Consider the following 71863-nt stretch of genomic DNA (forward strand, 5'->3'; position numbering starts at 1 on the left):
ACTCCAGCTTTTTTGTGTCTATCTTCGGTGTAAACCAGCATCTGCAGTTCCTTCCTACACCTTTAAATTACTTTCGCTGAACTAAATACACCTCCGTTATCTCAAATGGGGGAAAGTAATTAAATCAACATGTTCCTCGAGGAATGTTAATGCTCTTAATTTTGCCTTAACTCACTTATCATTAGTTTAATTTTCACAAAATTGTGGCAAATTCCTTCTTTATTGCTGTGCACAATTGCTGTAATTTTAGTCTGAAGAAGGGCTCTCGAACCGAAACGTCGCCTTTTCCTTCTCTCCAGAGATGCCGCCTGTCCCCGCTGAGTTACTCCAGCATTTTGTGCCTTACCTTCGATTTAAACCAGCACCTGCAGATCCTTCCTACACGAGTCACTTACTCCAGCGTTTTGTGCCCACCCAGTCTTCCCCCCCTCGCCGATCTCCGTCACCATGGTGCTGAGCAAGGAGCAGCGGCAGTCGCTGAGCGAGTCGGAGCCTGTGACCACAACCGCCACCGCCACCTCGTCCGTTCTGGCCCAGGAGATGGTGCTGTCTGACGTGGATTCGGAAGCCATGGGCGATTTGAATCTGGGTGGCGTCGGCAGCCGCAAGCCCAACAGGCCTGGCAACCCTCGCAGCAGAGGCAGTGTGGATGACAGAGTGAGTCCAGCACCGACATACGGTCATAAGGTTATAAGGAATAGGAGTAGAGCAACTGGTACGGATGTGTTGGGCAGAAGGGCCTGTTTTTGTGCTGTATGATTCTGCAAGACTCTGCAACTATCTGCTCCTCTCTCTCTCTCTCTCTCTCTCTCTCTCTCTCTCTCTCTCTCTCTCTCTCTCTCTCTCTCTCTCTCTCTCTCTCTCTCTCTCTCTCTCTCTCTCTCTCTCTCTCTCCTCTCTCTCTCTCTCTCTCTCTCTCTCTCTCTCTCTCTCTCTCTCTCTCTCTCTCTCTCTCTCTCTCTCTCTCTTTCTTGCTCTCTCTCTCTTTCTTGCTCTCTCTCTTTCTCTCTCTCTCTCACTCTTTCTCTCACTCTTTCTCTCTTTCTCTCTCCCTTTTTCCCTTTCTCTCTTTCTCTTTCTCTCTCTCTCTTTCTCTTTCCTCTTTCTCTCTCTCTCTTTCTCTCTCGCTCGCTCTCTATCTCTTTCTCTTTCTCTCTCTCTCTTGTTCTCTCTTTCTTTCTCTCTTTCTCGCTCTCTCTCTCGCTTACTCTCTTTGCTTTCCCTCTTTCCTTCTCTCTTTCCTTCTCTCTTTCCTTTCTCTCTCTCTTTCTCTCTCTGGAAGAAGCTGTTCCTGAACCTGGGCATTGTAGTTTTCAGACTCCTATACCTAATGAAGTTACAAACTATAGGGGGAATTCAGTGGGTCAGGCAAGCTCTCCTGCACCCCAAGGAATGAAGTCCTAATGGCAAACCTGTTGCTTGTACTGCGAGTCCTGGCAACATTCACATCCATCTTCCCTGCACTGCTGAACACAATGCTCCAAGTGCGGTCTCGCCGACTATAACATGAAACTCCAATTTCAATGTGGATGCAAGGAACTGCAGACGCTGCTTTACAAAAAAAAAAGACACAGAGTGCTGGAGTAACGGAGCAAGTCAGTCAGCATCTCTGGAGGACATGGATAGGTGACATTTCAGGCCAGGACCCTTTTTCAGATGAATGAAGAAGTGTCCTGACCTGAAACGTCACCTGTGCATGTCTTCCAGTGATGCTGCCTGTCCTGCTACGTTACTCCCGGACTTGGTGTCCTTTTGTCCCCAACCTCTACGCTCAGTTGTGTGGGAAGGAACTGCAGATGATGGTTTACACCGAAGATAGACACAAAATGCTGGAGAAAACAGCCTGAAGAAGGGTCTCGACCCAAAACCTCATCTATTCTTTCTCTCCAGAAATGCTGCCTGTCCCGCTGAGTTACTCCAGCATTTTGTGTCCATCCTCTGTACTCAAACTCACTGACTGGTGAAAGACCTTGTACTCGTAGATCTCTCTGTGCTCCAACACACCCCAGGGCCCTGTGAAGATGAAAGTCAACATTCAAGAGAGAGTTAGATTTAGCTCTTCGGGCTAAAGGAATCAAGGGATATGGGGAAAAAGCAGGAACAGGGTACTGACAATAGACAATAGACAATAGGTGCAGGAGGAGGCCATTCGGCCCTTCGAGCCAGCACCGCCATTCAATGTGATCATGGCTGATCATTCTCAATCAGTACCCCGTTCCTGCCTTCCCCCCATACCCCCTGACTCCACTATCCTTAAGAGCTCTATCTAACTTTATTGAATGCATTCAGAGAATTGGCCTCCACTGCCTTCTGAGGCAGAGAGTTCCACAGATTCACAACTCTCTGACTGAAAAAGTTTTTCCTCATCTCCGTTCTAAATGGCCTCCCCCTTATTCTTTAACTGTGGCCCCTTGTTCTGGACTCCCCCAACATTGGGAACATGTTTCCTGCCTCTAACGTGTCCAACCCTTTAATAATCTTATACGTTTCGATAAGATCTCCTCTCATCCTTCTAAATTCCAGTGTATACAAGCCTAGTCGCTGATTTTAGATGATCAGCCATGATCATATTGAGTGGTGGCGCTGGCTCGAAGGGCCGAATGGCCTACTCCTGCACCTATTTTTCTAAGTTTCTAAGATCATGCCCTGGCTTTGACCGCAAAATGCAACACTAAACACACTTATTCTTATTTTATACTTTCCAGTTAATTTCTCGAAAACTATACAAGGAAATTCCAAGTATGGGGCAAAGGGAAGTCTGCCGTGTTTTGTCATCTTCAAGCAGTTCCTCTGAGGAGTCATTTGAAGACATGTCTGACGATGATATGCTGGCTGAGCAAAGGGATGAAGATTTGATTGGTAAGGCAAACTTACTCTGTCATTAGATTGATCCAAAAAGCTGGAGTGACCCAGCAGGACAGTCGGCATCTCTGGAGAGAAGGAATGGGTGACGTTTTGGGTCGAGACCCTTCTTCACACTGCGTCAGTCTGGCAGTTTGAAGAAGGGTCTCGACCCGAAAGATCACCCATTCCTTCTCTCCAGAGATGCTGCCTGTCCCGCCTGAGTTACTCCAGCTTTTTGTGTCTATCTTGGGTTTAAACCAGCATCTACAGATCCTTCCTACACATGAACCATGTCGTTAGATTCCTTTGAGTTCCAACCTCCGTTTGATTTTTATTTAGTGAAATAAATCACTGAAGCAAAGCAACCAACTCTTTAGAGTTTAGAGATACAGTGAGGAAACAGGCCCTTCGGCCCACCGAGTCCGCTCCAACCAGCGACCCCCGCCTATACCAAGCCAACTAGCCCACAAACCTGTACGTCCTTGGAGTGTGGGAGGAAACCGAAGATCTCGTAGAAAACCCACCTAGGTCACAGGGAGAACGTACAAACTCCGTACAGACACACACCAGCAGTCAAGATCGAACACGGGTCTCTGGCACTGTAAAGCAGTAGCTCTACCGCTGCGCCACCGTAGTTTATATAAGGTTGGAACACACTTCATGATTTCAAGATCAACTTATTGTCACATGTACCAATTAAGGTACAGTGACATAAGAAAATAACTGCAGATGCTGGTACAAATCGATTTATTCACAAAATGCTGGAGTAACTCAGCAGGTCAGGCAGCATCTTGGGAGAGAAGGAATGGGTGACGTTTCGGGTCGAGACCCTTCTTCAGACTGATGTCAGGGGGACGGGACAAAGGAAGGATATAGGTGGAGACAGGAAGATGGAGGGAGATCTGGGAAGGAGGAGGGGAAGGGAGGGACAGAGGAACTATCTGAAGTTGGAGAAGTCGACGTTCATACCACCGGGCTGCAAACTGCCCAGGCGAAATATGAGATGCTGCTCCTCCAATTTCCGGCGGGCCTCGCTATGGCACTGGAGGAGGCCCATGACAGAAAGGTCAGACTGCGAATGGGAGGGGGAGTTAAAGTGCTCGGCCACCGGGAGATCATTTTTGTTAATGCGGACCGAGCGCAGGTGTTCAGCGAAGCGATCGCCGAGCCTGCGCTTGGTTTCGCCGATATAAATAAGTTGACATTTGAGTTACCATACAGCTATACTAAGTGGAAAGCAACAAGACACACAGCCACATAAAATGAAGTTTAACATAATTTATAAACATCCACCACGGCGGATTCCACATTCCTCACTGTGATGGAAGGTAATAAAGTTCAATCAACTTCCTCTTTGTCCACCCGCGGTCGGGGCTGTTGAACCGTCCGTAGTCGCCGCTGCCGACTGTCCGAGGCCCTCGCGTCGGGATGATCGAAACCCCCGCGTCGGGACGATTGAAACTCTCTCCGCGGCATGGAGCTCCCGAGTCGGCCTCTTCTCACCAGAGACTGCGGGCTTCACGATGTTAAAGTCCACAGGCCCCGCGGTCGGAGCTCTCCACAGTCGATCCCCGGCAAAGGATCGCTGCTCCGCGATGTTAAAGTCCGCGCTGTGCCCGGGCCTGTCTGCAGGAAAGGCCGGCAACTCCACTTCAATGTGTAGGAAGGGACTGCGGATGCTAGTTTACACCGAAGATAAACACAAAATGCTGAAGTGACTCATATCATATCATATCATATATATACAGCGCGGAAACAGGCCTTTTCGGCCCACCAAGTCCGCGCCGCCCAGCGATCCCCGCACATTAACACTATCCTACACCCACTAGGGACAATTTTTTACATTTACCCAGTCAATTAACCTACATACCTGTACGTCTTTCGAGTGTGGGAGGAAACCGAAGATCTCGGAGAAAACCCACGCAGGTCACAGGGAGGACGTACAAACTCCTTACAGTACAGCACCCGTAGTCAGGATCGAACCTGAGTCTCAGCAGTCAGAAGGGTCTGAAGAAAGGTCTTGACCCACAACGTCACCTATTCCATTTCTCCAGAGATGCTTAGGAAAAATAACCAGATGCTGGTTTAAATCGAAGGTAGACACAAAATGCTGGAGTAACTCAGTGGGACAAGCAGAATCTCTGGAGAGAAGGAATGGGTGACGTTTCGGGTCGAGACCCTTCTTCAAACTGATGTCAGGGGAGGGGGTGGGACAAAGATAGGATGTAGTTGGAGACAGGAAGATTGGTTGGAGAACTGGGAAGAGGGAGGGGATAGAGAGGGGAAGCTGGGACTATCTGAAGTTAGAGAAGTCAATGTTCATACTGCTGGGGTGTAAACTGCCCAAGCGAAATATGGGGCGCTGTTCCTCCAATTTACGCTGGGCCTCACCCTGACAATGGAGGAGGCCCAGGACAGAAAGGTCAGACTGGGAATGGGAGGGGGAGTCTCGAGAGATGCTGCCTGGCTCGCTGAGTTACTCCAACATTTTGTGTCTATGAATACACGTCAGTGTTGTTTATCATAGTTGCTAATCTGATATGGTTTTCTTCCAGGATCCTCAAAACTCTATGATTCTACAGGAAAGGCTATCTATAAAGAGGCATGTGAGATGTATGGAGTGGTACCAATCTCCTATTTTGTACGAAACATGAACAATCCTGAACTGTCCTTGATGCATTATGGACTTGGACCTCAGGTTAGAACAACATTTACTGATTACATTTAGACAATAGGTGCAGGAGGAGGCCATTCGGCCCTTCGAGCCAGCACCGCCATTCAATGTGATCATGGCTGATCATTCCCAATCAGTACCCTGTTCCTGCCTTCTCCCCGTACCCCCTGACTACGCTATCCTTAAGAGCTCTATCTAGCTCTCTCTTGAAAGCATCCAGAGAATTGGCCTCCACTGCCTTCTGAGGCAGAGAATTCCACAGATTTACAACTCTCTGAGTGAAAAAGTTTTTCCTCATCTCAGTTCTAAATGGCCTACCCCTTATTCTTAAACGGTGGCCCCTTGTTCTGGACTCCCCCAACTTGAAGGATCTTTTCTCGCTGTGCCTATTGGCAGTGAAGAAGTTTATCACTTCATTTATTTATGTTTGTTTGGAGATACAGTGCGGAAACAGGCCCTTCGGCCCACTGAGTCCCCGCCGACCAGCGACCCCCGCACATTGACACTGCCCTACACACACAGTAGGGACAATTTACATCCATACCAAGCCAATTTACCTACAAATCTGTACCTCTTTGGAGTGTGGGAGGAAACCGAAGATCTCGGAGAAAACCCACGCCGGGCCTCTGGCGCTGCAAGCGCTGTAAGGCAGCAACTCTACCGCTGCGCCACCGTGCCGGCCCGGCACTTAAATAGTACTTTGTTTCCTGGAAGTGAAGTGACAGGTTGCCAGGGTGGTGATTGTCGGAAGCACAGGGTAATGGTGGAAGGATGTTTTTCAGACTGGATGGCCTAGTGGCTCGGGGGTTGGGTCCGTTATTATATGTCTGCAGCATGTGGATGAGAATATACAAGGCATGACCATTAAGTTTGCGGATGATCTTAAAATAGGCGGTGTGGACATTGACGAGGATTATCAAGAATCACAGCAGATAAATCTTCCGCAGGTCTAGCCCTCCCTGGAGCAGAATTCAAAGAAATGATTGTCGAGGGGGAGAAAAAAGATGGGGGTTAGTTAGTTAGTTACCATAAACTGAGGGGGAATAAAATCAACATTCGTACCGTTAGGTTGTAAGCTGTCTCGACCCGAAACGTCACCCATTCCTTCCCTCCTGAGATGCTGCCTGACCCGCTGAGTTACTCCAGCATTTTGTGAATAAATACCTTCGATTTGTACCAGCATCTGCAGTTATTTTCGTACAACACAACGGTGTCTCCAATTTCAGGAAACAACCCCCAACCGTTTTCTTTCTCCCCTCCTCTCTCCCCTGTACTGTACCCCACCTGTATTTGCACCTATTTCTCCTCTTCCCCTTCCCCATCTACTTGCATTCTTTTACCCCAGCTTCACAACTCTTGAATCCTTAGATCATACCTTCTTCCTTTTCATCTCTGGCCTATGTCCAGCCATCTACCTATAAAACCCCACCTCACCCTCACCTTGATCCACCTATTACCTGCCAGGCTTTGAACCATGTTGCAGCTTTCTCCAACCCCCCCCCTCTCTCCCTCCCCACCACAATCAGTCTGAAGAAGGGGCCCCACCTCAAAATGTCACCTATCCACGTTCTCCAGAGAAGCTGCCCGACCCACTGAGTTACTCCAGCATTGCGTGTCAATCTTTGGTGTAAACCAGCATCTGCGGCTCTTTTTTTACTGCGTTTTATTGAAACTTGGCTGCTGGATTTCCTACTTTTTTTAATGTTTATTTTATATGCTAATGCAGTGGAAGCAACGTGGATAGGTCGAGGCACTTCTTAGTATGTAAGAAGAAGGATCCTGACCCGAAACGTCACCTATCCTTGTTCTCCAGAGATGCTGCCTGATCCGCTAAGTTTCTCCAGCACTTTGTGTAATAAACTACTTCTGGTCTCCACCTATATCCTTCCTTTGTCCCGCCCCCCTGACATCAGTCTGAAGAAGGGTCTCGACCCGAAACGTCACCCATTCCTTCTCTCCTGAGATGCTGCCTGACCCGCTGAGTTACTCCAGCATTTTGTGAATAAATACCAGCACTTTGAATCATTTTTGTAAACCAGTATCTTCAGTTCCTTCTTTTCTTCCCTTTACATCCTCTAGCTTTAGATTGCTGGAGCCATGGAGTGATACAGTGTGGAAACAGGCCCTTCAGCCCAACTTGCCCGCACCGGCCAACATGTCCCAGCTACACTAGTCCCACCTGCCTGCGCTTGGTTCATATCCCTCCAAACCTGCCCAATCTATGTACCTGTCTAGCGTTGGGCTAGTCCCAGCCTCAACTGCCTCCTCTGGCAGCTCGTTCCACACACCCACCACCCTCCCTTGGAGTTTCTCTGTGTTAGTAGTTTTAATCTTTTTTGTCGTTGTTGTTTTCAGGGGGCCAAAGCTATTGCCGTGTCTCTGACAACCAACACCACCATCCTGAAGATGAATCTGAAGGATAACTGGATGGAGGCAGGGGGAGCCCAGGCAATTGCCGAGATGCTGAAGGAAAACTGTTACATCACAGGTTTAACCACCTTTACATATCGTCTTCAATCTGCAGGGCTGCGCGGTGGCGCAGCGGGTAGAGTAGCTGCCTCACAGCGCCAGGCACCCGGGTTCCATCCTGACCACGGGCGCCGTCTGTACGGAGTTTGTACCTTCTCCCCGTGACCTGCGTGGGTTTCCTCCGGGATCTCCGGCTTCCTCCCACACTCAAGTTGTACAGGATTGTAGGTTAATTGCCTTGGTATAAGTGTGAAATTGTCCCTCGTGTGTGCAGGGTGGTGTTAATGTGCGGGGATCGCTGGTCGGCGCGGACTCGGTGGGCCAAAGGGCCTGTTTCCGCGCTGTATCTCTAAACTAAACTTACAACAGCTGGGGCTTGAAAATGGAGCCAAATTGGCGACTCAGCAGGTCAGGCAGCATCTCAGGAGAGAAGGAATGGGTGACGTTTCGGGTCGAGACCCTTCCTTTTCATTTTAAATACCTTCGATTTGTAGTTATTTTCTTATACTACCTGTATACTGCCTCAGTGTACTACTGCTATGCATTTGTACTGTATCCGAGATGCTTATCTAACATGTATCTAAGTGCTTATGCATAGTGATACTTGTACTGAACTGTATACAGAAATTAATTTCACTGCACCTCGGTACATGTGACAAATAGAGTATCATACCTTACAACAGCGTTGGTGCTTTTCGGCGCCAGAGACCCGGCTATCTCGTGACCTTTACTGAGGTTTATTATTATCACCTGTACCGAGCTACAGTGAAAAGCTTTGTTTTGCAGATCAGATAATACCATACGATCAAACCAAACTCAAGTACCATAGGTAGAGCAAAGGGGAAGATACAGAGTGCTTGATACACAGTGGCTCTCAGCATGGTAGGGCACCAGTTCCTTAGACAGAGTCCAATGTCCGCAAGGGGGTATGGGTGAATTGGACACCTCGAGCTTATGGATAGTCGGTTCAAAAGCCTGATGACAGAGGGGAAGGAACAACACCTCATATTTCGCCTGGGCAGCTTGCAGCCCTGCGGTATGAACATCGACTTCTCCAACTTTAGATGGTTCCTCTGTCCCTCTCTTCCCCTCCTCCTTCCCAGTTCTCCCTCTATCTTCCTGTCTCCACCTGTATCATTCCTTTGTCCCGCCCCCCTGACATCAGTCTGAAGAAGGGTCTCGACTCGAAACATCACCCATTCCTTCTCTCCTGAGATGCTGCCTGACCTGCTGAGTTACTCCAGCATTTTGGGAAGAAACAGTTCCTGAGTTTGATGGTGCGCGCTTTCAATCTTCTGTGTCTTCTGCCGAGTGGAAGGGGGAAGAAGGATTGACCGAGATGGGACAAGTCTTTCATTATAGACGGGAGTAACTCAGAGGGTCGGGCAGCATCTCTGGAGAAAAGGAATAGGTGACGTTTCGGGTCGAGACCCTTCTTATGCTGGCTGCTTTCCCGAGGCAGCGTGCAGTACTCTTGCACAGGTGTCTCTAGATGGGAGATGGACACAGAATGCTGGAGTAACTCAGCGGGACGGGCAGCATCTCTGGAGAAAAGGAATAGGTGACGTTTCGGGTCGAGACCCTTTGTCTGAAGAAGGGTCTCGACCCGAAACATCACCCAACTTCCCTCCAGAGATGCTGCCTGTCCCGCTGAGTTACTCCAGCATTTTGTGTGTAACTCCAGTGTAAACCAGCATCTGCAGTTCCTTCCCGCACATTTATCTAGATGGGGCAAGATTTGCACTTCTAAAATTGGCAGAATTGTGTATTTGGATACGAACGATGACGAACGTTTTTGCTTTTTAAAAATTAAAACATAAAATACATTATTAACACAGAAAGATTATTAATAGTTAAGTCAATTATATTATAATTGAGTCTGAAGAAGGGTCTCGACCAGAAACGTCAGCCATTCCTTCTCTCCAGAGATGCTGCCTGTCCTGCTGAGTTACTCCAGCTTTTTGTTTTTATTTAAGACTAGACCAAGTGGACCCGTTGGGCCCAAACCTCTCCTGCATTTGGTGCAGCACCCTCTCCTCCCTCCTCTCCTCCCTCTCCCTCTCCCTCTCCCTCTCCCTCTCCCTCTCCCTCTCCCTCTCCCTCTCCCTCTCCCTCTCCCTCTCCCTCTCCCTCTCCCTCTCCCTCTCCCTCTCCCTCTCCCTCTCCCTCTCCCTCTCCCTCTCCCTCTCCCTCTCCCTCTCCCTCTCCCTCTCCCTCTCCCTCTCCCTCTCCCTCTCCCTCTCCCTCTCCCTCTCCCTCTCCCTCTCCCTCTCCCTCTCCCTACCCCCTACCTCCCCCTTATGCTCCCCCCTCCCTCCCTAGGGGATAGATTTAAACTTTAAAATGTGTACCGTTTTAGCTGTAGTTCAGGAACAAACGAACAAACAAACGAGTTTTAGTATATATAGATTATTAATACTATAAGAAAATAACTGCAGATGCTGGTATAAATCGATTTATTCACAAAATGCTGGAGTAACTCAGCAGGTCAGGCAGCATCGCGGGAGAGAAGGAATGGGTGACGTTTCGGGTCGAGACTGAAGAAGGGTCTCGACCCGAAACGTCACCCATTCCTTCTCTCCCGAGATGCTGCCTGACCTGCTGAGTTACTCCAGCATTTTGGGAATAAATAGATTATTAATACATCTGGAGCCTTTTTTGAGCTGATCAAATAACAAAATGCCTTTCTGTACATTATGTAGATGTTAACTTATCCGACAATCAGCTGGGATTTGATGGGGCTCAAGCAATCAGCACGATGCTCATGGAGAATGCATTTCTGTTCAGGATTGCCCTCTCTGGAAATAATTTTGATGACCACGCTGCCACATTGCTGGCTGAAGCTATAAGCAACTCGCTCAAGTTGCAGTTCTTAGACCTGAGCCACAACAAAATCAGCAACACTCTCGGTAGGGGGTGTACGACGTACACTTTTATTTTCAGCAAGCAAGTCGTCTCGCGCGTACGTTCAAGGAGCAGAATAAGGTCCAATCGGCCCATCAAGCCCACGCCGCCATTCAATCATGGCTGACCTGTCTTCCCCGCTCAACCCCGTTCTGTTGCCGACCAGCGTTCCCCGTACACAATCTTTACCGAAGCCAATTAACCCTCAAAACATGGAGTGTGGGAGGAAACCGGAGCACCCGCAGAAAACCCACGCTGTAAAACTGGTAACAAATAAATAGACAATAATCGTGCAAAGTCAAAACTATTGCCCCCAAGATGGAAAACTCTTCCCTTTGTTTTTGTGCATCGCATAACTTCTGAGCCCGTACTAGAGTAGAGTAGTTCATAGGTTTGAGGAGCAGAATTAGGCCCATCAAGTCTACTCTGCCATTCAATCATGGCTGATCTATCTTCCCCTCTCAACTCCATTCTCCTGCCTTCGCACCGTAACCCCAGACACCCTTGCTAATCAAGAATCTGTCAATCTCCGCCTTAAAAATATCTATTGACTTGGCCTCCACAGCCTTCTGTGGCAATGAACTCCATAGATTCACCACCCTCTGTCTAAAGAAATTCCTTCTTCTCGCCTTTCTAATGGTATGTCCTGTTATTCTGTGGCTGTGCCCTCTGGTCCTAGACTCTCCCACTTGTGTCATCAAAAATCTTCATCAAAATGGACCAAAGGAACAGACAGACAGACTCAAAGTGCTGGCGTAACTCAGTGGGCCGGGCAGCATCTCTGGGGGAAAAAGAATGGGTGACGTTTCGGGTCGGAATCCTTATTCAGACCTGAGAACTAAGAGCCCAAAGGCGGCACAGTGGTAGAGTTGCTGCCTTATAGCGCCAGAGACCCGCGTTTGATCCTGACTACGGGTGCTGCCCGTGCGGAGTTTGCACGTTCTCCCTGTGACCACGTGGGTTTTCTCCGGGTGATCCGGTTTCCTCCCTCACTCCATAGATGTGCAGTTTTCTGTAGGTTAATTGGCTGCTGTTAATTGTGAATTTCCGCTAGTGTGTGTAGGATAGTGCTAGTGTACGGGGTGATCGCTGGTCGGCGTGGGCCGGAGGGGCCCGTTTCCACGCTGTATCTCTAAAGTCTAAACACACTTCAGGAAGGACCTTCCTCATCAGTGTCTTCTTTATCGTCCAAAGCCTCTGGAAAATAAAGAAGAACAACAAGAATGGCTGCAGCATCATACACCGATCAGCCAAAACATTATGACCACCGACAGGCGAAGTGAATAACACTGGTTATCTTGTTACAATGGCACCTGTCAAGGGGTGGGATATATTAGGCAGCAAGTGAACGGTCAGTTCTTGAAGTTGACGTGTTGGATGCAGGAGAAATGGGCAGGAGTAAAGACCTGAGCGACTTTGACAAGGGGCCAAGTTGTTCTGGCTAGACGACTGGGTCAGAGCATCTCTGAAACGGCAAGGCTTGTGGGGTGCTCCCGGTCAGCAGTGGTGAGTACCTACCGACAGTGGTCCGAGGAGGGACAAACCACAAACCGGCGACAGGCAGGGTGTTGGGCGCCCGAGGCTCATCGATGCGCGAGGGCAACGAAGGCTATCCCGTCTGGTCCGAACCGACAAGTCACAGGAAATTTCAATGGTGGTCACGGGAGGAATGTGTCACAATACACAGTGCATCGCACCCTACTGCGTATGGGGCTGCACACGGAGGACCAACAGCATATTAGGCAGGTGGTCACAATGTTTTGGCTCACCAGGTCACATTGTTTTGGCTGATCAGTGTATGTACATACATATCCCGGAGAAGCAGTTTATTGGGTTTTACTCATTTGTTTTGGTTGACTAATTTGTTTTTTTATTTTCCAAGGAAATGAGCTGGGGATAGCGATTGGAGAAAATACTGGGCTGCAGGAACTGAACCTGAGTTGGAACTGTATCCGGGGCAAGGGATGCATAGGAGTGGCAGAAGGCCTCAAGGTTGGTACTGCAAGGCAGCGGACAATTCCCCTTTAACTACGTTGACGAGAGGGTTAAACTAAACTAAACTAAAGGGTCTCGACCTGAAACGTCACCCATTCCTCATCTCCAGAGATGCTGCCTGTCTTACTGAGTTACTCCAGTTCAGTTCAGTTTACTGGAAGTTAGAAGGATGAGAGGAGATCTTATCGAAACGTATAAGATTATTAAGGGGTCGGACACGTTAGAGGCAGGAAACATGTTCCCAATGTTGGGGGAGTCCAGAACCAGGGGCCACAGTTTAAGAATAAGGGGTAGGCCATTTAGAACTGAGATGAGGAAAAACGTTTTCAGTCAGAGAGTTGTGAATCTGTGGAATTCTCTGCCTCAGAAGGCAGTGGAGGCCAATTCTTTGAATGCATTCAAGAGAGAGCTGGATAGAGCTCTTAAGGATAGCGGAGTCAGGGGGTATGGGGAGAAGGCAGGAACAGGGTACTGATTGAGAATGATCAGCTATGATCACATTGAATGGCGGTGCTGGCCGTGGCCTCCTCCTGCACCTATTGTCTATTGTCTATTGTTTAGTTTAGTTTAGAGATACAACACGGAAACAGGCCCTTCTGCCCACCGTGTCTGCGCCGACCAGCGATCCCCGCACATTAAAACCATCCGACACAGCCTCAATTACCTCCTCTGGCAGTTTGTTCTATACACCCACCACTCTTTGTGTGAAACAGTCACCCATCAGATTCCTGTTAAAAGTTTTCCCCTTCACCTTAAACCTCTGTCCTCTGGTCCTCGATTCCTCTACTCTGGGCAAGAGACTCAGTGCATCTACCTGATCTATTCCTCTCATGATTTTATACACCTCCCTCATCCTCAAGTGCTCCAAGGAATAGAGTCCCAGCCTACTCAACTTCTCCCTATAGCTTAGACCCTCCAGTCCTAGTAGTAGATTATTATTTTCTCTCCTATTTTCTCTCCTACAGGATAACATTTATCTCAGAGTGCTGGATTTGTCCTACAACGGATTTGGGAATGAAGGAGCAAAAGCTGTGGGAGACGCACTTAAAGTTAACAATGTTCTAGAGTATCTCAATATCAGGTAGACTGATGTTTCCATTCTTTTCTTTTTTTTTTTTACCTGTGTAAAGTTGTCCAGATGAAGAATGTAGACAGACACAAGATGTGGGAATCGTGAACGAAACACAAAGTGTCGGAGTAACTCAGCAGGTTAGGCGACATCTGGGGAGGGAATAGGATTAGGGACCCTTTATCAATTGGAAGAAGAGCCCTAATACAAAACGTTACTTACCCATTCCCTCCCCGGTGCTGCCTGACGCACTGAGTTCCTCCAGCACTTTGGGTCTTGCTCATGATTCCATCGCCTGCAGATTCTTGTGCTTCCATTTTGATTTCAAAGCCCAGCATCGGGTTGCTTTGGTAGAAGTACACTCCCTTGAGTCAGATGTCTGCCGGTTATCTTGGTGGATTTTAAGTGTTCCTTTGGTCTTATTCAAGATTGGAAGCAGTCCTCCTGGTCTCCGATGTGAAGTTCTTCTACAATCAACAGTGGCAAAAGCAAACAAAGTGTGTAGGAAGTGACCGCAGATGCTGGTTTACACCGAATATAGACACAAAACGCTGGAGTAACTCAGCGGGGCAGTCAGCATCTCTGGGGTTCAGGAATGGGTGACATTTCGGGTCGAGACCCTTCTTGGTCTGACCCGAAACGTCATCCATTCCTTCTCCCCAGAGATGCTGACTGCCCCGCTGAGTTACTCCAGCATTTTGTGTTTGCCAGCAAAAGCAAACTGGTTATTCACCCTAAAGATAGACACAAAGTGCTGATGTAACTCGTTGGTTCAGGCAGCATTTTTGGAGAAAAATGATGGGCGGCGTTTCGGGTTGGATTCCTCAGACTGAAAGTAGTGCCAGCTACAACTGCCTCTGGGCAGGGTGGTGCCCTGGTAGGCCCATAATTGGCTCGGGAAGGAGTGATCTCAAGTGGAGATCTTTCTGGTTTGTCGAGTTATTCTGTGGGCATAACCCCACAAACAAGAAACACTGCCCCATCCTGCTTATCCAATAGTCAATGCTTTCTGAACTAATGTATTGCTGGATGTGAGACATGGTAAGATGTTATATAACCACCCCCTCCCCGGGCACTTTCCCCTGCAACCGCAGGAGATGCAACACCTGTCCCTTTACCTCCCCCCTCAACTCCATCCAAGGACCCAAACAGTCTTTCCAGTTGAGTCAGAGGTTCACCTGCACCTCCTCCAACCTCATCTATTGTATCCACTGCTCTAGATGTCAACTTCTTTACATCGGCGAAATCAAACGCAGGCTTGGCGATCGTTTCGCTCAACACCTTCGCTCAGTCCGTCTTAACCAATCTGATCTCCCGGAGGCTGAGCACTTCAACTCCCCCTCCCACTCCCAGTCTGACCTTTCTGTCATGGGCCTCCTCCAGTGCCATAGTGAGGCCCACCGGAAATTGGTGGAACAGCACCTCATATTTCGCTTCGGCAGCTTGCAGCCCAGCGGTATGAACATTGACTTCTCCAACTTTAGATATTTCTTCTGTCCCTCTCCTCCCCTCCTCCTTCCCAGTTCTCCCTCTATCTTCCTGTCTCCACCTATATCCGTCCTTTGTCCCGCCCCCCCCAACATCAGTCTGAAGAAGGGTCTCGACCCGAAAAGTCACCCATTCCTTCTCTCCAGAGATGCTGCCTGACCCGCTGAGTTACTCCAGCATTTTGTGAAATAAATACCGTCGATTTGTACCAGCGTCTGCAGTTATTTTCTTACACTAAATGTTATATAAATGTTCTTTTGGCAAAAAACAAGTGTTTCCAGTTGACCAACAATAACATGGATGCAATAAGCTGAAGAATCTAACATTGTTGAAATGTGAATGAATGATACTTTATTGGCACATGTAACAGGTCACAGTGACATTCTTTGTTTGGTGCACCCAAGGTATGCAAAGAGTCGCCACACGAAGGGAGCCGACAATGTCACATGTATCCCTATTGCAACACAACCCGTTTTTAACACATTATATTTGTGGTCCCCCTTAGTTCTCGGCGGTCCCGCCACGATGTTAACTTGCAGGTTTGTTCCACAAAACGTGCAAAACTCTTCTACATACTGCGGTCACGGTGGCGCAGCGGTAGAGTCGCTGCCTTACAGCGAATGCAGCGCCGGAGACCCTGGTTCCATCCCGACTAGGGGCGCGGTCTGTACGGAGTTTATACGCTCTTCCCGTGACCTGCGTGGGTTTTCTCTGAGATCTTCGGTTTCCTCCCACACTCCAAAAACGTACAGGTTTGTAGGTTAATTGGCCTGGTTAATATTAAAATTGTCTCGTGGGTGTAGGATCGTGTTAATGTGCGGGGATCGCTGGTCGGCGCGGACCCGGTGGGCCGAGGGGCCTGTTTATGCGCTGTATCTCTAAACTAAAACGTGCTGGTCTGAGATACCAACGTTTTAATAATAATAATAATAATAATAACCTTTATTTTGACAGCACTTTTCATACAATTTAATGCAGGCCAAAGTGCTTTCCATATAAACAAACACATGTCTAAACAAAGATACAATTTAAAACAGTAACAACATCGGCATTCAAAGCACAGATATATATATAGAAACATAGAAAATAGGTGCAGGAGGAGGCCATTTGGCCCTTCGAGCCAGCACCGCCATTCATTGTGATCATGGCTGATCATTCACAATCAGCAACCCGTGCCTGCCTTCTCCCCATATCCCTTGATTCCCTCGAGCTCTATCTAGCTCTCTTTTAAATTCATCCAGTGAATCGGCCTCCACTGCCCTCTGTGGCAGAGAATTCCACAAATTCACAACTCTCTGGGTGAAATAGTTTCTTCTCACCTCAGTTTTAAATGGCCTCCCCTTTATTCTTGGACTGTGTGCGGCCCCTGGTTCTGGAAAATATAAAATGTAAAATTGGGAGTGTAAAAGAACAAAGGAAGTGAAATCAGTTACTTACAGTCTATCCTGGATCTTACAGGAGGGAGAGGCCAATGAAGGGAGTATAATATTGGGATGATATGTTCCCTTTTCTTGGTGTTTGTTGAAAGCCGAGCTGCGGCATTTTGAATGAGCTTTAACTTGTCGGTGGATGTTGAAGGCAGACCGGTAAATAAGGCATTATTACAGTCATCAAGTCTGCTTGATATGAAAGCATGTGTGAGTTTTTTTACAGTCGTGTTGAGTTGGGGGAGGGCCGTACTTCAGCAATCTTTCTAAGGTTTGGGTTTGCTTTGCAGCAATAACCGTATTTCTGCGGAAGGGGCCGTGTTGTTATCCATGGGATTGAGGAGCAATGCCACTCTAATTGACCTGAATGTAAGTGTGCTGCTGAGCAGGTACGGCAATCGACAATAGACAATAGGTGCAGGAGGAGGCCATTCGGCCCTTCGAGCTAGCACCACCATTCAATGTGATCATGGCTGATCATTCTCAATCAGTACCCCGTTCCTGCCTTCTCCCCAGACCCCCTGCCTCCGCTATCCTTAAGAGCTCTATCTAGCTCTCTCTTGAGTGCATTCAGAGAATTGGCCTCCACTGCCTTCTGAGGCAGAGAATTCCACAGATTTACAACTCTCTGAGTGAAAATGTTTTCCCTCATCTCCGTTCTAAATGGCCTACCCCTTATTCTTAAACTGTGTGGCCCCTTGTTCTGGACTCCCCCAACATTGGGAACATGTTTCCTGCCTCTAACGTGTCCAACCCCTTAATAATCTTATACGTTTCGATAAGATCCCCTCTCATCCTTCTCAATTCCAGTGTATACAAGCCTAGTCGGTCCAGTCTTTCAACATACGAAAGTCCCGCCATTCCGGGAATTAACCTAGTATACCCACGCTGCACGCCCTCAATAGCAAGGATATCCTTCCTCAAATTTGGAGACCAAAACTGCGCACAGTACTCCAGGTGCGATCAAGTGACACTTTATAATGCGGCTGTCCCATTCACTATATCAAATAATTAGTTCAAGATGAAGACAGACACAAAATACTGGAGTGCCTCAGCGGGACAGTCCGCATCTCTGGAGAGAAGGAAATGTGCGACGTTTCGGATCGAGGACTCTTTTTAGTTTAGTTTATTTACACGTGTGCCGAGCGAGGTACAGTGAAAAGCTTCCAGTTGCGTGCTAACCAGTCAGCGGAAAGACAATACGTGATTACTACTGAGCCATCCACAGTGTACAGATACAAGGTAAAGGGAATAACGTTTTAGTGCAAGATAAGGCCAAGTATTGTCCGACTAAAGATAGTCCGAGGGTCTCCAATGAGGTAGGTAGTGGCTCAGGACTGCTCTCGAGCTGGTGATAGGACGGCTCGGTTGCCTGACAAATGCCGGGAAGAAACTGTCCGTTTAAAGTTTATCGATGTTGACAGATGGCTCGGAATCCAATGCAGAGTGCCGGATGCTACGCGATATTGAGGGCTGTAAAAGACAACACTAAAAGTGCCATAACGTCATTGGACTTCTCTGTAAGTATTGTTGTGTTCCTTGAGTGGTTCCTGATATCAAAAATAGAGCTGTTAGCTAGGAAGCCTGCTGCGTGTGTTTACATTGGGAATAAATCTCCTGTGCTTCACCACCTGTGTGAAATGATGCATCTAATCTGAGTGTGCAGTGGTGGTGATAATTGTCTTGCAAAATGCATTTGATATAATACCATTGTTGCAGCGGTAATGCATGCATTGGTGCTTCAGAAACCATGTGAACTTCATAAGTGACAGGAGCAGAATTAGGCCGTTCGGCCCATCAAGTCTACTCCTCCATTCAATCTTGGCTGATCCATCTCTCCCTCGTAACCCCATTCTCCTGCCTTCTCCCCATAACCCCTGCCATCTGTCCTAATCAAGAATCTCTGCCTTAAAAATATCCGTCGACTTGGCCTCCACAGCCTTCTGTGGCAATGACTGCCACCGATTCACCACCCTCTGACTAAAGAAATCCCTCCTCATGTCCTTCCTAACGGAATGTCCTTTAATTCTGAGGCTGTGACCTCTGGTCCTGGACTCTCCCACGATGTAGAAGTGGGAAGAAGAATGCTTTTTCCAGTGTCCAGTAGAAATTCAATACTGAAGATCGTTTGCAATGGTCCCAATATTGCAAATGCGATGTGGGATCAGATCAGAGTCTGCAGTACCTACTTCCACTGTGTCCCATTATCCATTGGAGACGCATGTTACCCACTCATGGAGTCACACAGCACGGAAACAGGCCCAACTTCTCCATGCCAACCAAGGGGCTCCATCTACGCTAGCCCACCTACCTGGCATTTCCCATACTCCTCCGAACCCTCTGTATCCAATTTTGCTCTGGGAGCTCCGGTTTACTCCCGCGCTCCAAAGACGTACAGGTTTGCAGGCTAATTAGCTTTGGTAAAATTGTAAATTGTCCCTAGTGTGTAGGATTGTGCTCATTTACGGGGTGATGGCTGGGCTTGGTGGGCCGAAGGCTCTGTTTCCACGCTGTATCTCTAAAGTAAAGTAACTAGTGTTCCACTTCAAACTGTCTTTAAGTGTCTACTGAGTAAGATGACACAGACCCTCTTTATTTCTTTCAGGATATCACAGTTAATAACGATTTCGAGGACTTGTTCAATAGCACAAAAGAACAGGTTCCAAACCTGGAAGTGAAACATGAGAGGAATTTAAATCAGTTCAAAAAACCAAGGTCGAAGGTAAAAACTTGTTACCGATAGAATTGTTTATATGTTTTCAGTTGAGTGATCGGGATCACGGGAATGATATTACCTCTTGTCCGAAGGAACTGGAGAAGCTGGTTTAAAACGAAGATAGACACAAAAAGCTGGAGTAACTCAGCGGGACAGGCAGCCCGAAGAAGGGTCTCGACCCGAAACGTCATCTATTCCTTTTCTCCAGAGATGCTGTCTGACCCGCTGAGCTACTCTAGCTTTTTCGCGTCCACCTTCAATTACTGTCATACCGTGTCCCTGAATTCATGCCTCTGAATCAGTGATCCAGAACACTGGCTTCCACAGCACTGCCACATCTAATCAAAGTTATAAAGCAGGAAATTCAAATTGCAAAAATATTTAATAAAAAAGGAACTGCAGATGCTAGTTTATACCAAAGACAGACATGTTTTTTTTTAGTTCAATTTTGTTTATTGTCACCGATTCACCACCCACTGACTAAAGAAATCCCTCCTCATGTCCTTCCTAACGGAACTTTTGCTACCTGCCATCCAGTCAGCGGAAAGACAGTACATGATTACAATCGAGCCGTTGACAGTGTACAGATAGATACATGATAAGGGAATTACGTTTAGTGCAAGGTAAAGCCAGTAAAATCCGATCAAGGGTAGTCCGAGGTTCAACATTGAGGTAGATAGTAGTTCAGGACTACACTTCTTCCCACCCGGTCCCCTGCAAAAAGTCTATCCCCTACTCCCAATTCCTCCGTCTACACCGCATCTGCGCCAGGGATGAGGTGTTTCACACTAGGGCTTCCGAGATGTCCTCTTTCTTCAGGAAACGGGGCTTCCCCTCCTCCATTATAGATGAGGCTCTCACTAGGGTCTCTTCTACATCCCGCAGCTCCGCTCTTGCTCCCCCTCCCCCCATTCGCAACAAGGACAGAATCCCCCTCGTTCTCACCTTCCACCCCACCAGCCAGCGGATCCAACATATCATCCACCAACATTTCCGTCACCTACAACGGGACCCCACCACGGCCATATCTTCCCATCCCCTCCCCTCTCTGCGTTCCGCAGAGACCGTTCCCTCCGTAACTCCCTGGTCCACTCGTCCCTTCCTACCCAAACCACCCCATCACCGGGCACTTTCCCCTGCAACCGCACGAGATGCAACACCTGTCCCTTTACCTCCCCCCTCAACTCCATCCAAGGACCCAAACAGTCTTTCCAGGTGAGACAAAGGTTCACCTGCACCTCCTCCAACCTCATCTATTGCATCCGCTGCTCTAGATGTCAACTTATTTACATCGGTGAAACCAAGCGCAGGCTCGGCGACCGTTTCGCTCAACACCTGCGCTCGGTCCGCATTAACCAACCTGATCTCCCGGTGGTTGAGCACTTTAACTCCCCCTCCCATTCCCAGTCTGACCTTTCTGTCATGGGCCTCCTCCAGTGCCATAGTGAGGCCCACCAGAAATTGGAGGAACAGCACCTCATATTTCGCTTGGGCAGCTTGCAGCCCAGTGGTATGAACATCGACTTCTCCAACTTTAGATAGTTCCTCTGTCCCTCCCTTCCCCTCCGCCTTCCCAGATCTCCCTCTATCTTCCTGTCTCCACCTATATCCTTCCTTTGTCCCGCCCCACCCCCTGACATCAGTCTGAAGAAGGGTCTCGACCCGAAACGTCACCCATTCCTTCTCTCCTGAGATGCTGCCTGACCCGCTGAGTTACCCCAGCATTTTGTGAGTAGTTCAGGACTGCTCTCTGGTTGTGGTAGGACGGTTCAGTTGCCTGATAATTGTCTTTGTACAAGATCCCAACATTGGCACACCCCTTGACAACGACTGTGGATATTTTTCTAGTTATTTTTCTGTGTTCAGCAGTACTAACATTGCCTCAGTTAGTAGCCCTCGAGCTGGCAGCACTGGTAGCAGTCTGTGTTTGGTTATTGCAGTGTTGAATCCCACTCCCACTCGAAGACACAGGCACAAAAATCTACTTAAGTTCAGTTTACTTTACAGACACAGCGCGGACACAGGCCCTTCGGCCCATCGAGTCCGTACCGACCAGCGATCCCCGCACACTAACACCATCCTACACACACTCGGGACAATTTACATTTACACCAAAGCCAATTTAACCTACGTCTTTGGAGCGTGGAAGGAAACCGAAGATCTCGGAGAAAACCCACGCAGGTCACGGGGAGAACGTACAAACTCCGTACAGACAAGCACCCGTGGTCGGGATGGAACCCGGGTCTCCGGCGCTGCAAGCGCTGTAAAGCAGCAACTCTACTGCTGCGCCACCACGACTGACCCAGACCCACACTGAACGGCAGTGCTCTGAGAATGCTGGACCTTCTGTTAAAGTCGGCCTTCAGACGAGACCTTACACTTGGGCCTTTCGCCAGGTTTATGTCAAAGAAGTATATGGGCCAATCTCTCAATCATATCATATCATATCATATATATACAGCCGGAAACAGGCCTTTTCGGCCCTCCAAGTCCGTGCCGCCCAGTGATCCCCGTACATTAACACTACCCTACACCCACTAGGGACAATTTTTACATTTACCCAGCCAATTAACCTACATACATCATTATAGATAGGCATTAAAGTCGTCGTACTAGTTTCACTGTCATCCTGTTGAGTTTCACTGCCTGTATAACTCGTTATCACCTACCCCACAGCCAACAATGGACCGTTGTGGACTCCACTTTTCCTTGATCATCGTTGCATTTTGCATATCTTTCATTCATTTGTTCTATTTAACTTTTATATCTATCGTTTCCCTTTCCCTTGGCTCTCAGTCTGAAGAAGGGTCTCGACCCTGGGATAAATAAAGTTCTATCGTATCGGCCCAAAACGTCACCTATTCCTTTTCTCCAGACCCATTGAGTTACTCCAGCTTTATGTGTCTATCTGCACCTGCAGTTCTTTCCTACACTATTAATCATCATTATTTGCTTATTATTATGTTGCCTTCGTGAGATTCGGCCAAGTGCAATTTGCCTGCAGTCCCGACTCGAAACGTCACCCATCCATGTCCTCCAGAGATGCTGCCTGACCCGCTGAGTTACTCCAGCATTGTATGTCTACCTTCTCCAGAGATCACAAAATGCTGGAGTAACTCGGCAGGTCAGGCAGCATCTAGGAGAGAGGGAATGGGTGACGTTTCAGGTCGAGACCCTTCTTCAGACTCATCTCCAGAGATGCTGCCTGACCAGCTGAGTTACTCCAGCATTTTATGTCTATCTGAGAACCACAATCACAATAATACTTTATTTTTGCAACATACGAGGAACTTCATTTGCCATCCAGTCATAACAATAAAAAGCAACAGGACACACAAAATACATGTTAACATGGACATCCCCCACAGTGACTCCTCCACATTCCCCACTGTGATGGAAGGCAATAAAAAGTTCAATCTCTCCCTCCTTTGTCCTCCAGCGGTCGGGGGCCTCGAACCTTCCGTTGACGGGATGATCTTGACTCCCGTAGCCGCCGGTGGGACTTCCTCGTCGGGGCGATCAAGCTGCTGCATCGGTGGGGGGGGGAGGGGGTCTCAGCTCCCCCCCCGCCGGGCGATCTACCCCGGGTCAGGACCAGTCGAGCCTCGTGCAGCTTGGAGCTCCCGACCGGTCTCAAACCGAGACTGCGAGCGACGCCATGTTAAGTCCACAGGCCGCGTTGGAGCGTCGATCCCAAGCAAGGGATCGCCTGCTCCGATGCTAAGTCCACGCCCCGCAGGGGCTCAAAGTCAATCCCAGGCAAGACCTCCAGCTCCATGATGTTAGGAAAGCAATCGCATCTCTGGCAAGGGAAGAGATTGAGAAAATAATAATAATGATAATAATAATAATGCATTACATTTGTATAGCGCTTTTCTAAAAACTCAAAGACGCTTTACAGGCTTCACTAAAACATAGAAAAAAAAATAATAATAAGTAAACGAACAGAAAAGGAAAAATAATGTGAGGTGACGGTCAGTGGTTGAAGGCAGTGCTGAACAGGTGAGTCTTAAGTGATGTTTTGAATGTGGTGAGTGAGGAGGAGTCTCTGATGGTCTGAGGTAGGGAGCTCCAGAGCAGCGATGGAGAAAGCCCTGTTCCCCCCAGGATCTGAGTTTGGTCCGGATGGGGGGGGACAGGAGGTTAGCAGCAGCAGAGCGGAGGGTACGGGTGGGAGTGTGTCTGTGGAGGAGGTCAGTCAGGTAGGATGGGGCCAGGTTATGGAGGGCTTTTGTAAGTCATGAGGAGGATTTTGTACTAGATTCTCTGGGGGATGGGGAGCCAGTGGAGCTTGTAAAGGACAAAGAAAAGGTTTCTCAAGTCCACCACCACCATCGATCACCCATTCACATTAGTTCTGTGTTATCCCACATTCCCATCCACTCTACTAGGGGCAATTTACAGGGCGCAATTAACCTACAAAGCTGCAGCTCTTTGGAATGAGGAGATGGGGGAGGGGTACCGGAGAAGCCGGGGGAAACCCTAAGTGGTCACGGGGAGAACGTGCAAACTCCACACAGAGGGCACCGGAGGGCAGGGTGGAACCCGGGTCTCTGGCGCTGTGAAACAGCGGCTCTACCCGCTGCGCCACCGCGCCCGCCCGCCCGCTGTGGGCAGTGAGGGAGTAGATCACTTTCCTGCTGATGCTGGTGAACATGTTTCTTGTCCCAGGCTGATCCGCTCACTAAACTGAAGGAATACATGAAGGAGAACCGACTGCTGCCAGAGCATTTCTTGGACACATTCGATCTCTTGGAGAACAGGCCCATCAGGATCCGTAAATTCCAAGATGGACTGAAGGTCAGTGTGTCACTGCGTCCTGCACGACCAAAACACAGGTGCTCCTCGACTTACCATGGGGTCACGTTCCGATAAACCCATCGTCAATCGAAAATAGTGCAAGTCGAAAATGCATTTGATACACCTAGCCGACCAAACATCATGGCCTCCTAACCTACCCAACATCACGGCCACCTAACCCAACCAACATCACAGCCACCTAACCTACCCAACATCACAGCCTAACCTACCCAACATCACGGCCACCTAACCCAACCAACATCACAGCCACCTAACCTACCCAACATTACAGCTTAACCTACCAAACATCACAGCCACCTAACCTACCCAACATCATAGCCACCTAACCTACCCAACATCATAGCCACCTAACCTACCCAACATTACAGCTTAACCTACCAAACATCACAGCCACCTAACCTACCCAACATCACAGCCACCTAACCTACCCAACATCACAGCCACCTAACCTACCCAACATCATAGCCACCTAACCTACCCAACATCACAGCCACCTAACCTACCCAACATCACAGCCACCTAATCTACCCAACATCATAGCCACCTAACCTACCCAACATCATACGCGTGGCTGCTCCCAACCGTGGCTGACTGGGAGCTACGGCTCGCTGCCGTTGCCCAGCATCACCAGAGAGGGTCATACCACATAAGACTATGGTGGCTATGATGTACAGGGCCCCAGTGAGACCGCACCTGGAGTACTGTGTGCAGTTTTGGTCTCCAAATTTGAGGAAGGATATTCTTGCTATTGAGGACGTGCAGCGTAGGTTTACTAGGTTAATTCCCGGAATGGCGGGATACACTGGAATTTAGAAGGATGAGAGGAGATCTTATCGAAACGTAAGGGGTTGGACACGTTAGAGGCAGGAAACATGTTCCCAATGTTGGGGGAGTCCAGAACAAGGGGTCACAGTTTAAGAATAAGGGGTAGGCCATTTAGAACTGAGATGAGGAAAAACGTTTTCAGTCAGAGAGTTATGAATCTGTGGAATTCTCTGCCTCAGAATTCTCTGAATGCATTCAAGAGAGAGCTAGATAGAGCTCTTAAGGATAGCGGAGTCAGGGGGTATGGGGAGAAGGCAGGAACGGGGTACTGATTGAGAATGATCAGCCATGATCACATTGAATGGCCGAATGGCCTCCTCCTGCACCTATTCTCTATTGTCTAAGACACTGGCAGTCTGAGCAGCGGACCTCTCTGCCAGTCTGGGAAATGACCGGGAAAAGATCCAAATCCAAAATTCGAAGTATGGTTTCTACTGAACGTGTGTCGCTCTTGCGCCATCGTAAAGTCGAAGCATCGTAAGTCGAAGCATCGTAAGTCGAGGAGCATCTGTACAGTGAAGCAGTCCTTCTCAGAAACTCCGCCAGTGTTTAGTGTCTATAATGTTTGTGAGGCAATTAGACAGGCATATGGACAGACATATGGACAGACAGAGGATAGAGGTACACCGACCGTCAGTTCAGTTTCAGTTTGGTTTATTGTCACGTGTACCGAGGTACAGTGAAAGGCTTTTGTGGCGTGCTAGCCAGTCAGCGGAAAGACAATACAATCGATTACAATCGAGCCGTTCATGGTTTAGATACATGATGAGGGGTGTGCAGGGAGATGGCAAGAGCGGAGCTGCGGGATATGGAGGAGACCCTAGTGAGAGCCTCATCTATAATGGAAGAGGGGAAGCCCCGTTTCCTAAAGAATGAGGACATCTCCGATGCCCTTGTATGGAACACCTCATCCTGGGCGCAGATGCGGCGTAGACGGAGGAATTGGGAGTAGGGGATAGAGTCTTTACAGGAAACAGGGTGGGAAGAAGTGTAGTCAAGGTAGCTATGGGAGTCAGTAGGTTTGTAGTAGATGATGGTCACTAGTCTGTCTCCTGTAATGGAGACGGTAAAATCTAGAAACGGTAGAAAGATGTCAGAGATGGTCCAAGTGAATTTGAGAGCAAGATGGAAATTCGTGGTGACGTTGATGAAGCCAGTGAGTTCTGCATGGGTGCAGGAGGTAGCACCAATGCAGTCGTCAATGTAGCGGAGGTAGAGTTCGGGGATGGGGCCAGTGTACCAGGGATTGTTCGACGTACCCGACAAAGAGGTAGGCATAGCTGGGGCCCATACGAGTGCCCATAGCTACGCCTTGGATTTGGAGGAAGTGGGAGGAGTCGAAGGAGAAGTTGAGGGTAAGAACCAGCTCTGCTAGGCGGAGGAGAGCATTGGTAGATGGAGATCAATTGGTTCTGCGGCCGGGTAGAAATTGGCTGGTTCTGCGGTCATTGGAATGATGGAGTAACTCAGCGGGACAGGCAGCGTCTCTGGAGAGAAGGAACGGGTGACGTTTTTGGTCTAGTCTGAAGAAGGGTCTCGACCCGAAACGTCACCCATTCCTTCTATCCAGCGATGCTGCCTGACCTGCTGAATTACTCCAGCACTTTACGTCTATCTTCGGTATATACCAGCATCTGCAGTTCGTTTCCACAAATAGTGTTGTCACTCATTTTTTTTTTTTTTTAATGTTATGGTGGTTTGGCCAATTATTGCCGATCCCTCGTTGTCCTTGCGGCTCTGTTCCTCAAACTAATCCAGTATTTTTTGTTGAACGGACTCCCACAGCTCTGTGGGGCATGAGGCACAGGCAGTCGTTGAAACAAAGAACTGTAGATGCTGGTTTATACCAAAGATAAACGCCAAATGCTGGAGTAACTCAGCCGGTCAGGCATCATCTCTGGAGATAAAAATAGGTGACGTTTCCAGTCGGGACCTTCTTCAGACTGAAAACATCTCAGGGGAGGAAAGACCAGGACAATAGACAATAGACAATAGACAATAGGTGCAGGAGGAGGCCATTCGGCCCTTTGAGCCAGCACCACCATTCAATGTGATCATGGCTGATCATTCTCAATCAGTACCCCGTTCCTGCCTTCTCCCCATACCCTCTGACTCCGCTATCCTTAAGAGCTCTATCTAGCTCTCTCTTGAATGCATTCAGAGAATTGGCCTCCACTGCCTTCTGAGGCAGAGAATTCCACAGATTCACAACTTTCTGGCTGAAAAGGTTTTTCCTCATCTCAGTTCTAAATGGCCTACCCCTTATTCTTAAACTGTGGCCCCTTGTTCTGGACTCCCCCAACATTGGGAACATGTTTCCTGCCTCTAACGTGTCCAACCGCTTAATAATCTTATACGTTTCGATAAGATCTCCTCTCATCCTCCTAAATTCCAGTGTATACAAGCCTAGTCGCACCAGTCTTTCAACATAAATCTCATAACCCATATCCTCCATTCCCTGCATATCCATCTGCCTCAGCTTCAGCATCGTTAAAAGCCTTGACATGGTAAGAAATCACAGCGGGTGCAGAATGAAATCGTGTTTAATGGAATGAATGAGGCTGAACCAGACTTAATGTCTTAATGATATCATGATTCAAAATTATTCTGTTTCAGAATGCCAGAGTCCCCTTAAACGATGTCGAACTGGAAAAGCTGACTGAGTTATTGGACAAAAAAAAAGTTGGAGAAATTGATCTCGGGTATAAAAAAAATAATAACTTCATCTATATATTATTCAAACTCTCATCTTGTATGTTTGTGGATATATTTGTTTGTGGGTGTTTGGATATATTTGTTTGTGGGTGTTTGGATATATTTGTTTGTGGGTGTTTGGATATATTTGTTCCCGAAATACAGCCAAAACGGTATACGATAGCGCAACAATTTTAGGCCCACTTTACTCACCATTGGCCTGCAGTTCAAATGGTTGTTATATTTTAAAGGTTTTTCACTTTTTAAACTTTAAAAATCACTTTTTAAACGTTAATGTCCACTTTCCCTGCCCGTCAGCCGTGCCTGCACAGTAATACCTCCGGGTTCCACGTCACAACGGGAACCCAACGGGTCCGCACCTGCGCAGTTGGGGCCCGTTGATCTGATACTTACGTAAGATGGCCGCCGAATCCTCACGTGCACTGTTGGGGCCCGTTGTTCTAATACTTACGTAAGATGGCCGCCGGATCCGCGCCCGCGCAGTTCGGGCCCTTTGATCTAATACTTACGTAAGATGGCCGCCGGATCCGCACGTGCGCAGTTGGGGCCCGTTGACCTAATATTTACATAAGATGGCTGCCAGATCCGCACGTGCGTAGTTGGGGCCCGTTGACCTAATACTTACGTAAGATGGCCGCCGGATCCGCACGTGCACTGTTGTGCCCCATTGATCTGATACTTAGGTAAGATGGCCGCCGAATCCTCGCATGCGCTGTTGGGGCCCGTTGAACTAATACATAAGATGACCGCCGTATCCGCGCGAGCGCTGTTGGGGCCCGTTAACCTAATACGTAAGATGGCCGCCAGATCCTCACGTGCGCAGTTGGGGCCCGTTGACCTAATACTTACGTAAGATGGCCGCCAGATCCGCGTGTGCGCTGTTGGGGCCCGTTGATGTTGAGGGGGGTTGGAGTGGGGGAGGGGAGGGTGCTACACCAATGCAGGGGAGGTTTGGACCCGACGGGTCCACAGCAGCCAGTAGATTCCTAAAATTCATGAATAGCAGAAAACCAATTAGCTGCAAGGCACAATAATGTTACAGCCATAGCCATTTAAGCATGTAATCCCTGTTACATGCTGATTATCAGTGGAATTTTGCAGGATGTTATCAACAGCACCTTTTGCAAGAGTCTCTAATCAATATAGTTACATTACCCATCGTTAGAACTGCTTCCATACTTTTTAGCCACAAAACTGAAAAAATAAAATGGGGTAAATTGGCACAATGTGAATCCCAGTTATCGGGTGCAGTGAGGAAGAATTTATTTTGTGTATATTAGTTGGTTTACCATCCAGGCACGTGTGAATAATCAAAGGGCCCAATAAATCAACATGAATTAACTTTAGAAACAAGGAACTGAATGAATGGGAGGTCATGTTGCAGTTGTATAAGACGTTGGTGAGACCACCAGGGGGCGGAGATGAACAAGGACCAGACGCTCCAGTGTCTTCATCAGGTGTGATGTCAGTGCCACCGGCCTGTAGCTGTTGAGTTCCTTCGGGTGCGGCCTCTTTGGTACCGGTACCACGCAGGATGTTCTCCACAGCTGTGGAACTCTCCCCAGTTTCAGGCTGAGATCGAAGACATGCTCCACTATCCCGCACAGCTGGTCTGCACAGGACTTGAGGAGCCGCGAGCTGATGCCGTCCGGACCAGCCGCCTTCCTCGCATTGATCTTCCTGAGCGCATATCTCACCTGGTCTGGGGAGAAAGACAGATTGGAGCACAGGGGCTGGGTGCTCGAGGGTGCTCGAGGAGGAGGGGGTGTGGAGGTGGGGGTGGTGGGGTTGGGGCAGGAGAAGCAGTAGCAGTGGGTGGTGACTGTGACCCAAGTGCTGTGGGAGGGCAGATGGGGCAGCGTACTGGACGTGCAGAAAAGGGGGGCTGCAGCAGGGGTGACTGGACCGGGGGAGGGGTAGGTGACTGATCGAACCTGTTGAAGAAAAGTTCACCCACTTCTGGTCCCCAATGGCCCGGGAGCCATTCATTCAAATACTGGAGTGACGTTTCAGGACAAGACTGAGAGTAATCAGCAAAGTTAACACTTTCCCTTGTTTTTATTTCAGTGCGTTGAGTGAAATGCTCCTCAGCAACTCCAAGTAAAGCCAGTTTTAAGAAGATGCCAAAATGAATTCCGTTATGGAGCCTTGGAGTCTTATGAATTTGCCTGCAAGGACATGGAGGATTAGCACTGCAGTGCTCCAGTCTATTCTCAGTGCCAGACCTAACACTACTGATGTTTACCAATGTCTTTTGCTCTCCCCCCCCACCCCCCCCCCCCCCCCCCCCCCCTCCACATACATGAAACTGACAAAAATCAAGCTGTACTTCAGATACGTAAGTGTTTAAATTGACTGAAATAAATAGTATTTTTAATATTGTCCGCACAAGATGTTTTGTCCGTCAGTGATCTTGTAAGAAAATGGCCCATCTTAGTTGAGTTGTTTTTTTAGTTTAGAGATACAATGCGGAAACAGGCCCTTCGGCCCACCGAATCCGCACCGACCAGGTCTTTCTTTCTTTCGTATGTCAACTACAAACAATCAAAAGTGGCAATTGGTGCTTCAGACTACCGTGGTTGATGCTTTGCTGCAAGTTTTGCCAGTTCTGTAGAACTACCCAGGGTGGACGATGAGTAGTAAAGCAGCTCCCACCCCACCGACCAGGTACATGGATAGGATGGAAGATAGACACAAAAAGCTGGAGTAACTCAGCAGGGCAGGCAGCATCTCTGGAGAGAAGGAATGGTAGACTACGGGTCTCGACCCGAAACGTCACCCATTCCTTCTCTCCAGAGATGCTGCCTGTCCCGCTGAGTTACTCCAGCTTTTTGTGTCTATCTTCAGTTTAAACCAGCACCTGCAGTTCCTTCTTACACATGGATAGGACCGGTTTGGAGGGATATGGACCAAACACAGGCTGGTGTGGATGGGACATGTTGGCTGGTGTGGGCAAGTTGGGCTGAAGGGGCCTGTTTCCACGCTGTATCACTCTTTGGCTCTAAGTGATCTCAGCGAACTAGTTTACTAGGTTAATTCCCGGAATGGCGGGACTGTCATATATTGAAAGACTGGAGCGACTAGGCTTGTATACACTGGAATTTAGAAGGATGAGAGGAGATCTTATCGAAACGTATAAGATTATTAAGGGGTTGGACACGTTAGAGGCAGGAAACATGTTTCCAATGTTGGGGGAGTCCAGAACCAGGGGCCACAGTTTAAGAATAAGGGGTGGGCCATTTAGAACGGAGATGAGGAAAAACTTTTTCAGTCAGAGTTATAAATCTGTGGAATTCACTGCCTCAGAAGGCAGTGGAGGCCAATTCTCTGAATGCATTCAAGAGAGAGCTAAATAGAGCTCTTAAGGATAGCGGAGTCAGGGGGTACGGGGAGAAGGCAGGAAGAGGGTACTGATTGAGAATGATCAGCCATGATCACATTGAATGGCGGTGCTGGCTCGAAGGGCTGAATGGCCTACTCCTTCACCTATTGTCCATTGTCAAAGATGAAAAGAGATGGTAGTGGGAATGGAGCCAGTCAATTATTAAAATGGATTGGATTATGTAAATATTTGAGCATCATATTTAGAGCCAATTTAGTTTTTAGTTTAGTTTAGAGATACAGCGTGGAAACAGGCCCTTCGGCCCACCAAGTCCGCGCCGACCAGCGATCCCCGCACTCTAACACTATCCTACACGCACTAGGGACAATCTTTACATTTATACCAAGCCAATTAACCTACAAACCTGTACGTCTTTGGAGTGTGGGAGGAGACCGAAGATCTCGAAGAAAACCCACACAGGTCACGGGGGAGAACGTACAAACTCTGCACAGATGGCGCCCGTAGTCAGGATGGGAACCAGGTCTCTGGCGCTGTGAGCGCTGTCAGGCAGCGACTGTATCATTGTGCCACCCTGCTGCCCGTAATTCTTTAATATTTAGAGGTGGTTTAACAGTGGCCGGTAGATTCTGGGGCTTGATCCCGGCCCGGGCGGCCGCCGTTGGTGGAGCGGGAGCACGTGGCCGCTGGCTGGGCATGGGGGCGGTGACGTCACCCTTTGTCCCTTATTTGGGAGCGAGGAAGTTGGCAACCCCTGTACTAATACGGGACGAGGGCGTGGTCCCGTACGGGGACAAACCAATTGAGCCCAAAACACGGGATGTCCCGGCTTAATACGGGACAGTTGGCAACCCCTGCCTCCGGGCAACATTCAGGTTTAGCTGGATCTTGCACAAACAGATTTCACTGCATTCATCTCTTCATGGTTTACATTTTAATTAAACCGCTGCGGGAAGTGGAAGGGGAATTAAAGTTAATTATTCCAATTTGCATCATTGCCGTAGGCACAGAGAGTTGCAGGTTGGTAATGGACCCCAGGAAAGAGAGTTTGTGGAGTGTCTCCGAGATGGATACTTAGAACAGCTTGTACTGGAGCCTACCAGGGAGAAGGCAATTCTGGATTTAGTGTTGTGTAATGAACCCGATCTGATAAGGGGACTCGAGGTAAAAGAACCATTAGGATGCAGTGATCATAATATGATAATATAAGAAAATAACTTCAGATGCTGGTACAAATCGATTTATTCACAAAATGCTGGAGTAACTCAGCAGGTCAGGCAGCATCTCTGGAGAGAAGGAATGGGTGACGTTTCAGGTCGAGACCCTTCTTCAGACAAATGTCAGGGGGGCGGGACCTTTCTACAAATTGAGAGGGAGAAGGGAAAATCGGAAGTGTCAGTATTACAGTATAGCAAAGGGGATTACAGAGGCATGAGACAGGAGCTGGCCAGATTTGACTGGAAGGGTCTGAAGAAGGGTCTCGACCCGAAACGTCACCCATTCCTTCTCTCCCGAGATGCTGCCTGACCTGCTGAGTTACTCCGGCATTTTGTGAATAAATACCTTCGATTTGTGCCAGCATCTGCAGTTATCTTCTTATATTATTTGACTGGAAGATGCCCTTCGGCTCTCTAAGCTCACTGCAGTCACCTGGATCAGTGTTCATGTTTTGTATTGGTCCTTCAGTTTTTGCCAGGGGTCGGCAACTTGTTCTGCACAAGGTTCTGGTTCTGGTTCTGGTTGACCACTGAGCAAACACCGCGTAAGTGGTTATCTATCTCGTGCAGGTCGGAGTGAGCAGAGCAGTGATTAGATTTTGAAGTGGGCCTTTTTGACCAAGTTGAGGCGATCTAGTTGCTCGATCCCCTTTTTAAATGACTGAACATCGGGAGCAGCGCGTGTATGTTGGGTGGTGACACGTTCCATTCCCTTATCGCCCTGGGGCAAAGGGAAATATTGGTAGCAACGTTTATTGAAATTCAGCGAGTTGATGATGCAGGGAACGGTATTTTGTCTTGTTTCATGGCGGTTGGTGCTCTGGGATGATGGGAGATTTGATGGCGTGTTTTTGTGGATCTCTTTGTAGACAATAGACAATCGGTGCAGGAGTAGGCCATTCGGCCCTTCGAGCCAGCACTGCCATTCAATGTGATCATGGCTGATCATTCTCAATCAGTACCCCGTTCCTGCCTTCTCCCCATACCCCCTGACTCCGCTATCCTTAAGAGCTCTATCCAGCTCTCTCTTGAATGCATCCAGAGAATTGGCCTCCACTGCCTTCTGAGGCAGAGAATTCCACAGATTGTAAATTGCAATACGTCTTAGCCTGTATTCTGCGGAGCTCTAGCGTGTCCCATCCGAGAGAGGTCAGCATATTATACACGCTTGGTTTGCGCTTGTAGTCATTACATACGAAGCGAGCTGCTCGGCGTCGTACTTTCTCCAGGGCCCCGGGAGCCGTGACTGCGGGCAGATGGCGGGCAACATCTGTCACCACATCTGGCCGGGCGGGCTGCTGAAAGCGCAGCGTGCTGGGGATCTGGCAGCGGAACTTCTTCACGCGCTCCGCGCCCACGGTGGTGCAGGTGGAGAGCGGCCGACCCGGCCACACGGCGTCCAGGGCGAGGAGCAGCAGCCGCCGCCGAGCGCGCATCGTGCACCGCGCACAGACCAGCACGAAACTTTACAGCAAAGATACTAGAGGAGCAAGATAGACCACTCGACCCTAAAAACCGAAGATACTAGAGGAGCAAGATAGACCACTCGACTCTAAAAACCGAAGGTACTAGAGGAGCAAGATAGACCACTCGACCCTAAACACCGTCGTGCATCACGGCGCCATTTTAGTCGGCGGAAACTTGCAGAAACATTCAAAAAGAAAAATAACATAAATCTGTGAGTTGATAGATGAGATATATTCTGCATTTTAATGGTATCATCACACATACCGTTCCCCCAAAACACTGATTACACTGCGAGAGGCAGAGCTAGCAGTGGGTTTTGCTTACTAAAATGGCTCCTTTGCGTACTACACTTCAGTACAGGCGATTTCAACGGAGTGGTTCATCTTGTTCCTCGAGTATCTTTGCTTTACAGTGTCTAGACGACGGGGAAAAAAATGGTGGAAGACTAGATGACGGGGAAAAAAGTACGCTTGGTTTGCGCTTGTAGTCATTTTAGAAGCCAAAACCAACCTTTTAGAAGGATGAGAGGGGATCTTATCGAAACGTATAAGATTATTACGGGGTTGGACACGTTAGAGGCAGGAAACATGTTCCCAATGTTGGGGGAGTCCAGAATTAGGGGCCGCATTTTAAGAATAAGGGGTAGGCCATTTAGAACGGAGATGAGGAAAAACGTTTTCAGTCAGAGAGTTGTGAATCTGTGGAATTCTCTGCCTCAGAAGGCAGTGGAGGCCAATTCTCTGAATGCATTCAAGAGAGAGCTAGATAGAGCTCTTAAGGATAGCGGAGTCAGGGGGTATGGGGAGAAGGCAGGAACGGGGTACTGATTGAGAATGATCAGCCATGATCACATTGAATGGCGGTGCTGGCTCGAAGGGCCGAATGGCCTCCTCCTGCACCTATTGTCTATTGTCTACGCCTGCGGGCCGGATGATTTGGGGTTATGGGGCCGGTAGGTTGCCGACCTGTGGTTTAGACGTTTACTGTAGACTTTAGAGATGCAGCGTGGTAACGGCCCCTTCGGCCCGACCAAGTCCTGGCCGACCAGCGATCTTTGCCGGCAGAGACTGGGGTGGAGGACAAGTCGTTGGGTATTTTTAAAGTGGAGATTGACAGGTTCTCGGTTAGTATTGCATGCAGTCCTGGTTGCTGTGACTAACAGAGTCCAGAGCAACCATCGGTCACCCGTTAGAGTTGCTGTCTGACAGCGCTTGCAGCCCACGGGTTCCATCCCGACTACGGGTGCTGTCTGTACGGAGTTTGCACGTTCTCCCCGTGACCTGCGTGGGTTTTCTCCGGGTGCTCCGGTTTCCCCCCGCACTCCAAAGAAGTATAGGCCTGCAGGTAAATTGGCTGGGTAAATGTAAAAATTGTCCCTAGTGTGTGCAGGATAGTGTTAGTGTGCGGGGATCGCTGGGCGGCGCGGACCCGGTGGGCCGAAGGGCCTGTTTACGCGCTGCATCTCTAAACTAAACTAAACTAACATTGGCATTTAAGGGGCTTTTAGAAAGGCACATGGATATGGAGGGAACAGAGCGACATAGATTACGTGCAGACAGATACAATTATTTTATCTTGGCATCACGGTTGGCACAGACATCTTGTTCCCATGCTGTATGTTTCTGTGTTCTCTGAAGTGCAGTCTGTGCAGTGATGAAAGAGATAACAGTGGCCCATTTGTATCGGTCAAGTTACCATGCGCTAAATTGGAAATTGGCCAGATAATTCATTTTTAGAGTCGTGGAGTCATACTGTGGGGAAACAGGCCCTTCGGCCCAACTTTCCCACACCGGCCTAAAATGGCCCAGCTACACTAGTCCCACCTGTCCGCGTTTGGCCCATATCCCTCCAAACCCATCCTATCCATATACCCGTCTAACTGTTTCCTAAACGTTGGGATAGTCCCTGCCTCAACTACCTCCTCTGGCCAGAACAGAGGTTCACCTGCACCTCCTCCAACCTCATCTATTGCATCCGCTGCTCCAGATGTCAACTTATTTACATCGGCGAAACCAAACGCAGGCTCGGCGATCGCTTCGCTCAACACCTGCGCTCGGTCCGCGTTGGCCAAACTGATCTCCCGATGGCCGAGCACTTCAACTCCCCCTCCCACTCCCAGTCTGACCTTTCTGTCATGGGCCTCCTCCAGTGCCATAGTGAGGCCCACCGGAAATTGGAGGAACAGCACCTCATATTTCGCCTGGGCAGCTTGCAGCCCAGCGGTATGAACATCGACTTCTCCAACTTTAGATAGTTCCTCTGACCCTCCCTTCCCCTCCTCCTTCCCAGTTCTCCCTCTATCTTCCTGTCTCCACCTATATCCTTCCTTTGTCCCGCCCCCCTGACATCAGTCTGAAGAAGGGTCTCGACCCGAAACGTCACCCATTCCTTCTCTCCTGAGATGCTGCCTGACCTGCTGAGTTACTCCAGCATTTTGTGAATAAATACCTTCGATTTGTACCAGCATCTGCAGTTATTTTCTTATACCTCCTCTGGCAGCTCGTTCTACACACCCACCACCCTTGGTGTGAAAAAGTTACCCCTCATGTTCCGATTAAATATTTCCCCCTTCTTCTTAAGTCTGTGTCCTCTGGTCCTCGATTCACCTACTCTAGGCAAGAGACTCTGTGCGTCTACCTGATCTATTCCCCCCATGATTTTGCGTACATTTTTATAATGATTGGGGCATACAAATGTTCACCAGGGCACCAGTAGAAACCTCTTGGCCTTCATTCAATTTGTGCTATGGGACTAGGTCAGGGGCAGAACATCCTGACTACGGGTGCAGTCTGTACGGAGTTTGTACGTTCTCTCCGTGACCTGCGTGATTTTCTTCTGAAATCTTTGGTTTCCACCCACTCTCCAAAGACGTACAGGTTTGTAGGTTAATTGGCTTAATTGGCTTCGGGCCTGCTTCCGTGCTGCATCTCTGAACTAAACTACACTATTAAGACTGTAAAATGGGGCCACAATGGTGCCTCGTGCATATGGACTCAGTGGACTGCTCAGTGTGTACTTCAGTAACTGGGGGGCGATTGTGTTTATGTACAGCCATAGAATCACTGAGCTGTAGGACAAAATGTATTCCACTATGCCCGGTACACATCACAATAAAGAACCAGTAACTATTGACCATTGACCATTGACCATTGACTATTGACCATTGACTAATGACCATTGACTATTAACTATTGACTATTGACTATTGGCCATTAATTATTAACTATTGACTAATGCCCATTGACTAATGACCATTGACTAATGACCATTGACTAATGACCATTGATTAATGACCATTGACCATTGACTCACAAAAAGGTGGAGTAACTCAGCAGGTCAGGCAGCATCTCGGGAGAGAAGGAATGGGTGACGTTTCGGGTCGAGACCCTTCTTCAGTCTGAAGAAGGGTCTCGACCCGAAACGTCACCCATTCCTTCTCTCCTGAGATGCTGCCTGAGCTGCTGAGTTACTCCAGCATTTTGTGAATAAATACCTTCGATTTGTACCAGCATCTGCAGTTATCTTCTTATTGACCATTGACTAATGACCATTGACCATTGACTAATCAAGTCAAGTCAATTTTATTTGTATAGCACATTTAAAAACAACCCACGTTCACCAAAGTGCTGTACATCTGATTAGGTACTAAGGAAAAAATGAAACATACAGTAGCACGCAAACAGTTCACAGCACATACAAAACAGTTCACAGCGCCTAATGACCATTGACCATTGACCATTGACTAATGACCATTGACCATTGACTAATGACCATTGACCATTGACCATTGACCATTGACCATTGACTATTGACTAATGACTATTGACCATTGACCATTGACTCATGACCATGCAGAGAGCAGTGGAGCCTGCAGTCTTACAAACATAATTTGGATATTCTGCAGATGGCAGGCAGGGAAGGAGTTAATCAAACTGTGCTCCCTGCCTCCCCGCATTAATGCTTCACGACGGTACCATCTGTCTGCTGAGACCTTATTACTCTGTTAATCCACCGGGTTATTTTCCTTCCCTGCGTTAATCTCCCAGGGAATACCTCCTCTTGGAAAAGGGCCACAGTTACGCTGTACAATCCCTCACACATCCTGGCATTCGCAGAGACCCTCGGACTATCCACGACCGGACTGTGCTGGCTTCACCTTGAGCGAAACGTTATTCCCTTATCACGTATCTATCTGCACACTGTGAACGGTTCGATTGTCATCATGCTTTGTCTTTCCACTGTCTGGATAGCATGCAACTAAAGCTTTTCACTGCACCTCAGTACACGTGATGGCAAACTAAACTGAACTGAAAATGTGGGGTTAAGGCCAGATTCCCTCTATCCTCAGACAAAAGAGTGGTCTGCACGGTGGCGCAGCGGTAGAGTTGCCGCCTTACAGCGAGTGCAGCGCCGGAGACCTGGGTTCCATCCCGACTGCGGGCGCTGTCTGTACGGAGTTTGTACGTTTTCCCCGTGACCTGAGTGGGTTTTCTCCGAGATCTTCGGTTTCCTCCCACGCTCCAAAGACGTGCAGGTTTGTAGGTTAATGTGCGTGGGGTATATGTAAAAATTGTCCCTAGTGGGTGTAGGATAGTGTTAGTGCGCGGGGATCGCTGGTCGGCGCGGACTCGGTGGGCCGAAGGGCCTGTTTCCACGCTGTATCTCTAAACCAAACTATAGTAAATGACTCTGCCTACATGCTGGCTATTTCAATGTAAATATCCCACGTGATATGAGCCGCCTGACCAGGTTATTCATTGTGGATGATCAGCCATGAATGGCAGTGCTGGCTCGAAGGGCCAAATGGCCTCTCCTCCTGCACCGATTGTCTATGTTTCTATGTTTCTATTCCTCAGGATGAAGCTCCAATTATTTTACAAATTGGGAAAAAAAATGTCAGGCAGAGGCAATAATAATAATAATAATAATAATAATAATAATAATAATAATAATAATAATAATAATAATAATAATAATAATAATAATAATAATAATATATTCCTTTATTTGTCCCACACCGGGGAAATTTGCAGTGTTACAGCAGCAAAGTGGATAGACAATATATAGACAATAGACAATAGGTGCAGGAGGAGGCCATTCGGCCCTTCGAGCCAGCATCGCCATTCAATGTGATCATGGCTGATCATTCTCAATCAGTACCCCGTTCCTGCCTTCTCCCCATACCCCTGACTCCGCTATCCTTGAGAGCTCTATCTAGCTCTCTCTTGAAAGCGTCCAGAGAATTGGCCTCCACTGCCTTCTGAGGCAGTGAATTCCACAGATTTACAACTCTCTGACTGAAAAAGTTTTTCCACATCTCCGTTCTAAATGGCCTACCTCTTATTCTTAAACTGTGGCCCCTGGTTCTGGACTCCCCCAACATTGGGAACATGTTTCGTTCCTCTAACGTGTCCAACCAATTTAGAAGGATGAGAGGAGATCTTATCGAAACGTATAAGATTATTAAGGGGTTGGACACGTTAGAGGCAGGAAACATGTTCCCAATGTTGGGGGAGTCCAGAACAAAGGACAATTCTCTGAATGCATTCAAGAGAGAGCTAGATAGAGCTCTTAAGGATAGCAGAGTCAGGGGGTATGGGGAGAAGGCAGGAACGGGGTACTGATTGAGAATGATCAGCCATGATCACATTGAATGGCGGTGCTGGCTCGAAGGGCCGAAATGACTCCTCCTGCACCTATTGTCTATTGTCTAACCCCTTAATAATCTTATATGTTTTGATAAGATCCCCTCTCATCCTTCTAAGAGACATTCATTATAAATAAAAATAAAGACAAGGATAATTGTCATCATTTACTGTGTATTCCTTAACTGTTACTGTTGACTGGTCTGCTGGGAGCAGTGCTGGTTGTGCAGTCTCACAGCAGCGGGAAGGAAGGACCTCCTATATCTCTCCTTCACGCACTTGGGGTGAAGGAGTCTGTCACTGAAGGAGCTACTCAGTGCAGTGACGGTGTCCTGCATGGGGTGGGAGTCGTTGTCCAGCAGCGATGTTATCTTTGCCATCGTCCTCCTCTCTCCCACCGCCTGCACTGAGTCGAGGGGGCAGCCCAGGACAGAGCCGGCCTTCCTGAATACTGGGTAGAAGTGAACATGGAGGTTCATCGTGCACATGATCTCTGCTGGCTGATATAATGTCAGCTGAATTAAATCACAGTCAATTTGTTCCTCGTGTTGCATCATCTGCCCTACGCAACAAAAACATCAACAATGCAACAACAGCAGCGGGCAGTGTTTCAAATTGCAATCGTAAGCTTGATTTTTTAATCTCTGCAGAATCCGGAGACTGTAACGAGCGAAGCAATCCGTCAAAGATTCTGCAGCCGAAGACAGACACAAAATGCTGGGGTAACTCAGCGGGACAGGCAGCATCTCTGGAGAGAAGGAACGGGTCAGACTGAAGAAGGGTCTCGACCCGAAATGCCACCCCCTCCTTCTCTCCAGAGATGCTGCCTGTTCCATTGACTATTATTATTATTATTGCCTCTGCCTGACATTTTTTTTCCCAAATTGTAAAATAATTGGAGCTTCATCCTGAGGAATAGAAACATAGAAACATAGACAATAGGTGCAGGAGGAGAGGCCATTTGGCCCTTCGAGCCAGCACTGCCATTCATGGCTGATCATCCACAATGAATAACCTGGTCAGGCGGCACATATCACATGGGATATTTACATTGAAATTGCCAGCATGTAGGCAGAGTCATTTACTTTAGTTAGTTTGGAGATACAGCGTGGAAACAGGCCCTTCGGCCCACCGAGTCCGCGCCGACCAGTGATCCCCGCACACTAACACTATCCTACACCCACTAGGGACAATTTTTACATATACCCCACGCACATTAACCTACAAACCTGCACATCTTTGGAGCGTGGGAGGAAACCGAAGATCTCGGAGAAAACCCACTCAGGTCACGGGGAGAACGTACAAACTCCGTACAGAGAGCGCCCGCAGTCGGGATGGAACCCAGGTCTCCGGAGCTGCACTCGCTGTAAGGCGGCAACTCTACCGCTGCGCCACCGCGCAGACCACTCTTATGTCTGAGGATAGAGGGAATCTGGCCTTAACCCCACATTTTCAGTTCAGTTTAGTTTGCCATCACGTGTACTGAGGTGCAGTGAAAAGCTTTAGTTGCATGCTATCCAGACAGTGGAAAGACAAAGCATGATGACAATCGAGCCCTTTACAGTGTGCAGATAGATACGTGATAAGGGAATAACGTTTCGCTCAAGGTGAAGCCAGCACAGTCCGGTCGTGGATAGTCCGAGGGTCTCTGTGAATGCCAGGATGTGTGAGGGATTGTACAGCGTAACTGTGGCCCCTTTTCCAAGAGGAGTTATTCCCTGGGAGATTAACGCAGGGAAGGAAAATAACCCGGTGGATTAACTGAGAGAAAAAGGTCTCAGCAGACAGATGGTACCGTCGTGAAACATTAATGCGGGGAGGCAGGGAGCACAGTTTGATTAACTCCTTCCCTGCCTGCCATCTGCAGATTGTCCAAATTATGTTTGTAAGACTGCAGGCTCCACTGCTCTCTGCATGGTCATGAGTCAATGGTCAATGGTCAATGGTCAATGGTCAATGGTCAATAGTCATTAGTCAATGGTCAATGGTCATTAGTCAATGGTCATTAGTCAATAGTCAATGATCAATAGTCATTAATCAATGGTCATTAGTCAATGGTCATTAGTCAATGGGCATTGGTCAATAGTTAATAATTAATGGCCAATAGTCAATAGTCAATAATCATTAGCCAATAGTTAATAGTCAATGGTCATTAGTCAATGGTCAATGGTCAATGGTCAATGGTCAATAGTCACTGGTTCTTTATTGTGATGTGTACCGGGCATAGTGGAATACATTTTGTCCTACAGCTCAGTGATTCTATGGCTGTACATAAACACAATCACACAGTACACACAGAGCAGTCCACTGAGTCCATATGCAAGAGGCACCATTGTGACCCCATTTTACAGTCTTAATAGTATAGTTTAGTTCAGAGATGCAGCACGGAACCAGGCCCCTCGGACCAGCCGGTCCGCACCGACCAGTGATCCCCGCACAATAACACTATGCCACACTAGCGACAATTTGTACACTTATACCGAAGCCAATTAACCTACAAACCTGTACGTCTTTGGAGAGTGGGTGGAAACCAAAGATTTCGGAAGAAAACCCACGCAGGTCACGGGGAGAACGTACAAACTCCGTACGGACAGCGCCCGTGGTCAGGATGGAACCCGGGTCTCTGGCGCTGTGAGTCAGCAACTCTACCGCCGCGCCACCGTGCCGGCATTTCTGGATCATGAAGGGACCGGTTTATCGAATGATGAGGTACAAATAGGGTTGTATAAGAAAATAACTGCAGATGCTGGTACAAATCGAAGGTATTTATTCACAAAATGCTGGAGTAACTCAGCAGGTCAGGCAGCATTTCAGGAGAGAAGGAATGGGTGACGTTTCGGGTCGAGACCCTTCTTCAGACTGATGTCGGGGGGGGGGGGGGGGGGGCGAGACAAAGGAAGGATATAGGTGGAGACAGGAAGATAGAGGGAGAACTTTAGAAGTGATTTGCACCTGAGCCTGAGAGAGTGTTGGCTTGTCTGAAATGCATCGCTGGGGAAGATAGTCACGGCCATTTTGACTGCAATGAGGAGCTGGCAATTAACAGGTGCATGGACAGGGAGGGGGAGGAGTGATGAATGAATGAATGAATGAATGAATGAATGAATGAATGAATGAATGAATGAATGAATGAATGAATGAATGAACGAATGAACAAGTTTATTGGCCAAGTATGTGCATATACAAGGAATGTGCCTTGGTGCTCCGCTCACAAACATACAGTTAACAATTAAGAATAAAGCATAAACCACATCAAAACAATAAGGATACAACATTACGGTCTAAACATGTGGGTGAAAATAAACCAGAGCAAAAAAGAGACTGCAGACTTTTTGTTATTGAGTAGATCTACCACTCGTGGAAAAAAGCTGTTTTTATGTCCGGCTGTGGCTGCTTTGACAGTCCGGACTCGCCTTCCAGAGGGAAGTGCTTCGAAGAGTCTGTGGCCAGGGTGAGAGGGGGTCAGAGACGATCTTGCCCGCTCGCTTCCTGGCCCTTGCAGTGTACAGTTCGTCAATGGGGGGAAGGTTGGGGGGGATGGATTCAGAACAATCTGCAAGCAAATGTGATCAGTGTAAATTGGCAAAGTGGTCAGCATAGACATGGTGGTGTGAAGGGTCTATTCATGTACTGTGCTGTTCTATGTTTTACGTTCAGTTTAGTCTCGTTTAATTCAGAGACACAGCATGGAAACAGGCCCCCTCGGGTAGAACGGACAAACTCCGTATGGACAGCGCCTGCAGTCAGGATGGAACCCGTGTGCAGTTTTGGTCTCCAAATTTGAGGAAGGATATTCTTGCTATTGAGGGCGTTAATTCCCAGAATGGCGGGACTCTCATATGTTGAAAGACTGGAGCGGCTAGGCTTGTATACACTGGAATTTAGAAGGATGAGAGGGGATCTTATCAAAACGTATAAGATTATTAAGGGGTTGGACACGTTAGAGGCAGGAAACATGTTCCCAATGTTGGGGGAGTCCAGAACCAGGGGTCACAGTTTAAGAATAAGGGGTAGGCCATTTAGAACGGAGACGAAGAAAAACTTTTTCAGTCAGAGAGTTGTGAATCTGTGGAATTCTCTGCCTCAGAAGGCAGTGGAGGCCAATTCTCTGCATGCATTCAAGAGAGCTAGATAGAGCTCTTAAGGATAGCGGAGTTAGGGAGTATGGGGAGAAGGCAGGAACGGGGTACTGATTGAGAATGATCAGCCATGATCACATTGAATGGCGGTGCTGGCTCGAGGGGCTGAATGGCCTACTCCTGCACCTATTGTCTATTGTCTATAACCCGGGTCTCTGGCGCTGTGAGGCAGCAACTCTTCCCGCCGTGCCGCCCCATTGCAAAGTCCAACAGTTCCTGAATTCTGACTCTCCTATTCATCCCCTTCCACGCCGACCATCGAGCTATACCTTATCCCGCTCTCCCATCCACCCCTTACACAAGTGGGGGCAATTTATTGTCTGCCTGTGGACATCAGTGCCTTAGTATCTCTAAACTAAACAGACACAAAGTGCTGGAGTAACTCAGCAGGGCTGGCAGTATCTCTGGAAAAAGGGGAAAAAGGTGGCGTTTTGGGTGGAGAACATTCTTGAAACATCATCCGTCCTCCTTCTCCAGAGATGCTGCCTGACCCGCTGAGTTACTCCAGCACTCTGTGTCTTTCTTTGGCACAAATATCTCTAGCGTCTGCAGTCTCTCAGCTAAACTGATGCTATCATTGACCGGAACACGGAACAGTACAGCACAGTAAGCGGCCCTTCGGCCCGCAATATCCGTGCTGTACATGATATCAAGTTTATCTGACCTGCCCACATGTGACCCATATCCTTCAATTCCCTGCATATCCGTTTGTAAAATGAAGGTTAAACCAAGTTGACTTCAGAAGTGTGTGGAGAGGGACCCAGTCTGAAGAAGGGTCTCGACCCAAAACGTCACCCATTCCTTCTCTCCTGAGATGGTGCCAGACCTGCTGAGTTACTCCAGCATTTTGTGAAATAAATACCTTCTGTTGTTTAAGATGATGACCACACTGTTCGTAAGCTCCAGGAGCAGATTTAGGCCATTCGGCCCATCAAGTCTACTCCGCCATTCAATCACGGCTGATCTATCTTTCCCATTCAACCCCATTCTCCTGCCTTCTCCCCATAACCTCTGACACCCGCACTAATCGAGAATCTGTCAATCTCCGCCTTAAAAATATCCACTGACTTGGCCTGCACAGCCTTCTGTGGCAAAGAATTCCACAGATTCACCACCTTCTGACTGAAGAAATTCCTCCTCATCTCCTTCCTAAAAGGTACGTCCTTTAATTCTGCGGCTGTGCCCTCTGGTCCGAGACTCTCCCACTAATGGAAACATCCTCTCCACATTCACTTTAACCAGGCCTTTCACTATTGTATCCTTCTAGTCAGAAAACCAGGCCCTTCGGCCCAATTGGTCCATGCCGACCAAGCTGCAGGTCAATTGGCTTCCATGTGCATTTTACACTTTAGAGACACAGGCCCTTCGGCCCATCAACTACGTTCCGACTAGCGATCGCTCGTACTATTCTACACATTAGGGTCAATTTACAATATTTTTTTACCGAAGTCAATTGCCCTACAAACCTGCAGATGCTGGTTTAAACCGAAGATAGACGCAAGAAGCTGGAGTAACTCAGCGGGAACAGGCAGCATCTCTGGAGAGAAGGAGCGGGTGGCGTTTCGGGTCGAGACCCTTCTTCAGTCTGACCCGTTCCTTCTCTCCAGAGATGCTGCCTGTCCCGCTGAGTTACCCCAGCATTTTGTGTCTGTCATCGGCTGCAGAATCTTTGACGGATTGCTACGCTCGTTACAGTCTCCGGATTCTGCAGAGATTAAAAATCAAGCTTACGATTGCAATTTGAAACACTGCCCGCTGCTGTTGTTGCATTGTTGATGTTTTTGTTGCGTAGGGCAGATGATGCAACACGAGGAACAAATTGACTGTGATTTAATTCAGCTGACATTATATCAGCCAGCAGAGATCATGTGCACGATGAACCTCCATGTTCACTTCTACCCAGTATTCAGGAAGGCCGGCTCTGTCCTGGGCTGCCCCCTCGACTCAGTGCAGGCGGTGGGAGAGAGGAGGACGATGGCAAAGATAACATCGCTGCTGGACAACGACTCCCACCCCATGCAGGACACTGTCACTGCACTGAGTAGCTCCTTCAGTGACAGACTCCTTCACCCCAAGTGCGTGAAGGAGAGATATCTCGGAGGTCCTTCCTTCCCGCTGCTGTGAGACTGCACAACCAGCACTGCTCCCAGCAGACCAGTCAACAGTAACAGTTAAGGAATACACAGTAAATGATGACAATTATCCTTGTCTTTATTTTTATTTATAATGAATGTCTCTTAGAAGGATGAGAGGGGATCTTATCAAAACATATAAGATTATTAAGGGGTTAGACAATAGACAATAGACAATAGGTGCAGGAGTAGGCCATTCGGCCCTTCGAGCCAGCACCGCCATTCAATGTGATCATGGCTGATCATTCTCAATCAGTACCCCGTTCCTGCCTTCTCCCTATACCCCCTGACTCTGCTATCCTTAAGAGCTCTATCTAGCTCTCTCTTGAATGCATTCAGAGAATTGTCCTTTGTTCTGGACTCCCCCAACATTGGGAACATGTTTCCTGCCTCTAACGTGTCCAACCCCTTAATAATCTTATACGTTTCGATAAGATCTCCTCTCATCCTTCTAAATCGGTTGGACACTTTAGAGGAATGAAACATGTTCCCAATGTTGGGGGAGTCCAGAACCAGGGGCCACAGTTTAAGAATAAGAGGTAGGCCATTTAGAACGGAGATGAGGAAAAACTTTTTCAGTCAGAGAGTTGTAAATCTGTGGAATTCACTGCCTCAGAAGGCAGTGGAGGCCAATTCTCTGGATGCTTTCAAGAGAGAGCTAGATAGAGCTCTTAAGGATAGCGGAGTCAGGGGGTATGGGGAGAAGGCAGGAACGGGGTACTGATTGAGAATGATCAGCCATGATCACATTGAATGGCGATGCTGGCTCGAATGGCCGAATGGCCTCCTCCTGCACCTATTGTCTATTGTCTATATATTGTCTATCCACTATGCTGCTGTAACACTGCAAATTTCCCCGGTGTGGGACAAATAAAGGAAATTATTATTATTATTATTATTATTATTATTATTATTGCCTCTGCCTGACATTTTTTTTCCCAATTTGTAAAATAATTGGAGCTTCATCCTGAGGAATAGAAACATAGAAACATAGACAATAGGTGCAGGAGGAGAGGCCATTTGGCCCTTCGAGCCAGCACTGCCATTCATGGCTGATCATCCACAATGAATAACCTGGTCAGGCGGCACATATCACATGGGATATTTACATTGAAATAGCCAGCATGTAGGCAGAGTCATTTACTTTTGTTAGTTTGGAGATACAGCGTGGAAAGAGGCCCTTCGGCCCACCGAGTCCGCGCCGACCAGCGATCCCCGCACACTAACACTATCCTACACCCACTAGGGACAATTTTTACATATACACCAAGCCCATTAACCTACAAACCTGCACGTCTTTGGAGCGTGGGAGGAAACCGAAGATCTCGGAGAAAACCCACTCAGGTCACGGGGAGAACGTACAAACTCCGTACAGACAGCGCCCGCAGTCGGGATGGAACCCAGGTCTCCGGCGCTGCACTCGCTGTAAGGCGGCAACTCTACCGCTGCGCCACCGTGCAGACCACTCTTATGTCTGAGGATAGAGGGAATCTGGCCTTAACCCCACATTTTCAGTTCAGTTTAGTTTGCCATCACGTGTACTGAGGTGCAGTGAAAAGCTTTAGTTGCATGCTATCCAGACAGTGGAAAGACAAAGCATGATGACAATCGAGCCCTTTACAGTGTGCAGATAGATACGTGATAAGGGAATAACGTTTCGCTCAAGGTGAAGCCAGCACAGTCCGGTCGTGGATAGTCCGAGGGTCTCTGTGAATGCCAGGATGTGTGAGGGATTGTACAGCGTAACTGTGGCCCCTTTTCCAAGAGGAGGTATTCCCTGGGAGATTAACGCAGGGAAGGAAAATAACCCGGTGGATTAACAGAGTAAAAAAGGTCTCAGCAGACAGATGGTACCGTCGTGAAACATTAATGCGGGGAGGCAGGGAGCACAGTTTGATTAACTCCTTCCCTGCCTGCCATCTGCAGATTGTCCAAATTATGTTTGTAAGACTGCAGGCTCCACTGCTCTCTGCATGGTCATGAGTCAATGGTCAATGGTCAATAGTCATTAGTCAATAGTCAATGGTCAATGGTCAATGATCATTAGTCAATGGTCAATGGTCATTAGTCAATAGTCAATGGTCAATAGTCAATAGTCAATGGTCATTAGTCAATGGTCAATAGTCATTAGTCAATAGTCAATGGTCAATGGTCATTAGTCAATGGTCATTAGTCAATGGTCATTAGGCGCTGTGAACTGTTTTGTATGTGCTGTTATGTTTGTGTGCTACTGTATGTTTCATTTTTCCCTTAGTACCTAATCAGATGTACAGCACTTTGGTCAACGTGGGTTGTTTTTAAATGTGCTATACAAATAAAATTGACTTGACTTGATTAGTCAATGGTCAATGGTGGCGCAGCGGGTAGAGTTGCTGCCTCACAGCGCCAGATACCTGGGTTCCATCCTGACCTCGGGCGCTGTCCGTACGGAGTTTGTACGTTCTCCCTGTGACCCGCGAGGTTTTTCTCCGGGTGCTCCGGTTTCCTCCCGCACTCCAAAGGCGTGCAGGTTTGACGGTTAATTGGCTCGGTGTAAATGTAAAACTTGTCCCTGTTGTCCCTGGTGTGTGCGGGATAGTGTTAGTGCGCGGGGATCGCTGGTCGGCGCGGACACGGTGGGCCGACGGGCCTGTTTCCGCGCTGTGTCTCCGGGCCAAAGTTCGATTCTGACCTCGGGTGTTGCGTCTGCGTGTCCGATTTGCACGTTCTCCCGGTGACCTGCGTGGGTTTTCTCCGGGCGCTCCGGTTCCCCCCCGCATCCCAAAGACGTGCGGGTTTGTAGGTTAACTGTAAATTGCCCCCTGGTGCGCAGGGAGCGGACGTGAAAGTGGGATAACGTAGAACCGGTGCGAACGGGCGATGGATGGTCTCGGTGGGCCGAAGGGCCTGTTCTCAAGAGGTATCTTTCAGTCAAAATCAGAGAGGCAAATGAATAAGGCAATGAAATGAAAGATCCAATAATGTTTTGCTGCCTCAGAACATTTATTCATCAAATTAGAAATATATCCCCCAAATAAATACAACATTGACACGAATTGCGATTGTAGAGATTACGTTCTTGCGAAGAATAACGTTTATAATAGTGCAGTGGAGGACACTTCTTTTATTTGAAAAAAAATTCCTATGCTACAAAAATATAAATACCTGTTTGTCGAATAGTGAGCGGCCTGGGATAGAGTGGATGTGGAGAGGATGTTTCCACCAGTGGGAGAGTCTCGGACTAGAGGGCACAGCCTCAGAGTAAAAGGACGTTCCCTTAGGAAAGGAGATGAGGAGGAACTTCGTCGGTCAGAGGGCGGCGAATCTGCGGAATTCTTTGCCACAGACGGCTGTGGAGGCCAAGTCAATGGATTTTTTTTTAAGGCAGAGATAGATGGATTCTTGATCAGTACGGGTGTCAGGGGTTATGGGCAGAAGGCAGGAGAATGGGGTTGAGAGGGAGAGATAGATCAGCCACGATTGAATGGGCCGAATGGCCTAATTCTGCTCCAAATGAACTGATGTTTCAAAAAGAGGTAGGGAGAGAACTGGATTGGGCTCTCCCCCCTTCTTACGGTGAAGGGAAGTGCTTACAGCGTAGAGATTTAATGGAGGTTTCACTCGGAAACTCAATCCACACAGAATCAGGACAGTGAAATATCTTTATGAGGACTGTTTTTATAGAAGGTCTTTCGGATTTACCTTGAGAATTTGTAGCCATGTCTTCGTTCAGTTCATCTTATCGTCAGGCGTACCGAGGTACAGTGAAAAGCTTTTTGTTTTGCGTGCTAACCAGTCAGCCTGAAGACTATACAGATACAAGATAGTCTTTGGAGTGTGGGAGGAAAACGAAGATCCCGGAGAAAACCCACGCAGGTCACGGGGAGAACGTGCAAACTCCGTACAGACGGCGCCCGCAGTCGGGATCGAACACGGGTCCCTGGCATTGTAAGGCAGCAACTCTACACACTGTGTCACTGTGCCTCCTGTTAGGACAGGTTTAGAGGGGATATGGGGAAAAAAGCAGGCAGGTCGGACTAGTGTAGACGGGGCATGTGTAGGAACGAAACGCAGACGCTGGTTTAAACCGAAGATAGACTCAAAATGGTGGAGTAACTCAGCGGGAACAGGCAGCATCAGTGAAGAGAAGGAATGGGTGACGTTTCGGGTCAAAGACCCTTCTTCAGACATTTAGGAAGGGGGGTAACCTGATAAAGTCTGAAGAAGGGTAAAGTCTGAAGAACCTACTTTGTCGACAAAATGGAGAGGGTACAGAGGAGATTTACTAGAATGTGGCCTGGGTTTCAGCACTTAAGCTACAGAGAGAGGTTGAACAGGTTGGGTCTTTATTCTTTGGAGCGTAGAAGGTTGAGGGGGGACTTGATAGAGGTTTTTAAAATTTTAAGAGGGACGGACAGAGTTGACGTGGGTAGGCTTTTCCCTTTGAGAGTGGGGAAGATTCCAACAAGGGGACATAACTTCAGAATTAAGGGACAAAAGTTTAGGGGTAACATGAGGGGTAACTTCTTTACTCAGAGGGTGGTGGCTGTGTGGAATGAGCTTCCGGTGGAAGTGGTGGAGGCAGGCTCGATTTTATTATTTAAGAGTAAATTGGATAGGTATATGGATGGGAGGGGATTGGAGGGTTATGGTCTGAGAGCAGGTAGATGAGACTAGGTCAGAGAGAGTGGTCGGCGTGGACTGGTAGGGCCGAACGGGCCTGTTTCCGTGCTGTAATTGTTATATGGTTATATGGTTAAGGGTCTCGACCTGTAACGTCACCCATTCCTTCTCCCCGGAGACGCTGCCTGTCCCGCTGAGTTACTCCAGCGTTTTGTGTCTGGTTAAACCAGCATCTACAGTTCCTTCCTACACAAACAGAGATGTTGGTCGGTGTGGGCAAGTTGGGTCGAAGGGCCTGTTGTATGACTCTATCACTCCGTGAAAGTGAACGTTTGCTTGGAGTCTGTGAAAGGGACTCGAAGGGTTAAGATAATCTCAAACTTTCTGAATGTGGAACTCACTCAGTCTTGAATGTGAATAACAATTTAAGGGAACACTGATGCTGAATCACGGGATCACTGATGCTAGGCATTGCTTTAACCAGCTCGAAGGTAGACACAAAATGCTAGGAGTAACTCAGCGGGACAGGCTGCATCTCTGGAGGGAAGGAATGGGCGACGTTTCAGGCCGAGACCCTTCTTCAGAGTCGAAAGGACCCGCTGAGTTACTCCAGCAATTTGCGTCTATCTTCAATTTAAACCAGCATCTGCAGTTCCTTCCCACACACTGTCATCAGCTCCCTGTCCACTGGCCTTCGAGACGGCTCCATCCAAGACCGCAAGAAATTGCAGGGAGTTGTGGACGCAGCCCGGACCATCACGCAAACCAACCTCCCTTCCACTGACTCCATCTACACCTCGCGCTACCTCGGCAAGGCCAGCAGCCCAGACCATCGCACAAACCAACCTCCCTTCCACTGACTCCATCTACACCTCGCGCTGCCTCGGCAAGGCCAGCAGCCCAGACCATCACACAAACCAACCTCCCTTCCATCGACTCCATCTACACCTCGCGCTGCCTCGGCAAGGCCAGCAGCATCATCAAGGACCAGTCTCACCCCGGCCACTCCCTCTTCTCCCCTCTCCCATCGGGCAAGAGGTACAGAAGTGTGAAAACGCACACCTCCAGATTCAGGGGCAGTTTCTTCCCGGCTGTTATCAGGCAACTGAACCGTCCTCTCACCAACTGGAGAGTGGTCCTGACCTCCCATCTACCTCATTGGAGACCTTTGAACTATCTTTAATCGGACGATCAGGCTTTATCTTGCACTAAACGTTGTGCCCTTTATATTTATCTGTGCACTGTGGACAGCCTGATTGTAATCACGTAAAGTCTTTTCTCTGCAGAGCCCGTGAACAAAAGCTTTCCACTGTACCAGCGACGTGATAATAATAGACCAAACTAAACTAAAAAGGGGTCTGTTGTCCTGAGTTGCCTCAAGGAATATATATCCATCTGTAACAGTAAATACCTTCGCTCTGGATAAATCCTGGACTAAACAAAGGCACTGTGGCACGGCGGTAGACTTGCTGCTTCACAGCGCCAGAGACCCGGGTTCAATCATGACTACAGGTGCTGTCTGTATGGAGTTTGTACGTTCTCCCCGTGACCTGACCTGCGTGGGTTTTCTCCGGGTGCTCCGGTTACCTCCCACACTCAAACATGACTGTGTAGGATAGTGTTAGTGTGCGGGGATCGCTGGTTGGCACGGACTCGGTGGGCCGAAGGGCCTGTGTCCGCGCTGTATCTCTAAACTGGCCCTCGATTCCCCCACTCTGGGCGAGACTGTGTATCTACCCGATCTATTCCTCTCATGATCTTATACACCTCTACAAGATCAAGTGTCTATCTTTATGGCCATCTTTGTCAGAAATGTCCCTGTCTGTGTAGTAGGAACCCACTCTGTGTCTCGGCGTTAGGTCACGCCAAGATCTTATTAATAATACATCGCCTCAGTGGGTTCATGTATATTTTACAGTCACCAATGAATCCGCACCACACGAACCATTTCCAAGGATTAGAAAGCGTCTCATCATAGAAACATAGAAAATAGGTGCAGGAGGAGGCCATTCGGCCCTTCGAGCCAGCACCGCCATTCATTGTGATCATGGCTGATCGTCCACAATCAGTAACCCGTGCCTGCCTTCTCCCCATATCCCTTGATTCCGCTAGCCCCTAAAGCTCTACCTTTTGAATCCATCCAGTGAATCGGCCTCCACTGAGCTTCTGTGGCAGAGAATTCCACAAAATCACAACTCTCTGGGTGAAAAGGTTTCTCCTCAGTTTTATAATGTCCCCCCCCCCCCCCCCCACCCCCCCCCCCCCATTATTCTTAGACTGCGGCCCCTGTTTCTCACATGGCCTGGTCATTATTTCTATCTTCACTGTTTCCGTACCATAGTCTTGCCAGGCCAACCTGTCTACCCTTGCAATGTTGGCATTGGCTTTACCCACCTATCAGTTTATTTTTGCACTCTGCCATGCCCCATCGGAGTTAATAGTGGAACAATAATTTGGGCGGCACGGTGGCGCAGCGGTAGAGTTGCTGCCTCGCAGCGCCGGAGACCCGAGTTCGATCCTGACTATGGGCGCTGTCTGCGTACGTACGGAGTTTGCACGTTCTCCCCGTGGCTTTTCTCCAGGTGCTTCGGTTTTTTTCCTCCCACCCTCCAAAGACGTGCAAGTTTGTCGGTTGATTGGCTTCGATAAAATTGCAAATTGTGTGTGTAGGACGGTGCTAGTGTACCGGGGCGATCGCTGGTCGGCACGGACTCGGTGGGCCGAAGGGCCTGTCTCTGCCCTGTACCTCTAACGTCTAAAGTGAAAGAACACGTAACCCAATTCCAGCTTCACCTCTCGAAGTCTCAAAGTGAATGATCTAGTTTAGTTTTAGTTTAGAGATGCAGCACTTAAAGACAGCGGAGTCAAGGGACATGGGGAGAAGGCAGGAACGGCGTACTGATTGTGGATGATCAACCATGATCACAATGAATGGCGGTGCTGGCTCGAATGGCAGTATGGCCTCCTTCTGCACCTATTGTCTATGTTTCTATGTTTCTATGATCACAGTGAATGGCGGTGCTGGCTCGAAGGGCCGTATGGCCTACTCCTCCTGCTCCTATTGTCTCTTGTCAGCATGGAAACAGGCCCTTCGGCCCACCGAGTCCACGCCAACCATCGCTCGCCCGTTCACACTAGTTCTACGTTCTCCCACTTTCTCATCCACTCCCTGCACACGAGGGGGCCATTTACAGAGAGCGGTTAACCTACAAAGCCGCACATCTCTGGGTCGTGGGAGGAAACCGCGCTGTATCTCTAAACTAAACTAAACAGCACAGCCAGAGAGAGGTCAGGACGGGCGGGCGGGCGGGCGGGCGGGTGGTAGTGGTGGCGGTGATGGGGCAGACACTGAGGTGGGGGCATCTCGATGGGTCCGCACTCGTGGCTATCGCCCCTCCTCCTCTCCGGTCGCTTCCACCATGCCGGCCGTCCCTCCTCGAGTCTCCGGCTGCACCGGCTGCACCGTCTGCACCGTCTCCACCAGGCCGCCGCTCGGCAACACCACGTAGCGGGCCGACACCTCCCTGGCCGTGGACTCCTTCAGGTTCTCCTTGCTGTGCCATATCCCGTAGCCAAAGTAGACGAGGAAACCTTCGCAAGAGACGAGAGGCCATTAGGCAAGGGTCAGGTCGAGAGTGAAGAGTGGTCGCCATTCACCACGAAACGGGACAATTACATCCTTACTACAGCAGCAAGACTGACATGGAAACATGGTAGGTTAGTTTAGTTTAGTTTAGTTTAATTCAGTTTAGTTTAGTTTAATTCAGTTTAGTTTAGCTTAGCTTAGCTTAGCTTAGCTTAGATTAGATTAGATTAGCTTAGTTTAGTTTAATTAGTTTAGTTTAGTTTAGTTTAATTTAGTTTAGACAATAGAGAATAGACAATAGGTGCAGGAGGAGGCCATTCGGCCCTTCTTTTTTTTAAAATATTTTATTTAAATTTTAACAGAACCCATACGTTATACATTTTACATTCCTTAGTAAACAATAGTCACTGACCTATAACTTCGATTATACACGTATTGTTCTGTATTTTCTCCCCTCCCCCCCCCACCCCCCCCCCCCACCCCCCAGTTCAAAAGAAGGAAAAAGAAAAAGCAGAAGAAAGAAAGAAAAAGAAAAACCTGGAGTCCTGAGGGAGTCACTTCCGAGTAGTTTCTTTTTAAATTCTTGTTAGGTATCAAAGCAATCCTGAATTTAACTACTTCCTATTCTTAATCCTAGCTTTGCCATGAATGGGTTCCACACCTTCAAAAAGAAGTCATATCCATTTCTCAGATTATACGTTGCTTTTTCTAATGGGATACAACTCCGCATTTCTGCATGCCATCTTTCAAATCTTATTTCATTTTGTTCTTTCCATGTGACCGCAACACATTTTTTTTGCTACTGCTAATGATATTTTGAGAAATCTTTCTTGATGTTTATCCAAACTTAGCTTTGGTATTATTCCTTTTGTATCTCCTAGCAAAAACAACCTTGAATCCATTGGTATGATCTTATTCATCAATTGATCTAAAAACTTTTTTAGGTCTTGCCAAAAAGGAATTACCTTCTGACATGCCCATGTAGAGTGTATAAAAGTGCCCACGTCTTGGTTGCATCTAAAACACCTTTCAGATGAGTTTGGTTTAAATTTATTTAATTTTTCCGGGGTTAAATACAGTTGCTGCAAAAAATTATACTGTACTAAGCTGTATCTCACATTAATAGTATTTTTCATACTATCTAAACACAGTCTTTCCCAACTTGGTTCATCAATAATAATATTAAGATCTGTTTCCCATCTTTGTCTTGCTTTATGAATTCCTATCTTTGGACTAGATATCTGTAGTAGTTTATACATTGATGATATAATTTTTTTCATTCCCTTGCCCTGAATCAAGGATTCGATTCCTTTAATCTGAAATAGAGACATTGAATTACCTAACTTTTCCCTTAAAAAAGATTGTAATTGATAATAGAAAAAAATACTATTCCCTGGAATTTGATATTTATTTCTCAATTGCGAAAATGTCAAAAAGATATTCCCTTCATAGCAGTCTCCTATATTTTTAATACCCTTCCGTTCCCAGAGTTGTAGTATTTGATTATTCCAAGCAAACGGCAATAATCCATTTTTTACTAATGGAGTTTTAGCTGTTAAGAAAAATCTTTTATCCTTAACTTTAACTGTTTTCAACAATGTATTAATTAAATGTTTTAGCAAAGGTGACTCTTTATCCTTAACTAATAGCTTCGCTTCCCATTTAAACATAACACAAAAAGTAAGGAAATTTGTGTTTGGTAGATTATTTCTTTGTTGTAACAATGCTTCTTGGCAATAAATCTTATACCGTTGGAAAGCCTGTTTATTTCCCTTTTAAATGGTGCCACATTTGTAAGGAACATGCATTTGTGGGATGAGCAGCAGAGCTGAGTATATGGGTTGCGCCCATGAAAAATGTGCCAAATCCTCTCTGCCAATGCCAAACAGCTTATTCTGTTGTTGCTATTGACTCTTGTTTTGAGCTTCTGGTACCCCCAGGTGCTGGCAATCAGGTCACTGATTGGCACCTGATTGGCAGCATCTGTGAGCATGGGCCCTGCTACAGTGGTCAGTAGGTGTCTGCTCCAAGAATCGGCATGCCACGTTTGACTGATCTGGATAGGACCCGTGCGATAGGGCAACTTCAAGCTGGTGTTCCGCAAAACCAAGTTGCGGCATTATTTGGAGTGAGCCCTAGTACCATCTCCAAAGTGAAGGCCAAGTTCCATATAACGGGGGATGTCAGAGACAGGCCGTGAAGTGGGCGTCCCAAGAAGACGACACCCGAAGAAGACCGTTTCCTCACCCTGTCAGCACTTAGGAACCGTAGGCTGTCTTCTACAGATTTGCAGTCAAGGTTTGCAGGACGATATGGCCGACGGCTCTCTGCCCAGACAATTCGGAGCAGACTGCACGCAGCCGATCTCTGGTCTCATAGGGCTGCCAGGAGGCCTGCCATGACTGCCCTTCACCGTCAGGCCCGTTTGCGCTGGTGTCGGCAACACGTGCACTGGAACCTGAACATGTGGAGGAACGTTATGTTCAGCGATGAGTCCAGATTCTGCCTACGGCAGTTGGATCATAGGGTCAAAGTGTGGAGAAGACACGGAGAACGCTATGCTGATTGCTGCACCGATAGAGTAACATCTTTTGGTGGAGGCAGCATGATGGTGTGGGGCGGCATCTCCCTCACTGGAAAGATGAGGCTTGTCATCATTGGAGGCAATCTCAATGCAGAGAGATATCGAGATGAGATTCTGCAACCAGTGGCAATCCCATATCTCCACAGTCTGGGACCGAACTCTATCCTCCAAGATGACAATGCTCGCCCCCACAGAGCAGGGTTTCTCAGAGACTACCTCCAGAATTTGGGAGTGGAGAGGATGGAATGGCCTGCCAGCAGTCCTGACCTCAACCCCATTGAACACTTGTGGGATCAGCTTGGGCGTGCTGTTCGTGCCAGAGTGACCAACACAACCACGTTAGCTGACTTGCGACAAATGCTGGTTGAAGAATGGAATGCCATCCCACAACAGTGTGTGACCAGGCTGGTGACCAGCATGAGGAGGAGGTGCCAGGCTGTTGTGGCTGTGTATGGTTCTTCCACACGCTACTGAGGCTCCTGTTTATTAAATGAATAAATTGTTAAATTGCCAATATGTCTTGTTTCTTCAGACTTCAATCATCCAATCCACCAAACAACACCGAACAAGAGTCAATGGCAGAATAAGCTGTTTGGCATTGGCAGAGAAGATTTGGCACATTTTTCATGGGCGCAACCCATATACTCAGCTCTGCTGCTCATCCCACAAATGCATGTTCCTTACAAATGTGGCACCATTTAAAAGGGAAATAAACAGGCTTTCCAACGGTATAAGATTTATTGCCAAGAAGCATTGTTACAACAAAGAAATAATCTACCAAACACAAATTTCCTTACTTTTTGTGCTATGTTTATATATAAATTCTTCTGGACAAGATTCTTTTATTTTATCCATTTCAATTTTAACCCATGCTGTTTTTCCACCCTCTCGATAAAAGGATGAAATAAAACTCATTTGTGCTGCCAGATAGTAATTTTTAAAATTTGGTAATTGCAATCCACCTAATTCAAATTTCCATGTTAATTTTTCCAGAGACACTCTTGGCATTTTACCTTTCCAAAGAAAATTCCTCACAGTTTTGTTCAATTCTTGAAAAAATTTATTTGGCAAAGGTATAGGCAGTGTTGAAAATAAATAATGTATCCTCGGAAAAATATTCATCTTAATACAGTTCACTCTCCCTATCAATGTAATTGGAAGATTCATCCATTTCTTCAGGTCCTCATCTATTTTTTTTATTAGTGGTTTATAATTTAATTTATACAAATTATTTAACTTATTATCTACATTAACTCCTAAAAACTTAATGCCTTCTTTTTGCCATTTAAACTGACTTTCTCTTTTACATTGATTATAATTGCCTTCAACAAGAGGCATTATTTCAGTTTTATCTTTATTAATTTTATATCCTGATACTTTCCCATATTCTTCCAGTCTGAAATATAATTTTCTTAAGGATTCCAATGGTCTAGTAAGACAAATTAAGACATCATCAGCAAATAAAGTAATTTTGTGATCTTCCTGATTAACTTTAAATCCTTTAATATCTAAATCTGCTCTTATTAGCTCTGCCAGAGGTTCAATGGCCAATACAAATAAAGCCGGTGACAAGGGACATCCCTGTCTACTAGATCTTTCCAAATTAAATGATTGAGAAGATTGGCCATTTGTCACCACTTTGGCTTTAGGTTGTTTATAAAGAGCTTTTACCCAGTTAATAAAACCATTTCCTAATCGGTACTTCTCTAATACTTTAAATAAAAAATCCCATTCTAACCTGTCAAACGCCTTTTCAGCATCTAAAGCAACTGCTACGCTCAATTCCTTTCTTTTCTGTGCTAAATGTAAAATACTTATAAATCTTGCTACATTATCAGATATTTTCCTTTTTTTGACAAATCCAGTTTGGTCCTCTTTAACCAGCTTCGGTAAATATTCTGCCACTCTCCTTGCTAAAAGTTTAGCAACTATTTTATAATCTGCATTCAACAATGATATTGGTCTATAAGAAGATGCATTTAAAGGGTCTTTCCCTTTTTTTTTAATTACAGTTATAATTGCCAATGAGAAGGAGTCTGGTAATGTAGAAGTTTTTTCCGCTTGATGTATCACTTCCATAAATAGTGGTAACAACAAATCTTTAAATTTTTTATAGAACTCAGGCGGAAAACCATCTTCCCCTGGAGATTTATTACTTGGTAAAGAATATAATACTTCCTCCACCTCTCTCAAAGTAAAGGAGGCATTTAGTCCCATCTGCTCCTCATTAGAGATTGTTGGTAATTGTATCTTGGATAAAAAATTATTTATCTTAATTTCATCCTTTTCAGATTCAGAATGGTACAGATTAGTGTAGAATTGCTTAAATACCTCATTGATTTCTCTAGGTTTATAAGTAATAATGTTCTGATCTGTTCTAATTGAATTTATTGTTCTTGATATTTGTTCTTCTTTCAGTTGCCATGCCAATACCTTGTGCGCTCTTTCTCCTAATTCATAATATCTTTGGTTAGTTCGTAATATTAGTTTTTCTGTTCTGTGAGTATGTAAAGTATTGTATTGAATTTTTTTATTTGCAAGTTGTGTTTTTTTTGTATCTGAAGCACCGCCAGCACCGCCATTCAATGTGATCATGGCTGATCATTCTCAATCAGTACCCCGTTCCTGCCTTCTCCCCATACCCCCTGACTCCGCTATCCTTAAGAGCTCTATCTAGCTCTCTCTTGAATGCATTCAGAGAATTGGCCTCCACTGCCTTCTGAGGCAGAGAATTCCACAGATTCACAACTCTCTGACTGAAAAAGTTTTTCCTCATCTCTGTTCTAAATGGCCTACCCCTTATTCTTTAACTGTGGCCCCTTGTTCTGGACTCCCCCAACATTGGGAACATGTTTCCTGCCTCTAACGTGTCCAACCCCTTAATAATCTATAAGAAAATAACTGCAGATGCTGGTACAAATCGATTTATTCACAAAATGCTGGAGTAACTCAGCAGGTCAGGCAGCATCTCGGGAGAGAAGGAATGGGTGACGTTTCTTCTGAAGAAGGGTCTCGACCCGAAACGTCACCCATTCCTTCTCTCCCGGGGTGCTGCCTGACCTGCTGAGTTACTCCAGCATTTTGTGAATAAATCCCTTAATTATCTTATACGTTTCGATAAGATCTCCTCTCATCCTTCTAAATTCCAGTGTATACAAGCCTAGTCGCTCCAGTCTTTCAACATATGATAGTCCCGCCATTCCGGGAATTAACCTAGTAAACCTACGCTGCACGCCCTCAATAGCATAGTTTAGTGAATTTAGTTTCATTTAGTTTAGCTTAGGATGGTTTAATTTAGCTTAGTTTAATTAGTTTAGTTTAGCTTAGTTCAGCTTATTTTAATTTGGTTTAGTTTAGGTTAGTTTAGTTTAGTTTAGTTTAGTTTAGTGATACAGCACATTAACAGACCCTTTGGCCCACCGAGTCCGCACCGACCAGCGATCCCCACACACTAACACAACCGTATCCTACACTCGGGACAATTTTACATTTGCCCAGCCAATTAACCTACAAACCCGCACGTCTTTGGAGTGTGGGAGGAAACCGAAGATCTCGGAGAAAACCCACGCAGGTCACGGGGAGAACGTACAAACTCCGCACAGACAGCGCCCGCAGCCAGGATCGAACCCGGGCCTCTGGCGCTGTAAGCGCTGTAAGGGAGCAACTCGATCGCTTCGCCATCGTGCCGCCCAATGTATCTGCACACTGAGGACGGCTCGATTGTAATCATGTATTGTCTTTCCGCTGACTGGTTAGCACGCAGCAAAAGCTTTTCACTGTACCTCGGTACACGTGACAATAAACAAAACTCAACATTACGAACTTATGAACTTGACGCTACACGAGCTCAGCGATCAAAAGCAGGTGTACAAACAGAGGGTCGACAACTAACGAAAGGAACTTTAGAATAAAGTTATCTTACCTATTGCTATCCAAATGATAAACCTCAACCAGGTCATCAAACTTAGCTTTAACATCAGGAACACATTCAGTAAGATACTCAGAGCGGGAATCAAAGGCACCAGTGGAACCTGTGGAGATATAAATAGTTTGAGCAGTGATACAACTTGGTATGGTATGGTACTTTATTTGCACCAAGCACCGAGGTACAATAGATCATAGAGTGAACAGGCCTTTCGGCCCAACTTGCCCACACCAGCCAACATGTCCCAGCTACACTAGTCCCACCTGCCTGCGTTTGACCCGTATCCCTCCAGACCTGTCCTATCCATGCACCTGTCTAAATGTTTCTTAAATGTTGGGATAGTCCCAGCCTCAACTACCTGCTCTGGCAGCTCATTCCATACACCCAAATGAAATTCATTTTTGTAAAATACAGTTCAGTCCAAATATCACTACACACAAGCACTTGAAAAATCTTAGATAAGCATCAGTACAAATATATAGCAGTAGTACACTGAGGCAGTCGTGTAGATTTTTAGATTTTTTTTAGATTTTAGAGATACAGCGCGGAAACAGGCCCTTCGGCCCACCGAGTCCGCGCCGCCCAGCGATCCCCGCACACGAACACTATCCTACACACACTGGGGACTATTTACATTTACCCTGTCAATTAACCTACATACCTGTACGTCTTTGGAGTGTGGGAGGAAACCGAAGATCTCGGAGAAAACCCACGCAGGTCACGGGGAGAACGTACAAACTCCGTACAGACGGCGCCCGTAGTCCGGATCGAACCTGAGTCTCCAGCGCTGCATTCGCTATAAGGCGGCAACTCTACCGCTGCGCCCGTGTAGGAAGGAACTGCAGATGCTGGTTTACACGGAAGATGGACACAAAATGCTGGAGCAACTCAGCGGGTCAGACAGCATCTTTGGAGAAAAGGAATAGGTGGCGTTTCGGGTCAAGGCCCTTCTTCAGTATACAGAGCCACCAGTTTGGCGCCATTTTCAAGTCCCAGTTGTTGCTAGTACAGGGATCGCAACAGGTACAATTAATGGGAACCTGCATGTAGATCAACTGATGGGACGGAAGGCACGGTGGCACAGCGGTAGCGTTGCTGCCTTACAGCGCCACAGTCCCGGGTTCCATCCTGAACCCAAAGTGTCGCCTCTCCATGTCCATCTACACTAGTCCCACCTGCCTACGTTTGCCCATAACCTGCCCTATCCAAGTACCTGTCTAATTGCTTCTTAAACATTGTAATAGTCCCAGTCTCAACCACCTCCTCCGGCAGCTTCCAAACACCCACCACCCTTTGTGTGAAAAAGTTACCAATCACATTCCTATCAAATACTTCCCCCTTCCACCTTAAATCTATGTCCTCTGGTCCTCGATACCCCTGACTCTGGGCAAGACACTCTGTGTGTCTACCCGATCTATTCCTCTCGTGATAGGAGGCCATTTAAAACTGAGGTGGGAAGAAACGTTTTCACCCAGAGAGTTGTGAATCTGTGGAATTCTCTGCCACAGAGGGCAGTGGAGGCCGATTCACTGGATGAATTTAAAAGAGAGTTGGATAGAGCTCTAGGGGCTAGCGGAATCAAGGTGAGAAGGCAGGCACAGGTTACCGATTGTAGATGATCAGCCATGATCACAATGAATGGCGGTGCTGGCTCGAAGGGTCAAATGGCCTCCTCCTGCACCTATTTTCTATATTTCTCTGAAACCATCCGGTGAATTGGCCACCACTGCTTACTGCGGCAGAGAATTCCACAGATTGTGGCAGAGAATTCCACAGATTGTGGCAGAGAATTCAACAGATTGGAGCAGAGAATTCCGCAGATTGTGGCAGAGAATTCCTCAGATTGTGACAGAGAATTCCTCAGATTGTGACAGAGAATTCAACAGATTGGAGCAGAGAATTCCACAGATTGTGGCAGAGAATTCCTCAGATTGTGACAGAGAATTCCTCAGATTGTGACAGAGAATTCCACAGATTGCGGCAGAGAATTCCACAGATTGCGGCAGAGAATTCCAAGTGGCGCGCGACAACAGCTTTTCACTGTACCTCGGCGCGCGGGTGACGGCGCACGGGAGCTGCAAAGTGAAGGGGCTCACCTGGAAAGTGCTGAGTTTCTCCTGCTGTTCGTGAACCCATACGAGGAGCAGGCTGAGGAGGAAGCCGGCGGCGAAGAGCGTGGCGAACAAAATGAAAGCCCAGCGCGGAAGGTGGAGATTGCTTGAGCCGAATATCAGGACGCAGTTCAGGCAGATGGAGCAGGACACCAGGGAGACCACACCCACGGTCACCAGTTCACCTGGGGCAAAGTCGGCCAGGAAGGGCAGGTAAGGCTCGAAGGTCGACCTGAGCTGGCCCGGGCCCCGTCTCTCCTTGGTCAATCGTTCTCTCTCCACCAGCTGGAGTTTGTCGGAGAACGACTCGTACTCCTTCAGGCCCCCTCCTCCTCCTCCTCCTCCTCCCCCTCCGGCGTCCTGAGGCGGCGGGCTCGGAGCGGCGGCGGGCAGCGCCGGCGAAGCGCCTCCTCCCGTGGGCCGGTAGCGCAGCACGATGGTGCTGGCCGCCACGAAGGTGTAGGCCAGCAGCGTGCCGATGGACAGGAACTGCACCAGCGACTCCAGGTCGAAGATCAGGGCCAGGACGGCCATCAGCACGCCGAAGACCACGATGCCGATGACGGGGACCTTGGTGACCGGGTTCAGCCGCGAGAACAGCCGGAACAGCAGCCCGTCCTCAGACATGGCGTAGGCCACGCGCGGCAGGGAGAAGAGGTTGCTCAGCAGCACGGTGTTCATCGCTGGAGAGGGGGGGGGGGGGGGGGAACAAAGGGAGATCGGTGACATCAAAGACCAACGTTCCTTATTGTTATTGCATCCTTATTGTTTTGATGTGTTTATGCTTTATTCTTAATTGTCAAGAGAGAGCTAGATAGAGCTCTTAAGGATAGCGGAGTCAGGGGGTATGGGGAGAAGGCAGGAACGGGGTACTGATTGAGAATGATCAGCCGTGATCACATTGAATGGCAGTGCTGGCTCGAAGGGCCGAATGGCCTCCTCCTGCACCTATTGTCTATTGTCTATTGACCCGCTGAGTTACTCCAGCATTTTGTGTCTACCTTTGATTTTAAACAGCGTCTGCAGTTTTTATCTTATACTGAAGAATAGATCGGGTAGACCCACAGAGTCTCTTGCCCTGAGCAGGATAAGATGTTGTCAAGCTGGAAAGGGTACTGGTATAAATATAAAATAATTGTCCCTGGTGTGTGTAGGATAGTGTTAGTGTGCGGGGATCGCTGGTCGGAGCGGACTCGGTGAGCTGACGGGGCTGTTTGTGTGTGTCATTAAGCTTCCAGCTTCATGAAACACATAAACAGTCCCTTCATTAAGATGGAAAGAGTGCAGAGAAGATTTACGAGGATGTTGCCAGGACTAGAGGGTGTGAGCTACAGGGAGAGGTTGAGCAGGCTGGGACTCTATTCCCTGGAGCGCAGGAGGATAAGGGACGATCTTATAGAGGTGCACAAAATCATGAGAGGAATAGATCGGGTAGACGCACAGAATCTCTTGCCCAGAGTAGGGGAATCGAGGACCAGACATAGGTTTAAGGTGAAGGGGAAAAGATTGAATAGGAATCTGAGGGGTAACTTTTTCACACAGAGGGTGGTGGGTGTATGGAACGAGCTGCCAGAGGAGGTGGTTGAAGCTGGGACTATCCCAACATTTAAGAAACAGTCAGACAGGTACATGGTTAGGACAGGTTTGGAGGGATATGGACCAAATGCGGGCAGGTGGGACTAGTGGAGCTTGGGCAGTGTGGGCAAGATGGGCCGAAGGGCCCATTACCGCGCTGCATCACTCTGCGACTCTATGACTCTAAGAGATGAACCAAGGGAAGGTAGACACAAAAGGCTGGAGTAACTCAGCGGGACAGGCAGCATCTGTGGAGAGAAGGAATGGGTGACGTTTCAGGTCGAGACCCTTCTTCAGGCCGAGGATCAGGGGAGAGGTAGACTCGGAGATATGACAATAGACAATAGACAAAAGGTGCAGGAGGAGGCCATTCGGCCCTTCGAGCCAGCACCACCATTCAATGTGATCATGGCTGATCATTCTCAATCAGTACCCCGTTCCTGCCTTCTCCCCATACCCCCTGACTCCGCTATCCTTAAGAGCTCTATCTAGCTCTCTCTTGAATGCATTCAGAGAATTGGCCTCCACTGCCTTCTGAGGCAGAGAATTCCACAGATTCACAACTCTCTGACTGAAAAAGTTGTTCCTCATCTCCGTTCTAAATGGCCTACCCCTTATTCTTAAACTGTGGCCCCTTGTTCTGGACTCCCCCAACATTGGGAACATGTTTCCTGCCTCTAACGTGTCCAACCCCTTTAGTAATCTTATACGTTTCGATAAGATCTCCTCTCATCCTTCTAAATTCCAGTGTATTGGGAAGGGTAAGGTGTGAAAATGAGAGATCAAAGAGGGCGAGGGTCAAGGAAAATGTAGAATAGGTCATTGTTAGCATGGGGAAACTTAACAACGAGGCGTGCAATCAGTAAAATTAAAGTAGGGGGTGATTTAATACAGGGTGGAAACAGTCCCTTGAACATGCCGACCGATCTTTGGTCAACATATGCTAACACATGACGAGCGTTTGTCAGCACTGGGCCTGTACTTGCTGGAGTTTAGTGGAATGAGGGGGGACCTCATTGAACGTACAGAATAGTGAGCGGCCTGGATAGAGTGGATGTGGAGAGGATGTTTCCACTAGTGGGAGAGTCTAGGACCAGAGGGCACGGCCTCAGAATTAAAGGACGTTCTTTTAGGAAGGAGATGAGGAGGGATTTCTTTGGTCGGAGGGCAGTGAATCTGTGGGATTCTTGGCCGCAGAAGGTCGCGGTGGCCAAGCCAGCGGATATATTTAAGGCAGAGATGGATAGATTCTGGATTGGAGGTTATGGGGAGAGGTTATGGGGAGAGGGCAGGAGAATGGGGTTAGGAGGGAGAGATAGATCAGCCATGATTGAATGGTGGAGTGGATGTGGTGGGCCGAATGGCCTAATTCTACTCCTATCACTAATGATCTTATGGTCTTATGACCTAGACACCCCATCTAAGTTAGAGAATGAAAGTGTTCTCATGCCCCTGTTAAGGCTTCAGGAGTCCCCCCCCCACCTGCCCCAGTGGATCTCCACTGCTCTGTGGCTGAGAATTCTCCTATTGAGATAGTCCTCCCCTCAACCTCCCTTCCACTGACTCCATCTACAACTCGCGCTGCCTCGGCAAGGCCAGCAGCATTATCAAGGACCCAGTCTCACCCCGGCCACTCCCTCTCTTCGCCCCTCTCCCATCGGGGCAAGAGGTACAGAAGTGTGAAAACGCACACCTCCAGATTCAGGGACAGTTTCTTCCCGGCTGTTATCGGGCAACTGAAGCATCCTACCGCAACCAGAGAGCAGTGCTGAATTACCATCCACCTCGGAGTATCCTTGATGGCTTTACCTTGCACTGAACGTCATTCCCTTATCGTGTGTCTGCACACTGTGAACGGCTCGATTGTAACCATGTGTTGTCTTTTCCGCTGACTGGTTAGCACGCAACAAAAGCTTGTCACTGTACCTCGGTACACGTGACAATAAACTAAACTGAACTAAATTAAACACACATGTCAGAAATACATTTTTCACACTTTAGTTTAGTTTAGAGATACAGCGCGGAAACAGGCCCTTTGGCCCACTGAGTCCGTGCCGACCAGCGATCCCCTGCACACCAACACTATCCTAGGGACCATTTACAATTTTTATCGCAGCCAAAATTGGCCGACAAAACTGTACGTCTTCGGAGATGTGGGAGGAAACCGGAGCGCCCGGAGAAAACCCACGCGGGTCACGGGGAGAACGTGCAAACTCCGTACAGACAGCGCCCGTAGTCGGGATGGAACCCGGGTCTCTGGCGCTGCGAGGCAGCGACTCTACCGCTGCGCCCACGTGCCGCCCCACCTCTCCTCCCGTACGCCTGAGAAAACACCGCCTCAGCTCTCTCCGCACCTTTCATTGGCGTGGAGTCACACAGCATGGAAACAGGCCCTTCGGCCCAACCCCTCCATGTTGACCCAGATGCCCCATCGAAGCTGGTCCCTAATTCTAGAGAATGATAGTTTTAGTCTAAGATAATAATAGGCTATTGTATAATATATATATATGATATAGTGTATTATATTACTGTAATACTATATTTCGTAGAGTATTTTTGCTCACTGGATCTTGGTACAGGTGACACTAAACTAAACTAAACTAAATTAAGCCGCTGAGTTACTCCAGCACTTTGTGTCTATCGTTGATATTAACCAGTACTTTGTTTCTAATATCACTGACGAACATGGATAGGAGGTTTTGGGTCAGAGTCCGCAAGGTGCATTTGAAAATGGTCGGCACGGTGGCGCAGCGGTAGAGTTGCTGCCTTGCAGCGAATTTAGCGCCGGAGACCCGGGTTCGATCCCTTACTACGGGCGCTGTCTGTGCGGAGTTTGTACGTTCTCCCCGTGACCAGCATGGGATTTCTCCGGGATCTTCGGTTTCCTCCCACACTCCAAAGACGTGCAGGTTTGTAGGTTAATTGGCTTGGTAAATGTAAAAAATTGACCCCAGTGGGTGTAGGGTGTAGGGGGTTAGTGTGCGGGGATCGCGGGTCGGCGTGGACCCAGTGGGCCGAAGGGCCTGTTTCCGCGCTGTATCTCTAAAACCAAACTAAACTAAAACGTAACGGAATCGTAGAGTATTACCGAACGGAAACAGGACCTTGGGGCCAATCCGTCCATGCCGACCAACATGTCCCATCTTTGTTAGTTCCAATTGCCCACGTTTGGCCCATATCCCTGTGAACCCATCTCCCTTCCACTCCAGTTCAGTTCAATTTCGTTTATTGTCACGTGTACTGAGGTAGAATAAAAAGCCTTTGTTGCGCGCTAACCAGTCATCAGAAAGACAATCCATGATTACAATCGAGCCGTCCACAGTGTACAGATACATGATAAGGGAATAACGTTTAGTGCAAAGTAAAGCCAGCAAAGTCCCATCAAGGATAGTCTGAGGGTCACCAAAGAGGTAGATAGTAGTTCAGCACTGCTCTCTGGTTGTGGTAGGACGGTTCAGTTGCCTGATAACAGCCGGGAAGAAACTGCCCCTGAATCTGGAGGTGTGCATTTTCACACTTTTGTACCTCTTGCCCGATGGGAGAGGGGAGAAGAGGGAGTGGCCGGGGGGGAGACTGGTCCTTGATGATGCTGCTGGCCTTGCCGAGGCAGCGTGAGATGTAGATGGAGTCAGTGGAAAGGAGGTTGCTTTGTGTGATGGTCTGGGCTGCTGGCCTTGCCGAGGCAGCGTGAGGTGTGGATGGAGTCGGTGGAAGGGAGGTTGGTTTGCGTGTGACGGTCTGGGCTGCGTCCGCAATTCGCAGCGGTTTCTTGCGGGCTTGGGCGGAGATGTCCCGCTGGACCGGGCTGTGATGAATCCCGATTACAATGCGCACGTGCGTGAAACGGGGAGACGGGAGGGGGAGAGGGGGTGGGCCTTACCGCAGATGGATCCCACGGCCACGATGAACCCAGCCCAGGAGTACCCTCGTCGGTAGAAGGCGTCTGCCAGGGCCGAGTCCGGGTCGAGGGTGTGCCAGGGCACCATGAGGGTGAGGACGGCCGACACCAAGGTGTAGACCACCGTGACCAGGCCCAGGGAGATGCCGGTCGCTATGGGGATCGACTTCTGGGGGTGGCGGGCCTCCTCGCTGGACGCGGCGATGACGTCGAACCCCACGAAGGCGAAGAAGCAGGTGGCCGCGCCGGACATGATGCCCGACAGGCCGAAGGGCGCGAAGCCCCCCTCCGCCGCCCCGTAGTTGGCCGGGTCGGCAAGGACGAAGCCGAAGACCAGGATGAAGAGGATGACTCCCAGACTGATGGCGGCAAACAGGTGGTTGAGCCAGGAGGACACTTTGGCACCGCAGGTGATGAAGGCCGTGGCCACCAGCAAGATCCCAGCGGCCAGGAAGTCGGGGTTGGGCGCGAGGAAGGGAACATCCCACGAGGCGACGTAGGTCTCGGTGAAGTTGCGTATCTTGTGGCTGAAGATGGCGTCCAGGTAGCCGCTCCAGGCCCGGGCCACGGCCGCCCCTCCGATCATGTACTCCAGGATGACGTTCCAGCCGATCATGAAGGCCCAGATCTCGCCCATGGAGATGTAGGTGAACATGTAGGCCGAGCCGGTCTTCGGCACGCGGGAGCCGAACTCGGCGTAGCACAGGGCGGCCAGCAGCGAGGCGAAGCCGGCGAAGAGGAAGGAGACGATGACGGCGGGGCCGGCCAGGTCCTTGGCCACCGTGCCCGTGAGGACGTACAGGCCCGAGCCCACCATGCCCCCGATGCCCAGCATGGTGAGGTCGAAGGTAGACAGGCACCTGTTCAGGGCCGTCTCCATCACGTTCTCCTCCAGGGTCTTCACTCTGGTCAGCCTCTGGCAAAACCGCGCCAGGGAGTGGCGGCTGAACAACCGGCTCACCATCTTCACCGCCCGGCTCTCCCCGACCGACTCTGGTTAAAACCGAGGGCTGGTCAACAGAGGAGGTCTATCTGCGCTTCATCTTGCAGACCAGGTATCTCCTCCCTGGTACAGGAGCCTCGGACAGACCTACGGAGCAACGGAGACAACAAACAGGTCAAAGAACGATCATCTTCTCTGCAACGTGGAGGTCATAGAGTTATATACCATGGAAACAGGCCCTTCGGCCCAACTTCTCCATGCTATCCAAGGTGCCCCATCTACGCAAATCCCACCTGCCCACCTTTGGCCCATAACTAGGGTTGCCAACTTTCCAACTCCCAAATGAGGGACAAAAGGTGACGTCACCGCCCTGCGCCCCACGTGACCTCACCCAGCCAGCGGCCATGTGCTCCCGCTCCACCAATGGCGGCTGCCCGGGCCGGGAGGCCGGTTCCTACGCAACCTCTGTTCGGCTAACACACTCGGCACCGCTCCCCGAACACCCTCCGTTAGCTTACACTGTCCGGGCCTACAGTGGCCCCCGGGCCTACAGTGTCTGGGCCTACAGTGCCTGGGCCTACAGCGGCACCCGGGCCTACAGTGTCCGGGCGTCAGCGGCCCGGTGGCGCAGTTATGTGGTAGAGTTGTTGCCTCACAGCGCCAGAGACCCGGGTTCGATCCCGACTACGGGTGCTGTCTGTACGGAGTTTGCTTGTGACCTGAATGGGTTTTGTATGGGAGATCCAGTTTCTTCCCACACTCCAAAGACGTCCAACTTTGTAGGTTAACTGGCTTGTAAATTGCCCCTGGTGTGTGTAGGACAGTGTTAGTGTGCAGGGATCGCTGGTCGTCGTGGGCTCGGTGGGCCAAAGGGCCTGTTTCCATGCTGTATCTCTGAACTCTAAACTAAATACAGTACACAATAGATGCTGCCAATAATTCTCCATTGGTTCCAGTTTTGACTGTTGGCAACTAAACATGATGAGATTCTATTTTGACTGTACGCAAATAACTATGATAAGATTCTATTTTGACTGTAGGCAAATAACCATGATAAGATTTGATGTGGAAAGGTGTTTCTTGTTAAAACCATGAAAAACGGGTATCCTTCATAGGAATCCTATCGATTCACAGGAAATCCAGACATTCAGAAAATAATATTGACATCTATTTTAATGGAGGTCACCATAGAAATACAGAAAAAGGAAAGGAGTAATACCAAGATCAATGCTGAACCGATGTCACAAGTTCATAAGTTATAGGAGTAGAAACATAGAAGCATAGAAAATAGGTGCAGGAGGAGGCCATTCGGCCCTTCGAGACTGCACCGCCATTTATTGTGATCATGGCTGACCATCCACACTCAGTAACCCGTGCCTGCCTTCTCTCCATCCACATCCCTTGATTCCACCAGCCCCTAGAGCTCTATCTAACTCTCTTTTAAATTCATCCAGTGAATCGGCCTCCATTGCCGTCTGTGGCAGAGAATAACGCAGGTTCACAACTCTCTGGGTGAAAAAGTATCTTCTCACCTCAGGTTTAAATGGCCTCCCTTTTATTCTTGGACTGTGGCCCCTGGTTCTGGACTGCCCCGACATTGGGAACATTGTCCCCAGTGTTTGTAGGATAGCGTTAGTGTGCGGGGGGGTCTCTGGTCGGTATGGACGGTGGGCTGAAGGGCCTGTTTCCGCGCTGTATCTCTAAACTAAACTCAACTAAAGGGGTGAGCCCTGTCAACTGACCTCAGTCAGGTGAACGACAACAAACAGCGACAGCAGAAGCAGAAGCAGCTTCATAACTTCTGCTGCCTCAAACGCAAGAAGGGTCCCGACCCGAAACGCCACCCATTCCTTCTCTCCAGAGATGCTGCCTGTCCCGCTGAGTTACTCCGGCACTTTGTGTCTCCCTTCTAAACTAAAGATGGACACAAAATGCTGGAGTAACTCAGCGGGACAGGCAGCACTTCTGGAGAGAAGGAATGGGTGACGTTTCAGGTCGAGACCCTTCTTCAGACCCAGAGATGCTGCCTGTCCCGCTGAGTTACGCCAGCATTTTGTGTCTGTCTTGCGTCTGCAGTAAACCAGCATCTGCGGTTCCTTCCGACAAAGGGCACAAAGTGCTGGAGTAACTCAGGGGGTCAGGCGGCATCGCCTTTAAACCTTGCCCCTCGCACGGTTTAGACCAGAGACCCAGTAATCTGGTATTGGGTTACTAACTCACACTCACGCACGTAACCAGGAGAAAACCTTGTATCCCCCACTGCTGGAAAGGTTCCAGCCAGTATTAGTTTCCTTCTTATTTATTCATTGGTAGGTTAATCGACAAACTGTACACTGCAAGGGGCAGGAAGCGAGCGGGCAAGATCTTCTCTGACCCCTCTCACCCTGGCCACAAACTCTTTGAAGCACTTCCCTCTGGAAGGCGACACTCCGGACTGTCAAAGCAGCCACAGCCGGACATAAAAACAGCTTTTTTTCCCACGAGTGATAGCCCTACTCAACAACCAAAAGTCTGTAGTCTCTTTTTGCTCTGGTTTATTTCACTCACATGTTTAAACTATAATGTTTCATTCTTAACGTTTTAATGTTTTATGTTTTATTCTTAATTGTTTACTGTGCGATCGTGTCATTACTTGCGGGCGGAGCACCAAGGCACATTCCTTGTATGTGCACATACTTGGCCAATAAACTTATTCAATCCAATTCAATTCAATATGAACATTACTGGCAAGACCAGTATTTATTGTCTACTC

At 48.3% G+C, this 71863-nt stretch overlaps 2 protein-coding genes across 3 annotated transcripts in view; one reads left to right on the forward strand and one right to left on the reverse strand.

Moving 5' to 3' along the window:
- The first annotated feature begins 283 nt into the window (after nt 1-283).
- lrrc74b (leucine rich repeat containing 74B) lies at nt 284-30235 on the forward strand. Its single transcript, XM_078421272.1, has 13 exons — nt 284-657; nt 2706-2859; nt 5400-5542; nt 7874-8006; nt 10690-10896; nt 12774-12883; nt 13852-13967; nt 17161-17239; nt 18295-18390; nt 19476-19592; nt 24258-24386; nt 27849-27934; nt 30015-30235. The coding sequence occupies exons 1-13, from the start codon at nt 448-450 to the stop codon at nt 30049-30051; spliced, it is 1617 nt and encodes a 538-aa protein (XP_078277398.1). The 5' UTR covers nt 284-447; the 3' UTR covers nt 30052-30235.
- A 22535-nt stretch (nt 30236-52770) lies between these two features.
- slc7a4 (solute carrier family 7 member 4) overlaps nt 52771-71863 on the reverse strand; it is a 22434-nt gene continuing 3341 nt past the window's right edge. For both annotated transcript variants that reach the window (XM_078421382.1, XM_078421381.1), the window contains exons 2-5: nt 68151-69258; nt 62681-63378; nt 60582-60690; nt 52771-54080 (exon numbers count right to left, since the gene is read on the reverse strand). In XM_078421382.1, the coding sequence (XP_078277508.1) occupies nt 53875-54080; nt 60582-60690; nt 62681-63378; nt 68151-69132 (1995 nt within the window). In that variant the 5' untranslated portion in view covers nt 69133-69258 and the 3' untranslated portion in view covers nt 52771-53874. The remainder of the gene's footprint in view (nt 54081-60581; nt 60691-62680; nt 63379-68150; nt 69259-71863) is intronic.

The sequence above is a fragment of the Rhinoraja longicauda genome, chromosome 25, assembly GCF_053455715.1.
Source record: "Rhinoraja longicauda isolate Sanriku21f chromosome 25, sRhiLon1.1, whole genome shotgun sequence".
In the NCBI taxonomy this organism is placed as follows: Eukaryota; Metazoa; Chordata; class Chondrichthyes; order Rajiformes; family Arhynchobatidae; genus Rhinoraja; species Rhinoraja longicauda.

Bases quoted from the DNA above. Each gene is read 5' to 3' on its own strand.
- lrrc74b (XM_078421272.1), top strand. From the start codon at position 448: ATGGTGCTGAGCAAGGAGCAGCGGCAGTCGCTGAGCGAGTCGGAGCCT. The intron at 10,897-12,773 runs GTAGGGGGTGTA...TTATTTTCCAAG, and splicing joins CAAAATCAGCAACACTCTCG to GAAATGAGCTGGGGATAGCG. The intron at 24,387-27,848 runs GTCAGTGTGTCA...ATTCTGTTTCAG, and splicing joins AATTCCAAGATGGACTGAAG to AATGCCAGAGTCCCCTTAAA.